The sequence below is a fragment of the Lactuca sativa genome, chromosome 3 (genome assembly GCF_002870075.4).
Source record: "Lactuca sativa cultivar Salinas chromosome 3, Lsat_Salinas_v11, whole genome shotgun sequence".
Lineage (NCBI taxonomy): Eukaryota > Viridiplantae > Streptophyta > Magnoliopsida > Asterales > Asteraceae > Lactuca > Lactuca sativa.
Genome location: NC_056625.2, coordinates 303,376,176 through 303,448,264, shown reverse-complemented (window position 1 = coordinate 303,448,264; position 72,089 = coordinate 303,376,176).

Below are 72,089 nucleotides of genomic sequence, written 5' to 3'. Positions count from 1 at the left end.
TGCGGAAGGATTGTCGAGCATTCCTAGCGCACATCGTTGATACAAGTCAAGAACTGAAGGACATGAAGAGCATCTCGGTAGTACGCGACTTTCCCGATATCTTTCCAGAAGAACTACCAGGATTACCACCGCAACGCCAAGTCGAGTTCAGAATCGACTTAGTTCCAGGAGCTACCCCAGTAGCGGAGTCGCCTTACCGTCTCGCACCAGCAGAGATGCAGGAACTTTCCAGTCAACTTAATGAAATCCTTCAAAAAGGATTCATAAGACCAAGTTTCTCACCTTGGGGAGCACCGGTCTTGTTTGTAAAGAAGAAAGACGGATCGTTCCGTATGTGCATCGACTACAGACAACTGAACAAACTTACTGTCAAGAACCGCTATCCTCTACCCCATATTGACGACCTATTCGATCAACTTCAAGGAGCGAACTACTTCTCAAAGATAGACCTACGATCCGGATATCACCAATTACGGGTTCTAGAGGGGGACATTCCAAAGACAGCTTTCCGAACTCGTTATGGACACTACAAATTCGTAGTGATGCCATTCGGATTAACCAATGCACCAGCAGTATTTATGGACCTAATGAATAGGGTATGCCGCCCTTACTTGGATCAGTTCGTCATCGTCTTTATCGATGATATACTTATCTACTCTCGAAGTGAGGAAGAGCATAGTCAGCACCTACGAAAAGTCCTAGAAACACTGCGAACGGAGAAATTCTATGTGAAGTTCTCTAAATGCGAATTTTGGATTCGAAGAGTCGAATTTTTAGGCCACGTTGTTAGCGAGAAAGGTATACACGTGGACCCCTCCAAAATTAAGGCCATTGAGAACTGGTCGGCACCAAAGACACCTACAGAAATTCGTCAATTTCTAGGTCTAGCTGGCTACTATCGCAGATTCATAAAGAACTTTTCGAGCATTGCGAAACCTCTTACTACATTAACCCAGAAAGGTGTGGCCTTTGACTGGGAAGCGAAACAAGAGAAGGCATTCCAGACACTAAAGCAGGCCTTGTGCACCGCACCGATACTATCCCTCCCCGAAGGGATAGAAGACTTCGTAGTGTATTGCGATGCGTCAAATCAAGGACTTGGTTGTGTTCTTATGCAGAGAGGGAAGGTTATCGCTTATGCCTCCCGACAGCTAAAGACACACGAAGTGAACTATACGACACACAATCTCGAGTTAGGAGCAGTGGTATTTGCTCTGAAGATCTGGAGGCACTACTTATACGGAACAAAGAGTACTATTTTCACCTATCACAAGAGCCTTCAACACATTTTCGATCAAAAGGAACTCAACATGCGACAACGACGATGGGTTGAGTTACTGAATGACTACGAATGCGAAATTCGTTATCATCCTGGCAAGGCCAACGTAGTAGCTGACGCCCTCAGTCGAAAGGAATACACTGGTCGGAGGGTCAAATCTCTGACCATGACTATCCATTCCCACTTATCCACACAAATTAAGGAGGCACAGATGGAAGCTTTGCAACCTGAAAATGTGGCAGGTGAATCCCTGCGAGGAATGGAGAAGAATCTAGAAGTCAAGGGTGGCGGAGCCTACTATCTCATGGACCGAATCTAGACCCCGAAACATGGTGGTTTCAGAAACGTAGTCATGACCGAGGCTCACAACTCAAGATATTCCGTTCACCCGGGTTCAGATAAAATGTATCTGGATCTTAAGAAACTGTACTGGTGGCCTAACATGAAAGCAGAATTTGCTACCTTCGTGAGTAAATGTCTTACTTGCGCTAAGGTTAAGGTCGAGTATCAGAAACCGTCAGGATTACTACAACAACCAGAGATACCAGAATGGAAATGGGAGCGGATTACTATGGACTTCATAACCAAGTTACCCAAGACGACAAGTGGACTCGATACCATATGGGTCATTGTCGACAGATTGACCAAATCCGCACATTTCCTACCCATCAAGGAGACTGACAAAATGGAGAAGCTTACAAGAACTTACTTAAGGGAAGTAGTGCGACTGCATGGTGTTCCGATATCCATTATCTCCGATCGAGATAGTAGATTCACTTCAAGATTCTAGCAGTCACTACAAAGTTCCCTAGGAACTAGGCTAGACATGAGTACAGCCTACCACCCACAAACAGACGGACAAAGTGAGAGAACAATACAAACTTTAGAAGATATGCTGAGAGCCTGTGTGATTGACTTTGGAAAGGCATGGGATATTCATTTACCCCTTGTCGAATTTTCATACAACAATAGTTATCATACAAGCATAAAGGCTGCTCCGTTTGAAGCCCTCTATGGTCGAAAGTGCAGATCCCCTCTGTGCTGGACTGAAGTTGGCGATACCCAGTTAGCTAGAGGAAGAGTTCCTGAAAGCACTCTCACGGGTCCGGAAATCATGCGAGAAACGACAGAGAAGATCGTTCAGATTCGTGAACGATTGAAAGCCTCTAGAGACCGACAGAAAAGCTACGCTGACCAAAGGAGGAAACCTTTGGAATTCCAGGTAGGAGACCACATCTTATTAAAGGTATCATCGTGGAAGGGTTTAATACGATTTGGAAAGCGTGGGAAACTAAATCCAAGATACATAGGGCCTTTCGAAATCCTTGCCAGAATCAGCCCTGTGGCTTACAAGCTTAACCTACCGCGCGAACTTAGTAACATCCATCCAACCTTCCACGTCTCAAACTTGAAAAAGTGTCTGTCCGACGAGACTCTTGTTATTCCACTCGACGAGATCGAGATCAACGAGAGCCTCAACTTTGTGGAAGAACCATTAGAAATCATGGACCGAGAGGTCAAACAAACAAAACAAAGTCGCATACCCATCGTGAAGGTTCGCTGGAACACCAAGCGGGGACCTGAATTCACATGGGAACGCGAAGATCAGATGAAACAAAAGTACCCTCATCTCTTTCATGTTCACTAGTATCTTTACTACTTTAAATTTCGGGACGAAATTCTCTCTAACGGGGGGATGATGTGACAACCCGATATTTCAACTCTTTGTAATGACCAAAAAGGGTCAAGTATTGTAACCACTTTTGAGTAATAAAATTTACTTTCATAATAAAATGTACAAATAATTCTATTTAATTTCCTTCTATGTTTAAATGTCTTTGAACCATGATCGTACGTGAAAAGAACACCCAAATCCGACTTCATATAGCGAAGTTATGATTTTTCCAAGTTCGGCTTAGCAACAGACAGCTAAAAACTCGAATCGGAGATCGAGCAACTTTTGGCCGGAATGACCTAAATGAGAATCGAAGGTCTCGACAATGGTATTCCAGCGGTAAAAAGTCTGGCAAAAACCGACATCAGATAAAGAAGTTATGAATTTTCAAAGAAATTCCTTAAACACGATGAGTTTAATATAAATAATAAAAAAAATAATAATAATAATTTCGGAATTTGCCGACGGAGTCTAAACGAAAGTTGTAGAGCATAGTCTCACCTACGCGTGGATATAACGACCATCGAAAACGGAGTTCGTATGAAGAAGATATGATTTTTTGAAGTTTATTAAATAAATTATATATTTATTTAATTCAAAAATCGGACCTTATCCGAAGAGGAGTCAGCGTCCTCATCCGAGGTATGCGCTGCGTACCCCTGTACGCCCTGCGTACCCGAGAGACTTGGCCTCTGATCGTCCACGTCGCCCTATCCGAGGCGTCCGACCCGTCCGACCCGTCTGAAGCGTCCGACCCGTCCGATCCGCTGTCCCATCCGACCCACCTCCCCACCAACCCGTCCCATCCGAAGCCGAGGCAGTCGAGGCTTCGGTCATGCATGACGTACGCGTACGCGCTGCGTACGAGCGTACGCCCCGCGTACCGAGGCGGTTCAGCCTCCTTATAAATAGGATGCGAGGGCTTCCGAGAAAAGGGCTCATTTCTCTCCTCTCTCTCACAATCTTGCCTCGTTTTCCGTGCCCGTTCAAACCCGAAGCTCTGGTCTTTTTGCTCAAGTCCCGAGGGTCGATTTTACTCCCAAGATTCCCGAGAATCCCGAGGAAAATCCGTTTCCCGAGACGAAACTCTGCCCAGTTTTCCATCTCGCTATCTTCAAACTTTCAAGTGAGTTCATACCCCTTAATTTACCTTTTAAATTTTCTATAAATTCGTTTATATGCTTTCAAGGGGGGGATTACAAGTAAAACACACGAGTATTATCGTGTGTTACATAAAGAAACTCTTTTATATGCTGTTATATATCCAAATCACATGCGATTTATAAACCTTAAAGGAACTTTCATATATATAACATACGTTAAAATAGCATTCTATCTTTTGAAATATAAATTTGTTGAAATGCATGTATAAACTAAACTTTTCTTAGATTATTCTTGTCTATCTTAGACTCTACACCAAAAATCTATGTTTTCATAAACAAGTGATTCCTTTTCTAGGTATTTCTAAACAAACAAGACACACTTTTAGAAAACTATAATAGGTATAGTTTTACGAATAAATTTCTAACTCTTATGTACTAGAAACATGAATTTTAAGAGGTTTACTTTCGTATACAAGAACAAACGTAACATTTTAACAAGTAGATCTGTTTTTATACCACGGTTTTGTGAGACACTAACTTCATTTACATTCGAGTACACATTTCAAGTCCTGTATTATATACCAGAATCCCTTGGAGGGGGAGCGTGGTGTTTGTGTATAGATCTATACGGGCTTGACAACCCGCGCCCTGACTGTTAGCTGCAGTCCACCGTTTGGGGTGACAAACGTCATAACATTCCAACGCCTGAAGAACGTTGTGTATAGGCATTCCGAGTCAATAGTATGGTTATAAAACTCACAAGGGGTATTAAAAATGCATTGATTTACAAGGTTTTCAAATTCATTGGTTATTTTACACTTACATACATTTTAGAAACAAACATTGGTCTTGAGTGAAGGCTACTATTATACTAGTAGAAAATATAGGATTTTCTAAACACAAACAAACAAAGACAAAACATTTCATTTCATTCAAACATTGTCATTTAAATACTTATGAAACTCACCAGCTTAAATGCTGATCTACTCTTTCAAAATTACTTGTATGTCCTAGGAAATCAGTAAATTTCAGGTATTCATTTTGCTTTTGATGAAGGGATGTTGCGGCGCCAGTTTAATCTCGTATTTTGACATCATATTGTAATTGGTTTTGAACATGTAACTTTTGACAAATGTAAACTTTCAATTATATATATGATGGTTGTATTGCTTTCTTTACTATGTATTCATTTGTTACGTTACCACATGAAGTCATCCGCCCCCGAACGTTTCCGCCGTTCAGGTTTGGGGGTGTGACACAGAAGGAGTGACAAAACCTTTCTTGGTTTTGCTTGAAGAGGATCCCTCAAGGTTCTTACCCTTGGTACCCTTATAAGGGTTCTTTCTCTTCTTCCCTTTGCCATGCCTGATTGCCATGACATTGGCCGCAGTTGGAGTAGGAGGAGTAGTAACACCCGACTTGCCTTTAAGACTACTTTCTGCAGTCTTTAAAAGCCCTTGAAGTTTACTAAGTGTAACTTCTTCCTTGTTCATGTGGTATGTCATTCTAAATTGATCATAACATGAAGGTAGGGAGTGAAAAATGATATTTATTACCATCTCCTCAGGAAAGTCAACATTTAGTTTCTTCAAACAGTCCACAGATCTTTGAATTTTCTGCATGTGGCCCGTGATGGTCTCACCATCCTTCATTTGGGTAGTTATCATGGAAGAGACAATTTCATACCTTTCTTGAAGATTACTTTGATGGTAGCGGTCCATCAAATCCATGCACATCTCAAAAGGGTAGTGGTCCTCATAAGACTTATGGAGCTCAACTGTCATAGTGGCCATCATGATGCATGCTACCTTAGTAGCATCCCTTTCATGTACCTGAAATGCAGCAATCTCCATTGGAGTAGCAGTTGACTAATCAATCTCCTTTAGCTCCTTATTAAGGACATATTCTTTGTCCTCATAACGAGTGACCATCCTGATGCTTCTTATCTAATCCATAAAGTTGGATCCATCAAAGATGACTCTCCTACAAAGATTCATGAGAGAGAAGGAGCCAGTAGGGTTTGAGCCAAAAGCATTGTTATTGGAAGACATCTGAAAGGAAGAAAGAGTAGATTAGATTATATATAAAGATATCCCTTAATAAAACACCCAAATGTAATATTAAGGCTAGGACCCAACACAATATTTTATAACTTAGAAGAGGGATGACGTAATGTAAGCTAAAGATATTTGAAGGTAGGTGAATGACGATTCACCAATTTCCACCCTAAAAAACGAAATATTTAATTAGGTTTTAATTGGTTTAGAAACTCGTAGATTCTTTGAGATTCATTGAAATTTTCAATGGCATGTTTCAATCTTGAGTGTGCCCTTCAAGTTTTGTGATTGGATGCCGAGGATCACAAAGCAAGGTGTGAACTAACCATGAAAATTACTTGGTACCCTTAATGTATTACCCCACAATCGATGTGCCGCTTAACCACACACACTCCATCGATACTATGATAAACATTAAGTCACCCTTTGCCTACCTTGAAAAGTCCAGGTTAGTGTGTCGGTTAACCACACACGCTCCACTAATGACTTAATCAAAGTGAAAAGTGTAATTTCAAGGAGTAGTACCTTATTCTTATTTTCCTAAAGTAACTAAGATTGGGAATTTAATAAGGTTTAGTTACTTAAATATATTCATCATACTTAAATGAGAATTATAGTCATTGTCCTACCTTTTCGGCTAATGACCCCCCACCGATCAAGGAAGCGTTGGGTGAGAATGGACACCCATTAAGTTGCCATTTTATAGGCAACAACCTTATACCCCCCTTATAGACCGGCTTCATGAATGAGGCTTACTAATGGTAAGACGACTTTGTTCTTATACATATATATATATATATATATATATATATATATATATATATATTATTAACTTATAATATTATAAAGTATAAGGGTTGATTTGTAATAATTAAAATTCTAAGGGTTGGAACTAAAGTTCTAATATGACTTTACTTGTTCCAAAATTTGAGGGCAAGTTTTGTAAACTTTCAAAACTTTACATTTCTCATCACTTTTGAGTTAATTGAGTATTAAAATGAAGAGTCTTCATTTTTATAACTCATGTGTTCTTATAATGGTTTTTAATTAAAGCGTGACCTTTGATTTTCCATAACTTGAGGACAAGTTATGGACTCCATTAAAACACATAATGATCAAGAATTAAACTACCAAGGAGGTTACAAACAATTCCTATGATCATCTAATCTCATACGTTCAAGAACATGATTATCAATAATTTCAAGAATCATAAATAACTTATATAAAACTTGTAATTTTTTATAATAGTCATTGTAAATAGATTAGCATAAACATTACACCATCTAAAACATGTTTTATAACACCAAAACTGCTTAGGGTAATGTTTCTAGTCCGTTTCCAGCTGCAAAACTTAAAAATCTTGACACTGCAGCCTCTACTCATCGAGTGCCTGAACAGAATCGACGAGTAGCATGCATTTCTTCATGGACTCGTCGAGTCCCCCCATGGACTCGGCGAGTTCATACGTGCAGTAAACAAAACTTCGTTTTTCAAGGAATTTGCATCAAGTATCAAGTAAACAAGCCTAGGCTCTGATACCACTGATGGGTTTTGAGCATTCTAACACTCCTATGGTGTACATGAAACCCTAGAAACCTTGGATCTATGTTTGACTAAGATACATGCAAATATTTATTTTTCCAAGTTTCTTATCCTAACTAGCATGGAATGGGGTACTTGAATCAAATAAATCTAGTAGAATTACTTACCTTGTAGTAGTAGTTAATTGCTTGGAGTTTGAGAGCCTAGAACTAATAATGTGGATGCCTCAAATGGAAGTCACAAATCACCACAAACTTGGAAAACTTGAGAGAATAGCTACAACCTTCTTGAAATCGGCCCTCTTAGTTTACACACATCAACTAGTGTGATTTCAAGAACCAAAGCCTCCTTTATATAGTGTGGTGGATTAGGGTTACATCCATGTAAACCCTAATACCCATGTCTTTTCATTTACATGAGATCCATGGGTTAAAACTCCATGGAGTATCCATGGACTTTCCATACAAGCCTAGTCCATTCCAAATAAGCATTAGCCCACACTATATAAATGCAAGAGCCCATTTTTAATTAGTCATACTTTTGATCTCTAAATTAATTCTAGATTAATTATAGATCAACACTAATTAAATAATACGATTTTATATAATATATTAGAACTAATAATATATTAATAAATTATAACTTATACTATTCTGAAAAGATTATCCGTAAATTGTTCGGGTCAAGTGAAACCCAAACGAACCATGTCGGGTCGGGTCAAGTACATACCAAATATAGTTATGGACTTAGACACTATATCCAACAATAGAGCCATAAAAATCTAATATTGGTCATTAAGAGTTGATCATGCATGATTTATGAGTCTTTTAAGGAAGGAAATGGCATCATTTGGGGGTTGGTGACCTTTACAGCCATGCAAACACATAAAGTCACTGACTTTATGGGTTAAGAGGCATTAGAGAAACTAGATCTGGGATTTGAGCATTTGTCTTAGCCGATTCAGACCAAAAGCCACAAGAAGTGTGAAACTGAGACTTACGTCAGGCGTAATCCCAATACGTGCAGTGTAGGAGTTCGAGTTCCCTTTTGTTGACTTTCATTGACTTTTAGGGTTTGGTTAAGATTGAGGACTGTTGAGCATTGGAGGGGTAAAATGGTCTTTTACCATTCTGTGAGTTGTAGAAGGATTATTCTAGCTTCTTGAGGGCCAATATTAATTAGGGATAATTATTATGAGTTAGGCGGGAGCTAGATCCGGGAGTAGAGATCAAGATTCTGATTGTGAGATTTTCTTTCATTAGCTTACAAGGTGAGTCTTCTCACTATACTTACCTTGAATGGTAAACCTTATGTGTGACCAGAGGGTCTTATGTGCATGAACTATGTAATGAGATATCCTGCTACTTACTTGTGTTATGCTTTATGAGTATTATATTGTGATGCTGAGTTGAGGGACCGGAGAGTCCATATGAGTTTTCGGACCAGCGTGTCCCACTAAGATACATTGACCAGAGGGTCTAATTGAGTTATAGCCTCGAGTGACTAATATGTTGTGTGTGGTATTTTGTGGAACTCACTAAGCTTTTATGCTTACCGTGTTATGTGTTACGTGTTTCAGGTAGTTCCAAGGATCGCGGCAAGGCACCAACATGATTATACACACCGGCAGGAGATTGTTTTTATGATTTTGGGATTGTGTTTTCTTTTGTTGACATTTGAGACATATGTGTTTTAAGAATTATGATACAAGTTTTTATTGTGTTAAAAATGAAAAAAATTTATGAGAAATTACATCGTTACAGTAAAACATATCCCAGAATCTCAAATACAAAATCCGCTGTCAGTGTGTACAAATCATGTTGGTGTCTTCCTGCGATCCTCGCTAGTACTTGAAACACATATCACATAACACGTTAAGCATAAACGCTTAGTGAGTTCCCCAAAATACTACATATAGAACATTAGCCACTCGAGGCTACAGCTCTACGAGACCTTCCGGTCAATGTGTCTCAAGGGTCTTCTGGTCCCACAACCTGAGTAGGCCTTCCGGTCCTACCATGTTGACCTTCCAGTCCATACCATATTGACCTTTCGGTTCATACACTGTTGACCTTCCAGTCCATACCCTGTTGACCTTCTAGTCCATACCATGCTACTCATAACATACATAACATATACATATCACATAGAAACATATATCACATACTCGTCATAGCACATAAGACCTTCTGGTAAAACATAATTACCATTCTAGGTAAAGTATATTGAGAAGACTCACCTTGTATGATGTCTAGTAACTCACATGCTCGATATCCCCGAAATCGAAACAATGTCCTAGCCCCCGCATAATCACATGAAGTAATTATGTCAAATCAATAAAGGGTCTCAAGGCTAGACTAATTCGTTCCTATGTTTTCTCAGAAGGCTAAAAAACTAGTTTACCCCTCTAATGGTCCAAAAGTCCACATGTTAACCAAACCTTAAAAGTCAACGAAAGTTAATTGTAGGGAGGTACGCTGCGCATACCAACTCTGTACACGGGGCGTACTTCGTGGTCATCTAGAATCGGGGAACTCGACCCCCTACGTGACGCGTAATGGGATCACGCCTAACGTAAGTCCAGTTTCATACTTTCATGATTTTTGGTCTGAATCGATTAAGACATAAGCTTATATCTCAGATCCAGGCACTCTACTATCTCTCAGATCCTGTTGGATTAATGTCTAAGTCCATAACTATATTTGGTAAGACTTGACCCGACCCGGCATGGTCCATTTGGGTTGCATACCATCATGCACTTGAATGAGAGAAATAAGACACTTATGGTTATTAATATATTATAAGTTCTAGTATATTAAATATATGGGTTGATTGTGTAAATCATCCATACTTGTATAGTGGGCTAATGCTCCATGGATAATCAAGTTGGGCTAAAACCCATAGGATGGTCCATGGATGCTCCATGGTGTATTTGTACCCATGGATCCAAGGAAATGGAAAGCCATGACAATTAAGAGTTTACCCTAATTGTGTAACTATATAAGCATCTTATTATTGAGGAAAAATCGGCCACTAGTGTGTGTGAAGAAAGGGCTAGCCGATTTTGAAGAGTGTAGAATTCTCTCAAATCATTCTAAGTGTTTTGATGATTGTGATTCCATTTGAGGTGTCACACTTGGGGCACTAAGCACTCAAGCTTCATGAAGACTTTCTACATCAAGAGGTATGTATTCTATCTTGTTACATTCATTGTTTTGTATGCTAGATTAGGATAATACCTTGGAAGTTCTTATTTGCATGTATAATAGAGAAAACATAGATCCAAGGTATTTAGGGTTGCATGTACACTTAGGAAGTGTTAGAATGCTCAAAACCCAACAGTGGTATCAGAGACAGGTTGTTTTCTGTTATATTGATGCAAATATTTTATTTTCAAAGTTGAAAAAAAAGGAAAAAAAAAGCATGAAGTTTGTCAAATTTTAAAATAATTACTTGTTCTTGTGAAAAACTAATTATTTGTAAAATTTGAATAATTTGCTTTATGAGTTGAATTAGGTCAAATTTAATAAAAGATAAAATAATATGATTATTTTATTAGTTTTAAAAGTTTGATCTAAAAAGTTTTATTTTTTTGAAACCTCCATAAGTATGGATTTGAAAAGGTTTTAAAAAAAAAATTGATTCAAAGTTTTTTTTTTTTGGAGTTACAAAATTTGGTGTTAATGTTTTAAAGGATTCCATAACTTAAGAATAAGTTATGGATCACCAAAAGTTTTTTGTGTTACCTTGTTTTATGAGTGAATTTAGATTAATGAATAAAATTATGTGATAGTTGGTTTTAATCCAAATTAATCTATGAATTGATTCTAAAATGTGTTTTTGTAACTTGTCCTCAAGTTATATGAAAAGTCACATTTAAGAATCATAAAACTCATAAAAATTGGCAAAGGTTACAAAAATGAAGAGTCTAGTTCTAATTAAATGGTTTTATGACTCCATAACTTGTCCTCAAGTTATGGAGGACCAAGAGTCTCTTCATTTAATAAAAAAAAAAGGTGTAACCTTAATTAATTCCATAAGTTATAAAATAAATAAAAGTTAATTCTTTTATTAGTTTAAAGTCTTCCATAACTTGTCCTCAAGTTATGGAACTTGAAGACTTTTTGGATTAAAACTACTTTAAACACATAAGTTATGGAATTAATTAGTTTTGAATAGTTTCAAAACTTGCCCTCAAGTTTTGGAATTTGTAAAGTTTTCACTTATGAATACTTTAATTCCAAGTTAGCCCTTAGAATTTTAAAAGTTAAAATTCAACCCTTATACTTTATAATATTATAAGTTAATAATATATATATGTATAAGAGTAAAGTCAGTCTTACCGCTAGTACGCCTCATTCACGAAGCCGGTCTATAAGGTGGGTATAAGGTTGTTGCCTATAAAATGGCAACTTAATGGGTGTCCACTCTCACCCACCGCTTGCTTGACTGGTGGAGGGTCGTTAGCCGAACGGGTTTGACAGGACTAGAATTCTCCCTTCATTAAAAGTATTAATGATAATACTAAGTAACTAAACTCTTAATAATACCCAATCTTAGTTACTTAGGAAAAATGTGAATAAGGTGCTAATCCATGAAATTACACTTTACACTTTGTCAAAGTCGTTAGTGGAGCGTGTGTGGTTAACCGGCACACTAACTTGGACTTAACAAGGTAGGTAAAGGGTGACTTAATATTTATCATAGTATCGATGGAGCGTGTGTGGTTAACCGGCACATCGATTGAGGGGTAATTTATTAAGGGTACCAAGTGATTTGCATGGTTACTTCACACCTTGTTTTGTGATCCTCGGCATCCCAGTCACAAAACCTGAAGGGCACACTCGAGATTGAAACATGCCATTGAACAGTTCAATGAATCTCAAAGATCTAGGAGTTTCAAAACCAATTAAAACCTAATAATACATTTCGTTTATCTTGGTGGAAATTGGTGAATCGTCATTCACCTACCTTCAAATATTTTATAGCTTGGATTACGGCATACCTCTTCTAAGTTATAAAATAGTTTGTTGGGTCCTAGCCTTAATATTTCATATTGGGTGTCATATTAAGGACTTTAAATCAACTATCTTGAATATCTCCCAAAAGATGTCTGGTTTAGACACCTATGATCTTCCCAAATCTCTTGAAACAAGGTTTCCTAATGAAGATGATGTCCCATGGATATCATACTTCTTTCTCCTCCTCCAATTATTCTCCCTAACCCACAAGTTCTTGAAAAGTTTAAGGTCACTCAAGCCCTATTGGCAAGGCAAGGTCTAGGTGTGATCACATCTTGGAGATGTAGTCACATATTGACAAGCCGGGAGAGTTGGGTGTCAAAGTCTTGAGAAAGTTGGTGGTTCAATCACTTTCTAAGTCACATAGTGAGTTCCTTTGGGACACCTATGAAACAGACTATGACAAGACCCTTAATGATCTTATCTATTTGCTAAGATCAACTTCCTAAAACTTTATGGACATTGATAATGATGACATTGGTTATCCAGTAAAGCATTCTCTTCCCAGTGGATAGGGATCGGCCATAGTCAACTCGGTTGACCAAATGGTAAAGAGAAAAGCTAAGTCTGTGATAGTCCCGTGTACCATTATCAAAGGGTCCATATGTTTATATTGCCAAAGGAAGGAGCATTGGTTGCGAAGCTGCCAAATTTACCTAAGGATGTTAAAGTCAATAAGTTTGACTCTACTTCAGGTAAAGTCCACTATCTAACTCTGTTAAGTTTCTATTCTGAGATTCTTGATACATGATGTGACTGGGTCACATGGTGATGTTTAAGAATCAAAGAAAAGTGAAGAAACTTAAAGAAAGAATATGTTGAATCTGATCGCGTAGATGGATTTCTATCGCGTAGCTTGAAAAATCGGATTCGTGAGCTACTTCTCAGGAGTTATGAGATATTGCTTAGGAATAGATAACAACAAGTTTTCATATGGATTGTAAGGATAAGTTTTTCCACAAAGTTTTAAAATAAAAAGAAAATTTTTGATTTTATTTATTTTAAAATATCCTTACAATGGCATTTGGAAAGAAAATTGTTGCTTATAAGATTCCATTAACAGCAAGAGTGGAAACATGAAATTGATTCTTTCATTTTTGGTAATGTCTAAATTTACCAAATAAGGAAAGATTCTCATCACCCAAGTTTCAAGTGGACCGGAACTTGGAATCATGCAAGTTGTATAGCATGATGAATGAGAACTTTCAAGTTTTGGAAAAATTAAGACTAATTACTTGTTCACATGGATGTGTGAGTCAAGTAAAGGACTAAGGGATCGAGTACACATTCTTGTGCACTGATTAAGCCCACCACAAAAGATCGATAAGAAGAATCAAATTAGGCAGAAGGATAAAAGTTTCTCAAATCTGAAAAGATGGGAGAGTACTTTAGTATCAGTTTTGTGATCATCTTAATGATTAAGAAACCATATCACAATTAGTTCTCTAAGGAAATCTTAGTGCATTCTTATGACTAAGAAGAGGGATCTTGAATTGTTGAAATGGTTAAATCAAGAAGATGAGTCATACTTCGTTCCAATACAAGTCTTAGAGTCATACTCCAAGATTGTAACTTGAGTGACATGTCTTAAAGAAGGTTTAAAACACTTGTCAAATGTAAGAGTAAAATTTTTCTACTCTTGTACATTTGAAATTGGTAAGTTGTGATGTTTTGGATAAAACAAAGACCAACTTAGGCCAATTGGGTAAAGTGTTTTTCTTGATTAGAATCCGCACTATCTCTTGGATGTTTGACAAGGGAGTCTTATAGGTCAAGAGGACAGTGGGAGTCTTAAAGGTCTTGAAAGTCTCAAGAACTAATCAAGAATAAAACCTAAAGTTCTTCTCTAGCACACAATTTGAGGTTTATAATCTATTGTGTTGACATATTCTGTGCCCATTCCAGTTAAAGTTGGTTTTGCATATGAGTTCTTAGAGTTCTCAATTTGTTGCACAACAACTTGGAAGCAATGGCAGGCCCTTGAGCTGCCAGGTGGCAAGAAGTTAAGATTGAGTTCGGTCCATATGAGTTTGGATTTGTCATTATCTTTGTCTTGTGATTATGGTTTTGACAATTCACATGGATAAGAACACATACACCATATAAATCTAAGTGTCATAAGGTTTCTCTCCGATTCATGAAAATGATGGTGAGGAAACACTTTCACTAAGTAGATTTTATCTAGATAACAATTGTGATATTTGCATTCTCAAAGTCGTTAGTGGAGCGCGTGTGGTTAACCGGCACACTAACCTGGACTTGTGAGAAGTGGCAAAAAGGTCTAACCATTATGATTACGGCATACCTCTTCATAATTGTTTAGACTCACAAGTGTGCTATCTAAGGGAAGGTGTATGATTTTGATACAACTTTATCAAAACAATCTAGCATCAGAAATCTGAACTTTGGTAAGAAAGTCAATGAAGTATTGATTTCTAGAAGTCCAGCTGATTTATGAGTACATGTCAAAGCTAGTGGGAGCATAAGTGTTATGCTAATAATCATCATGTTAGTGGGAGCATGATAATTATGATAAGTATTGCAAGTTAGCAATGTTAATTATAGAAAACAAAAGTTTCAATTGGGAAAGAGTTGTTTTGCTATAATTAAGGGAGAGGAAATTATACTTCATCTCAAATCTATAAGCTTAGATCGTGAGGTTTTAATCATTTAGTCAAGGATATATATGAATTTCATGTTGGAATGGCTCAACATAAGGAAATTCTGTATACGGGTCCATTATTTGCGTTCTAAAATTCGATTATGATTACGGCAACCCTTTTCGTAATCTGAAATATGAGAACTTGGCAAATAGAAATGGAAATATTATAGCAAAAGACTGGTTTAGTCTTTATGTAAGACATCATGAATCGTGTCCCATATGCTTCGGATATAGGATCGATTACATGTGCTATAATCATCCGTTCTAAAATTTTCCAAATGCCTGGGGCATTAAGAAGGGAAAAGGTTTAGAACTGGATATGACTAAAAGGATTAAATAATTGTCGAGGACAATCTAAGGTTTACCAAAGATTGGTTGCTCAAGGACAGTTGGAAGTATAGTGATAATTCTGGAAGGACCATATTGACATAATCAGTAAGGAGGCAACTCTTGGTCAGAAGTGATAGTCAAAATGGAATCTGGAAATGTTTCAAAGTTAGAATTTTCAATCTGTTTAAGATTAGGAAACTTAATGCAAGAAGGATGTTTCCAAGGAGTTGATCTCCTTTGGAATACTCTGTAATGGTTGTTGTCAAGTCTTTATGACTTTGTACATAATCATTACAAGAGGATCAATGCATATAAGTTTAGAATCTAACAGATTTCAGTAAATGGCATGAATTTGGAATTCTTGCATTTGCGGTAAGGATTTGGGAGTGTGAAAAGAGAATCATTGAAGTTATGTTCAATTGATCTAGTTCACAAAGTAAGGATCATAGACAAACATAGTATGCATACTTGGTGTGTGGCATGACTAGTGTTTAGAAAACATAGTGTACATGCTTGGAGCATGGGACAACTGTTGTTTTAAATTCAAGATTAAAGTTGATAGCTGAAACAGTATACAATGAATAATGTGTAATCATATGGTGATAAATAAAAGGTGTTTTATTTATGTTCAAAGGGTTGATACCATATTGGATTCTATTATTATTGTGTTTCACTTTGCATGTTTTGACTTCCCGAATAAACTGGGTTATTCTTCCGGAATGACTAAGTTATTCAAACCATCCACAGTCGGTCATATGTTGGAAGTAGATATGAATTAAGACTGTCATGATGGGTTGTAGAGGTCTAAGGTGTTGGACAAGGCTACAACAATCATGAGTGCTCATAAGTTCTGAGTATTGGATTCAACCCGCGCTCATTGGAATCACTTCATGGATTTTATCACGAGTGATCATGAGACGATAATATCTTATATTCTTCAAACCTAGAGATATGAGTTGTTACTATGAGTTGATAGTACATTGATTGCACGAAACCGCATTTGGTAACTCTGTGCTATAAAACGTGCCTTTTTGTATGATTCAACAAGTAGTAGAACAAGCCATATGAGTCGAAGTTTATCCGTTCCTTTTACCTTCGGGATAAAAGCGATATCTGTGGGCCCCTCGATGATTTGATGATGACAAATGGAAGTGCTCGGCCGGGCCAGGACTGATTTGATTTGTTCAATTAGTCAGTTGTCATAAATCGGAAATCGGGAAACAACAAATGGACAGAGAGAATGATTATAATCCATGTCTCAGTCCATATGATATCTAGAATGGAGGAATATATGATCCCTTATCTAATGGACAAGTCACTGACAAAGGTCAGAGTTCATCGACAAGGTCAGAGTTCGACAGAAGCTTTTGAGAGCTACGATTGCCGGTTGGTTCCTGAAGTCATACGCAATAATAGTTTTAGACTTATCCAAGTGGGAGACTGTTGGATTAATGTCTAAGTCCATAACTATATTTGGTAAGACTTGACCCGACCCGGCATGGTCCATTTGGGTTGCATACCATCATGCACTTGAATGAGAGAAATAAGACACTTATGGTTATTAATATATTATAAGTTCTAGTATATTAATAATAAGAATAATAAGATTATTTAATTAGTATTGATCAAGAATTAATCTAGGATTAATTAAGTGATCAAAAGAAGACTAATTAAATATATGGGTTGATTGTGTAAATCATCCATACTTGTATAGTGGGCTAATGCTCCATGGATAATCAAGTTGGGCTAAAACCCATAGGATGGTCCATGGATGCTCCATGGTGTATTTGTACCCATGGATCCAAGGAAATGGAAAGCCATGACAATTAAGAGTTTACCCTAATTGTGTAACTATATAAGCATCTTATTATTGAGGAAAAATCGGCCACTAGTGTGTGTGAAGAAAGGGCTAGCCGATTTTGAAGAGTGTAGAATTCTCTCAAATCATTCTAAGTGTTTTGATGATTGTGATTCCATTTGAGGTGTCACACTTGGGGCACTAAGCACTCAAGCTTCATGAAGACTTTCTACATCAAGAGGTATGTATTCTATCTTGTTACATTCATTGTTTTGTATGCTAGATTAGGATAATACCTTGGAAGTTCTTATTTGCATGTATAATAGAGAAAACATAGATCCAAGGTATTTAGGGTTGCATGTACACTTAGGAAGTGTTAGAATGCTCAAAACCCAACAGCTCCAACCTCTACAAAGCTCATATCCAAGGCTTGCACTCCAACTCTAGCTTCTACAATGGCCCTTCATCTCTTGACAATCTCACAAGAACACTTTATCAAGCTCAAACACACACATCCAAGCTCTAAAACAAGGGTTTGCTCTTTTAGGGTTTCACTCTTTGAAAAATGGTGGCTGGGATGGAGGCCATAGCATTCCTTTTATAGTGCTCATGTCTCATTTAGGGTTTTGAGTATGGGCCCATTACGCCTAGCGTAAGCTAAGGTACGCCCAGCGTACCTGGGTAGAGTCCTCGTCAAAGTCACGTCCATGGGTACCCGCAGCGTACTCTTCAGTACACCCAGCATACCCACTTGTCACAATTTTCTATTTTGGGATAATTTTGGCAACTTGGAAAATAAGAAGGATTAAAGAGATATACCTAAATTTTAGGATGTTACACAGTTATCTTCCATTCTATAGCACCTTGCCTCTTCCTTAGTACACCTAGAAGACTTTCTTTTTCATGTTTGGCCAAATCAGGCTATAATTAGAGGTTTTTGTTGGCAATCTTCAAGAAATGGATACTCTAAGTGATCAGGTAGTGCTTTAAGTTCAGTTTTTGGGTTCCGAATGCTGAGCACGTCGAGTCCAGTGAAGGGACTCGTTGAGTCCTGGGTAAAATTCGCGACGGATCGGGTTTCCTCGAATGGACTCGTCGAGTCGGTCTAGGCTACTCGGCGAGTCGGGTGTTCTGCACTTCTGATCAGATCATTGTATTAAGCTTCCTCGAGCAGTCTCTCTATTTCGATTAGGTCTCCTTCAGCATCAAATTCTTCTTCAAGGGTAACGGTGGACTTGTTTGGCTCATCTTCATTCCATTCCTCCATTAACTCTTCTAACATATCAAACGAGAATGATGTGTCATCACTATTCCTTGGATGCTTCATGGCTTGATCAACCCCAAAGGTAACTGATTCGTCTCCCACCCGAAGTGTAAGTTTAGAATCTCGCATGTCGACTATAGCACTCGTGGTGTTTAAGAAATTTCTTCCAAGCATGATCGAGACTTGAGGATCTGCTTCGATGTCTAATACTATGAAATGTGCGGGGAACACGAACTTATGCACTTTTACCGATAGATCTTCACATATCCCCCTTGGGAATGTGACCTTTTTATTTCCTAGGTGAATTACCATTCGAATTTTCCCTGGCTCTGGAAGATCTAATTTCTTGAAGAATGAGTACGGCATGAGATTTGCACTTGCCCCTTAATCAACCAATGCATATATGGTAACTAAGTTTCCGAATTGACAAGGCAAGGTTAAGCTTCCCGGATCACCCTTCTTTTTAGGTAGCTTGTTTAACATGGCAGCTAAATACTTCTCATTTAGGACCACCTTCTTCACCCCTTCCATCTTCTTTCTATTAGTTAGAAGTTCCTTGAGGAATTTGGCATATTTAGGCATTTGTGCTACCTCTTCTATGAATGACATATTAATTCGAAGAGCCTTTATGTGTTCTAGAAACCTCTAGTATTCAACATCATTATTTTCTTATCTAGCTCGAGCTGGAAATGGAAGTGGAGGTTGATATGGCTTGACAGGAGGCTTGTTCTTCTGTTCAGGTGGGGGACTCGTCGAGTCCATGACTTCAACTCGGCGAGTCGGGTCAGGAATTTGTGCTTCTTTATGTTCTGCTTCTTATTCTTGCACTAGCTTAGGATATTCTTAATGAATAGGGGCTAGAGGATTTATAATCTTCCCACTCCTAGTTGTCACGATATTTATGTTGGATAAGGTGTCTAAGTCCATAACTTATTTGGTATATACTTGACCCGACCGGCGTGGTCCATTTGGGTTGTATCTCATCCAAACTATTTATGGATAATTTTATGAGAGTTATACACATATGTTTATTAATATATTATAAGTTATAATATATTAATATGAGGTTATGTTATTTAATTAGTCTTAGTCTTAAATTAATTATGAATTTATTTAGAGATTAAAAGGAAGACTAATTCGATTATGGGCTATTGGTTTTATATAGTGTGGGCTAACACTCATTTGTTAATGGGCTAGGCTTATATGGAAGTCCATGGATGATCCATGGAGCTTTTAACCCATGGATCCTTGGAAAGGAAAAGACATGGGTTATTAGGGTTTCACCCTAATCATGTACACTATATAAGCATGCTTATGGAGCATGAAATGGACCCCTAAGGGTAACTAGTGGCACTAGTTGTGTGAGACTTTGTGTGTGGCCGATTTTATAGTGTGTAAACACTCTCTCAAACTTTTCCAAGAGTTTGTGGTGATTTGTGATTCCATTTGAGGCATTCACACTATTGGTGCTTGGCCCTCAAACTCCTTAGGAATCAAACTCATCATCAAAAGGTATGTAATCTCATCTAATTCTTTTATGTTTAAAAGTACCCCATGCCATGTTAGATAGGTTATGAACCTTGGAAAATTATTATTTTGCATGTATTTAGACAAACATAGATCCAAGGTGTATTAGGGTTGCATGCACACTTAGGAAGTGTTAGATTGCTCAAAACCCAACAGTGGTATCAGAGCCTAGGCTTGCTTGTTTGATACTTGATGCAAAATAATAATAAAAAAAACAGAATTTCGACTTTTGCTGCTGGAAATGGACTAGAAATATTACCCTAAACTGTTTTGGTGTTTTAAAACTTGTTTTACTTGGTGTAATGGTTATTCTAATCCATTTACAATAGCATATATCAAAATTCCATGATTTTATGTATTCATATAATTCTTGAAATTTTGATGATCATGTTCATGTTCTTATGAATTTAGAAGATGATAGGAATTATTTGCTGAATTGTTTAGAATTAATTCTTGGTCATTTATGTGTTTTAATGGAGTCCATAATTTGTCCTCAAGTTATGGATATCTAAAGGTCACTTTTCTTTAACACACATTAAACACATAAGTTACATAAAATGAAGAGTCTTCATTTTTATGAACCTTTAATTCATAAGTTATGAAATGAAAAGTTTTGGATAGTGGATGTTCATGCTCATATGAGTTTTTGTTTGATCATAGGAATTATTTGCAAATTGTTTGTTAGTTAATTCTTGATCTTAATGTGTTTTAATGGAATTCTTAATTTCTCCTCAAGTTATGGAATTCCAAGAGTTTTTCTTTTAAATGTTTTTAAGAAGTTGTAGGTTACATTTTCTTAAAGAGTTTTTCCCATAAATGCTTTTATGGACTTCATAACTTGTCCTCAAGTTATGGATTTCCAAGAGACTCTTCATTAAAAGCTTTAAAACACTTAATTAAAACTCATAAGTTATGAATATCCAAAAGTTTATGAATTGTTCAAAACTTGCCCTCAAGTTTTGGAATTTGTAAAGTCTCACACAAACTTTAATTCCATACCCTAGAAGTTTTAAAAGTTAAAATTCTACACTTATACTATTTATAACATTAATGGTTAATTATATATATATATATATATATATATATATATATATATATATATATATATGTATAAGAACAAGTCGTTTTACCGGTAGTAGGCCTCATTCACGAAGCCGGTCTATAAGGTGGGTATAAGGTTGTTGCCTATAAAATGGCGACTTAATGGGTGTCCACTCTCACCCACCGCTTGCTTGACTGGTGGAGGGTCGTTAGCCGAACGGGTAGGACAATGACTTTAAATTCTCATTAAAAGTATAATGATTATTATAAAGTAACTAAATATTTTTTTATTTAATTCCCAATCTTAGTTACTTTAGGAAAAATGTGAATTTGGTGCTAGCCCATGGAATTCACACTTTGTACCTTACCAAGTCGTTGGTGGAGCGTGTGTGGTTAACCGGCACACTAACTTGGACTAGTAAGGATCACGAAGGGTGACTTAATGTTTTTCATAGATCAATGGAGCGTGTGTGGTTAACCGGCACATTGATTAGGTGATAATATTAAGGGTACCAAGTGAATTGGTATGGTTATTCACACCTTGTTTTGTGATCCTCGGCATCCCAGTCATAAAATTTGAGAGGGCACACTCGAGATTGAAACAATCCATTGAAAAGTTCAATGAATCTCAAAAGATCTAGGAATTTCAAATCCAATTAAAACTTAATAAATTATTTCGTTTTTCATGATGGAAATTGGTGAATCGTCATTCGCCTACCTTCAAATATTTTATAGCTTGGATTACGGCATCCCTCTTCCAAATTATAAAATATTGTGTTGGGTCCTAGCCTTAATATTTCATATTGGGTGTTATATTAAGGACTTTGAATCAACTAACTTGATTTTCTCCCATTATAGATGTCTGGTTCAGACAACTATGATCTTCCCAAATCTCTTGAAGATGGTGTCCCTCAACATCATGCTTCACTTCCTCCACCTCCTCCAATTATTCTCCCTCACCCACAAGTTCTTGAAAAGAACAACTTCCCAAGTCTTAAATGGACATTGACAATGGTAGCATTGGATATCTAGAAAAGCATTTCTCTTCCCAATGGAAAGGGATCGGCCATAGTCAACTCAGTTGACCAAATGGTAAAGAGAAAGGCTAAGTCTGAGATAGTCTCATGTGCCATTACCAAAGGGTCCATGTGTTTTGTTGCCAAAGGAAGGGGCATTGGTTGCGAAGCTGCCCTATTCACCTGAAAGGTCATAAGGTTGATCAAGTCAAGAGGTTTGACTCTACTTCGGGTAAAGTCCACTGTCTAACTCTATTAAGTTCCTATTTGGAGATTCTTATTACAGAATGTGAATGGGTCACATGCTGATGTTTTTAAGAATCAAAGAAAAGATAGGAAGCTTAAAGTAAGTATATGTTGATTCTGATTGCGAAGGTGGGTTTCGATCGCATGGTTCGGTAATCAGAATTTGGAGCTGTTTCTTAAGAGTTATAATATATTGCTTATAAATAGATAACAACAAGGTTTTCATGTGGATTGTAAGGATAAATTTTTCCGCAAAGTTTTAAAATAAAAGAAAAAAAAGGGTTTTAATTTTATTTATTTTAAAAAATATCCTTACAATGGCATCTATGGAAAATTGTTGCTTATATGTTTCCAGTAATAGAAATATTGGAAAGTGGATTTGATTCCTTCATTTGTGGTAGTGTCTAAATTTACGGAATGAAGAAAGTTTTCATCACCCAAGTTTCAATTGGACAGAAACTTGGAATCATACAAGTTGTATTGTATGATGAATGAGAATTTTCATCTTTGAAAATTAAGACTAATTCTTTGATCACATGTATATGTGAGTCAATTGAAGGACTAAGGAATTAGGTACACTGGGTGTGCGCTGGTCAAGGTCCACCACAAAGATTCATTTGTCATGATTTACTAAAGATTAGTAAATATGATTATACTTATGAGGTTAAGTATAATTCTGTAACATTGGAAAGGTTACAATGTATGACAAAACAAATGAGAAGAATCAAATTAGGCAGAAAGATAAAAGTTTCTCAAATATGAAAGGATGGGAGAGTACTTTAGTATCGTATTTCATGATCATCTTAATGATTATGAAACCATATCACAAATTCATACTCTAAGGACGTCTTAATGCATTGTTATGGCTAAGAAGAGAGGTCATGAATTGTTGGATTGGTTAAAATCAAGAAGATGAGGCATACTTCGTTCCAAAACAATTCTTAGAGTCATACTCCAAGATTGTAACTTTGAGTGACATAAAGGAAGATTTAAAACACTTATCAAATGTAAGAGTAAAATGTTTTCTACTCTTGTACATTTGAGATTGGTAAGTTGTGATGTCTTGGATGAGACAAAGACCAACTAAGACCAATTGTATGAAGTGTTAGTCTTGATATGAATCCGCACTATCCCTTGAATATTTGTTTTGTCAAGGAATGGTTCTTGACTGGGGAAACTTATATGTCAAGGGGACAGTGGGAGCCTTAATGATCCTAAAAGAGTTTCAAGATTTAATCAAGAGTAAAGCCTATAATTTATCACTAGCATAAGACTTAAGGTTTTCAACCTATCGTGTTGACATAATTCTAATTTCTGTACCTACTTCAAATAAGTTGAATTTGCATGTGAGTTATCAGAGTTCAACTTGGAAGCATTGGTGGGCCTTGTGCTACTAAGGTGACAAGAAACTAAGATTGAACAAGTTTAATCCATGTAAGGATGAATTTGTCACTAATCTTATCTTGTGATTATGGTTTTGTTAAATTCACATGGATAGGAACTCATACACTATAAAATCTAAGTGTCATAAGGTTTCTCTCCTATTCATGAAAATGATGATGAGGAAACGCTTTCACTAAGTAGATTTTACGTAGATATAAATTGTGTTATTTGCATTTTCAAAAGTCGTTAATGGAGCACGTGTGGTTCACCGGCACACTAACATGGACTTGTGAGAAATGGCAACAGTTGAAAATTGTTTAGACACACATGTGAGCTATCTAAGAAAGGGTGTATGAATCTAAATTTCAGAAGTCCAGCAGATTTCTGGAAATATGTCAGAGCTAGTGGGAGCATAAGTGTTGTGCTGATAATCATCATGTTAGTGGGAGCATGATTATTATGTTTAGTGTTGCAAGTTAGCAATGTTAATTATAGAAAACAAAGTTTCAATTCGTGAAGTTGCAGGGGTTGAAAAGTTGTTTTGCTATAATTAAGGGAGAGGAAATTATACTTCATTTCAATTCTAGAAGCTTAGATTGAGATTTTAATCATCTTTAGTCAAGGATATATATATATATATATATATATATATATATATATATATATATATATATATATATATATATATATATGAATTTTCTGTCTGAATGGTTCGACTTAAGGAAATTCTATATATATTGCGTTCTCAAAATTCAATTATGACTATGACATCCCTCTTCATAGTTAAATTTTGAAAACATGGCAAATAAAAAAATATTGTAGCAAAAGATTGGTCTAGTATCATGTCTTTATGTGAGAAATCATGAATCGTGTCCCATATGCTTCAGATATAGGATCGATTGCATTTGCTATAATATTCATCCTTTCTAAATTTTCCAAATGCTTAAGGCATTGAGAAGGCAAAAGTCTAGAACTGGATATGACTAAAGTGATTAAGCAATTTTCGAGGACAATCTGAGGTTCGCCAAAGATTGGTTGCTCAGGGAAAGTTGGAAGTATGATGTAAGTTGTCGGAAAGGACCATATTGACATATTATGAAAAGAAGTAACTCTTGTTCGGAAGTGATAGTCAAATTGGGACTATGGAAATGTCTCCATAGGTGGAAGTTATTCAATCTATGTAAGATTAGAAAACCTTAATGCAAGAAGGATGTTCAAAGCAATGTACTTTGAATATGAGACTTCCGTTCCATAGAAGTTGACCTTCTTTGGAATACTCTGTAATGATTGGTGACAAGGTTTTGGTGACTTTGTGAATAATCATTACAAGAGGAACATTGCATAAAAGTTTAAAATCTAACAGATTTTTTGGTAAATGATAGGAATCGGGGATTCTCACATTTACAATAAGGATTTGGGATTGTGAAATGAGTATCATTGGAATCATGTTCAATTGATCTACATCACAATGTAAGGATCATAGACAAACATAGTGTGCATACTTGGAGTATGGCATAACTATTGTTTAGAAAAACAAAGTGTACATGCTAGGAGCATGGGACGACTGTTGTTTTTTATTCAAGTCTTAAGTTGATTGTTTGAAACATTATACAATGAATAATGTGTAATCAATATGGTGATAAATAAAAGGTGGTTCTATTTATATTCAAAAGGGTTCTGAGACCATATTGGATTCGATTATTATTATGTTTCACTTTGCATGTTTTGACTTCCAAAATAGCTAGGTTATTCTTTCTGAAGGACTAAGGTATTTAAACACTCCACAGTCGTTCATATGTTGGAAGTAGGTATGAATCAAGACTGTCATGAATCGAGTTTGTAGATGGGTAAATGGGTTTAGTCATAGCAATGGTTGCTACAACATTCATGAGTGCTCATAAGTTATGAGTATTGGATTAAACCCACGCTCACTTGTATCACTTCATGGAATTTATCTCGAGTGATCATGAGACGGTAATATCATATAAATCTTCAAACCTAGAGATATGAGTTGTTACCTATGAGTTGGTTGTGCATTGATTGCATGTAAACGCATCAGTAACTTGATGTTATAAAACGTGCCTTTGTGTACAATTCAACAAGTAGTAGAATAAGCATATGAGTCGAAGTTTATCTGTTCCTTCTAGAAATAGAAGCGATATCTGGGCCCCTCGATGATTTTGTTGTGACCTATGTACTTGCCGGTCAGAACTAAATTGATGTGTTCGATTAAGTTCTTTGTCAAACAAATCGAAAATCGGGAAACAAACTATTGGACAATAAGTACGACGTTGTTCCATGTATTTGTCCGGCTGATATCATGAGAACAGAGGATTATTTGATCACTTATCTAAAATGGCGCTTCATAGTTCAACAGAGTTTTCGAAAGCTACGATTGCTGGTTGGTTCCTGAAGTAACATACGCAAATATAGTTATTAGACTTATCCAAGTGGGAGTCTGTTGGATAAGGTGTCTAAGTCCATAACTTATTTGGCATATAGTTGACCCGACCGGCATGGTCCATTTGGGTTGCATCTCATCCAAACTATTTATGGATAATTTTATGAGAGTTATACACATATGTTTATTAATATATTATAAGTTCTAATATATTAATATGAGGTTATGTTATTTAATTAGTCTTAGTCTTAAATTAATTATGAATTGATTTAGAGATTAAAAGGAAGACTAATTAGATTATGGGCTACTGGTTTTATATAGTGTGGGCTAACACTCATTTGTTAATGGGCTAGGCTTATATGGAAGTCCATGGATGATCCATGGAGCTTTTAACCCATGGATCCTTGGAAAGGAAAAGACATGGGTTATTAGGGTTTCACCCTAATCATGTACACTATATAAGCATGCTTATGGAGCATGAAATGGACCCCTAAGGGTAACTAGTGGCACTAGTTGTGTGAGACTTAGGTGTGGCCGATTTCTATGTGTGTATACACTCTCTCAAAGTTTTCCAAGTGTTTGTGGTGATTTGTGATTCCATTTGAGGCATTCACACTATTGGTGCTTGGCCCTCAAACTCCTTAGGAATCAAACTCATCATCAAAAGGTATGATATCTCATCTAATTCTTTTATGTTTAAAAGTACCCCATGCCATGTTAGATAGGTTATGAACCTTGGAAAATTATTATTTTGCATGTATTTAGAAAAACATAGATCCAAGGTTTATTATGGTTGCATGCACACTTAGGAAGTGTTAGCTTGCTCAAAACCCAACAATTTATATGTGCACCTTTTGGGTTGCTTTCGGTATTACTAGGAATCCACCCGGTCTTCTCTCGTTCACTTGTTGTGCAAGTTTGCCCAGTTGCTTTTCTATGTTGAGAATAGATGCTTCCCCATTCCTAAGCAGAGCTTTTTGAGCTTTCATCATAGTTTGGTGTTCTCTCAAACTATTTTGTTGATCTTTGATTGCAGCGCCGGTATCATTATGTCTTTTTTTGAACGCGGCCACGAATCTTGTAAACATGTCTTCCAAATCTGATTTCTTTTCATGTATCGATTCCTCCCTTTGATAAAATCCTTTATCTTTTTGCTTATATTTTTCCTCCCTTGCCTTTTTGTACTCCTCAAATGTAGCTATTCTTTCTTTGGTTTTCGCCAATTGTCATCATACCTATCACCACTTGAATAGCACACTTGTACATTCTAGTTCCCATTCTCATCAAGGTCACAATCTTTAGTAAGGTGGGGCTCTCTACAATTTTCACATCCCACTCTAATGCCATGGATGGATTGGTCCATCTTGGTCATTCTTCAGTCCATGCTTTCCAATTTTTCCATCATTGTTGCCATGTCATCAGTAATGGAATTCACCGTCCCTCGATTTAAGTCGTTCCTTGGGTTATGATATTCTCTAGAGTGCTTAGAGAATTTTTCAATCAGTTCCTTTATCACTGGGGGATGTTTCTTTGTGAGAGGTCCTTGCGAATCAAGCAGTTGCCTAGTTGTTACATTGACTCCATCATAGAAAATGGAGACTTCTTGTTGACTGTTTAAATAATGATGTGGGCAATTCCTTCGTAGGTCGTTGTATCTCTCCCACCCCTCATAAAGTGACTCTCTAGCTTGTTGTTCAAAATTGGCTATGGCTTTCTTCAACTTGGCTATCTTTGAGGGGGGGGGGGGGGGGGAATTGGTCTATAAATTCTTCTTTAATTTTAGCCCAAGTAGTGATGGATCCTGGAGGGAGTGATTTCAGCCAATCCTTCGCGGCCCCCTTAAATGTGACCTGTAGCATACGAAGTAAAACTATATCGCGAGGTATATTAGGAACATTGAAGTAATCGGTTACGTCATTGACCTCGTCTAGATGCTTGTATGCGTCTTTGTGATCCTTCCCGTAGAATGGGATCTCCTTAAGCTAAGCAAGTATGTTTCCTTTAAGTTCAAAAGTGGCAGTTACATGAATTGCGGGTTGCACGAGTCCTGGGCCGATATCGTCACGTATTCCTTTCTTCCATTCGCCCATGGGAACTTCATCGATGTTAGCCATGGGGTTAGCCAGTTTTCCTTCTAAATCGTTTCCTTCTTCGGATTTGGTTTTTTCCCTTTTGGTTTCGTACTCGGTATCCTCCTTCTTCGGGTCTTCGTCCGTCACTGAAGAGATGCTGGATTCTCCTACTTACTTGCCCTTTTTCTTACTAAAAAGAGATTTGAGATTCTTCAACGGTGAATTCTTCGATGTTGCGGTTTCTCCTATGGTTTTGCCTTTGTTTTCCCTCAAAGTTGCTTCCGGGTCTTCAAGTGGTGGAATCGAAGGTTTACCTACTCCTCTGGTGATAAACGAACTGCAAGCAAAATAGAAAACACGCGTAAAAAGAATAAAAATAAACTAAAAACGAAACTGAAAATCAGTTGTGGACTCGCACGAGTAGCTTCGATTGCACTTGGCGAATATAAGGCTATAACAGAAATAAAATAAAATAAAAATTATAAAAACAGAAAAACTCAAAACATAACCTAATAACTAAATTACTAATGCAGTAACTTTGTGCAAGATAGATCTCACACAAAGGATCGATAATACTAGAAATTAGAATTAATTTTTGAACCGTTCCCCGGAAACGACGCCAAAAACTTGATGTGTATAAAAATAAACTGGTTTTAGTCCTACTTTAAGATGTAATTTGAATACACAAAGGCAATGAATATGTCTATTAGTGGTATAGTTGAGCAAGTAGGGTATCGAACTCGAGGAACGTAAATTAAACTAATAACAAGAATTAACAAAACAAGTAATAAAAGTAAAAGGCTCACTCTAGTTTTACAAGACTAGAAACTTTAACATACTAACTAACATGCAAATTAAGTAACTAATCAACTAAAAACAAGTAAAAACTCACTAAAGTCAATAATAAGAAGGTTTCTGTTTAGGTTCGATTCGTTTACTCTTATGGTTGATTTATGACAAGTGCAATGGATCAATTGTTATTGGATACCGACTAAGGTGATTAGATTCACATTCGCTATTACCAATCCTTAGAAAAGAAATTAATTTAAGCAATGATCAAGTGATTAAACTAATGAATTTCCTAGTTCAATTATTCGGGTTAAATAAGACTTGTAATTAGCTAATCAAATTAATAATTCAATTAGCCTCTTGTTAATGGTTTATCACACGAGGTCGCACATTAATTTACCCATTTTCTAGTTAATCCTAGTTTCACATTCACTATTCCTAGGCACATAACAATGTTTTCACATAAATTACATGAGTTAAGCAATTAAGAGATGTTCATGTAGCTTAATTACTTGTCAATTAACTAAAAATAGTTATGGTTAATGCATAAGGTTCTTTAACAAGCTTAATTTAACAAAATTCACCAATAAACAATTAATCCAATCATAAATCAATCCATAGTTATAAACTCATCTACCCTAAATAGAAACTGAAAGATTTAGTTCAAAATTACAGTAAATAGCAATCCAAAAACGAATTCTAACAACTCAACCATAGTTCTATTCAAGAATAAAGAGAAAAGTAAACTTATGTTTCCTTGAATATCCTTATAATTGAAGATTAGGGTTTCTCTCATGATTTCTAGAGCCACAGATGCCTTCTTGTTCATCAAGTAATTCCCCCAAAGATTCCAGAGCCCCTCAATTTGGGAATGTGTCTTCTATTTATAGATTTCAGTAAACAGGATCCACTCGTCGAGTAGACAACTGGCTCGCCAAGTCCCCTCTTTAGAGTCTGTGTACAGTAAGGACTTTGTGCTTTGCTTCGCGAACATTCATGGGTACTCGTCAAGTAGGCGTTCAAACTCGCCGAGTCCTTCAGGATTTGGCTCTTTTTCTTCTTTCTTTAGTTCCCGAGCTTCCGATCGCATTTCCTACTTCCTTTTGCTTCCAAACATATCTTTTGGAACAAAAATACAATTTAAACACTGATGAGTTATAAAACAACTCTTTGATCGATTAGATCTTAGTAACAGGTAAGTGATGAACGTAAAGATAGTAAAAATAAAACACAAGTATGATTCAGAATGTGTCGAATGATTAGATTACTCGATCCTCAGCAGAGATCGACTAAGAACTTCCACTGTAGAGGATTCTAGGGTTACAAAATTAGAACGATGAATATGCTGAACAATGCTTCTCTAATCGTTTCTAATCCTTGCTAATCATCATGTTCTAGGATGCATGCAAGCATCTATTTATACTAAACCCTACAAAACTCATGGATGGACAGGCCCATACCGGAGATAAAGATTAGACTAGCTAACGAGCCCAATAGACGCAACACTATACTGATCCTAACAATCTCCCCCTTTGCGTCAATTTGGAGCGAGACTATCGTTTCTTCTTGCTTGGACCAGCAGCGGGAGCCTTCTTTACTGTATCGAACAGACGTGTGATAAGTGCAAGGATTGTCTGTCTGAAGCGAATGTACCATTGAATCATGTCATCAAAGTACTTGATATCATCCACTGTGTCCTGCTTGCATCGATGGATGATCCCTAAAACGTGTTCCAAACAGGCAGTGGTGTAGAGATGTTTGTCTGCCAAGGCAAAAAGACATTTCTATCCTTCGTTCCTGGTAAACATGACGGAGTTTCTCTTTGGGTCAATCTTCCCCATCTGCATCATGTTGAGATCACTAGCAGAGACAACAGGAGATATGGTGGGCTTCTTCTTAAATACGCTCGCTATCTCCTGATCCATCAGCGCAACTTCCATGACATAGCATACAAGCATCCTCTTAAAGTGGTCGATGATCGGACCATATTCAGCTTCGTTTGTAAGAAGAATGTTGTGCAAGATAATCCATTCATGGGAATTAAGGTTGGGCAGATCTGCAAGTGAGATGGCATGTTCGGTCTTGGCAGATCCCCGTAATACCTTGAACCGAACGTTGGTGAAGTTGCCTACCCTATACGGCTTTAGGACCCTAACATTGATGATTTTCTGAGCGCTCCAAGTTTGGTATTGTGGTTGAGCTGCCCTCAGATAAAATTCGAATAAGTCCCGATCAACCTGTGGATGAGGATGGGGGAACTCAGCAATGTTGTCAAAGGCATGAAAAACGAACGCCTTTCGGGTCAGTGGCATATCGAACTGAGAGTCGATAGTGTTAGAACGATCTAAAGAGATCACAGGTTCCAGCCACAAGATACTTGGTGTTTCGATGGCTTCTTTAATCAGCTTCTCACGGGTCCAAGGAGGAAAAAGAGTTTTCCTGCACTCAAGAAGGTCATGGGCTTCTTTCTATCTTCTTTCGGCTTCTTCGGCCTCTCTAGCCACACGAGCACTAATGTCAGCCTCTTTATCTCGACCCTGTCGCTTCTAAAGGTCGGCAATTGTCTCCTTATCATCTTCATCACTCTCCTCAGCAATCTTCTTGCCCTTGTCTTTCACACCGGAACCTGAGGCTTGGCCTACTGGAGAAGGTTCGGTTGTGTGTGTTGTTGTTGAAGTAGGAGGCGGTTGAGACATATTCACTTTTTCTCCCCTTTGTTTCGGAATGGACACGAAATCAAGGAGCCCTTCAAGTTTGCTCAATAGATAGAGGGCGGGAGCAAGCTTCTCTGCAAGGTCACGCCTCACGGAATAATTGAGGATCGGGTCATGTGCTTTAAGGATGTTTGATATAGTTGGGTGGACATCCGAAACACACGATTTAACCAACTCTCTTTCAGATCGAAGAGAGTCAATCTCTTGTTGAGAGTTGGAGAGTTGAGTACTCTTGACCATCAAAGCGGTAGTCTTCCTTGCGAGAGCATCCATGAGAGAGTTCTCAGCAGCTAAGTCTTCTTGAAGCTTGGAGAGACGCTCTTCAATGGTTATTCTGAAAGTTGAGTTGTCGTCAGAAATTGTTTGACAAAGTGAAGCGAACGACTTCAGCTATGATGCGACTGAGTTATCCAGCTGGTTGACAATGGGTTCCAACTTTGTCGTGGTGGCTTTAGCGTTTTCCTGTAAAGATTTCAACAAGGAAGAGGCATCAGTGAATAGTTTATCGACTTTTTCGGTCGCTGCCTCACAAGCTTTGGTTGAGGCGTCAATGGCTGCAGTGGCTGAATCAAGAGAAACTTGATGAGCTTTGGAAAAAGCATCAACAATTTTCTGAATGGCAGCTTCAAATATTGAGGACTGTGATGTGGAAGATGAGGCGATGAGCGAATCGTTTTATCATGTAACTCCTTAAGATGTTTCTTTGTGACAGGAGCATCATCATCATCATCACTTTGAACTTGAAATGGACTGTAATAGACCGAATCGAAGGTCATGTCCTCCCCGCTAAGGAGTGGTTCTTCACCCTCTGATGCATGAGCAGGAGAAGATGGTGGTGGTGAAGCTTGAGGCTCGGTAGTAGTAGTAGTAGTAGTAGTAGTAGGTTCGGGTGGGGTGGTGTGTTCGGTTGTTGGTGTGGGTTCAGGTGCTGAGGTGGATTTGAGTGCGTCAGTATGAACCCCCGTATCAGATACGTTGGTTCTTACGTCTGCAGTGGTGGTGGTTGTTACTTCGGTAATTATGGGTGGTGGTACTGGGATGGAGGTGGATGGTATTTGAGTGGTGGAGGTTATGGGGGGAATGGAAAAAGGAATTGTAACTGGTGGAAAGGAAATAGGAGAACTGGAAATATGAATCTCTGGTGTAGGCGATCGTGGTGGAGTGTTACCACGTTGAGATCCATCAGAATCAGAACCCTCTTCCTCAGATTCGCTTGAGGACGAAGCGATGATTAGCTTTCGCCTTGGTTGGGTTTTTCGCTTCTTTATAGGAGGGGATTGGGCAGCTTTAGTGGGTTTCCTCTTCTTGGGAGATGGGCCTTTCGCTCCCTTTGCAACCTGCTTGCCATTATCAGCCTTCTTTCCTCTGGGGGCAGGCTTGCCAGCATCATGAATCGACTTAAGCATTTCCGGAGTAAGGTCTCTCGGACCAGATCGTCGGAACTCCTTGTACGTTTGAATGATCCGGCTGTCGGCAGGAACATCACCATACATTGTTTCAGGGATAGAACCGTTGAAGGGAAATTTTGATGCGTCAGAGACAATGATCTTCGTGGTATGGAAAGTACCAATCGAAGACATTGGATCACCAGCGACAATGGGGACGTGGTACTTGTCCATCACCCATTTAGTGACAAGAGTCTAGAACCAGGCATATGAAATCTCTGAATGGCGAGAAGTGGAAGATAGACTTTGAATGATTTGTTGCCATCGGACCAACCCGTAGTCCATGTTGATACCATTGTAGATCCCGTACATGATTGATAGGAACAGACGACTTGCCCCGTCGGATCCAGCACTTCTTTCAGACAATCCCTTGAAAAGCACAGTAAACATCCCATTCCACTGAGGAGGCAGGCACGATTTCTTGAATTTTGTGACCGTTGTGAGCACCTAAGTGTACCCCATGTTATAGAACATGTTGAACAAATGGCCCATCAGAATGGTTTCAGGATTAACCCTCGACGAATCAGGTTGAAACCCTAACAGCGTACAAAACCTCTGCTTGGAAATCGACGCCTTGTGCTTGTAGACATCGAAGAAAATCCTGTCGACGACCTTGTCGTAGTGAGCTGTGGCAAAAATCTGTGACAGGAACTCCATGGGAACAACTTCAGACCTGGTAAGAGCAGGAGCGATTGGCGAGTATTTTAGGCATTCGATGATGGGAAACATGAAAGCGTCGTATGCCTGAGGAGTAAGATCAATGATCAAACTCTGCTGGGGACGAATAGGCAAGATGTGAGAAGTTGCGTGAACTGATGAAGAATCCGCCATTGTTGTGATGAAGATGGGAGAGATGATGAACAGTAGAGATTAGAGGATTTTCTTGCTCTCTGGAAATATAGGTGCAGTAAAGAGGTAAACGGTGGTTTACATTTCCTTTTATATTGTGGGTAAAGGAGAGATAAGAATCTTTCCCAAATCTTCGATTGAAAAACGAAGAGTTTTTCGGAGGCGATTGACGCGTGACAGTTGGTGTTGCCGATAATTACGCAGGAGAGACAGTGTCAGTCCCAAATTACACGCCTTCCCATCAGGTGCCATTTTCAGATGAAACGGTTCCAATTCGCACGCTTTGCCGTCTTGCGCCATTTGAAATCAAATCGATTGGACTCCCGCCTGAGTCATCATTTTCTCATCTTATCCCTTTAGAATTTAATGGCATCTTTAAAATAAAATCGCCCACATGGATCAATATCAACCACAACCTTTTATAACAACCAATCCAATTAAAATGTCTTGAAATTAATGAACCAGAATTTTGGAAAATCAAAAAAGATTTTCATGCTGAGTGTGTAGAAGAAAAAGAAATAAAGCAACACTTTTGAGGGATTAGGTGATGTCAATAAAGACACAAAACAATTGATCTCGGGCACGAATCTCTTCCTTCAAAGTCAATAGAGACCTTAAAGTGTTTGTGTGGTTTCCCGTTGAATGACGATCAGACACTTATTAAGAAGTGTTGAAAGGCTTCTTTTAATTAGGCTTATAAGGGTGGCTTTCGCTTCGATTCATAATTCCTGATCTTGATATAAGATAGAAATCGAACGAAGTACTTGTGAGACCAATGTAGTCTGTTGAACAAGTACGTTGGAGATAATTTAAGTGGCAAGGTAAACTAATGTATACGAAATCTAAAAAAAATTAAAATTGGATCCCAAGGGAAGAAATGTTATTGGATCTAACAATTTCATAGGAATCACTCAAAAGAAAAATAGAGATTTCATGTTGTACCCCCATGGATAAGTCCGTTAATTCATTCATGGAAGCTAGAGCAAGTTAATTGTTCACCGTCAATGCATAGTAGGTATTGAATTGTGGGTTTCACTTAGCACGTAATGACACGAAGCTAAGATCATGTACACAGAAATTGTGCAACCATAAACCTCAGTGGTAATGTCTGAGAGTCTCAAGGGTTACGTTTGTGAAGCGAATGTGTCACACCCCAAAACCAAGAACGGCAGAAATGTTCTGGGGCGAAGGACGTCATGTATAGTATCACGACACAGTAAATGTAAATAAGCAAACAACATCATCCATTGCATTAAATATATAATTTTAATACAAGCGTGTTTTGTACAATTTTAGACACCAAAAATATAATGTAAATCAAAATAATAAGATGAGTCTTGAATGCGCTCCACCTTCTCAAAAGCTGGCATCGGTACCTGTCTACTGATGACCTGAGAATACAAGTTATTTTGAAAGAGTTTATCAACATTAAGCTAGTGAGTTCATAAGTCTTTTAGTGTCGATGTTTGTTATCAAAACGTTTGAACGTGTCTCAAGTGTAAGTTTGTAAAATGTATGTAAGTGTTTGTAAAAGTTTGAATCTCTCAGAAAAACCTATATTTTCTATTAAAGTAGCGTTCTACCAAGGCTTAACTGGTTTGTATGCTCGTTTGTTGTGAAAGTGTGTAATTTCCCAAGTGTAACTATCATTTAACAAAATATAGTTTGTACATTAAAGTTTAAGTGAAATAATCACTAAATAAATGTAATGGGTAAATTATCGTAGTACTGTAGTGTTGTATTATAGGAACTATTGTTGTACTAACTACCTTAAATCGGATTTATATTAAGGTATTATGTGATAAATTGCACCATACTATAGACTGGTAACATCGACAATGTATAGTCGAAAAATAAGGTATGACGTTTGGCACCCGCAGACCTGCCGGTCCTGCTGTAGCTAGCAGTAAGATGTAGGATAGTCAATCCAGTATAGATCTATATGCAAACTCACGTTCTCCCTTCAATAGACTCTGGCTACAACTCGGGTCATGACAATTAAGGCATGCTCCCATACAGTGGATCACAACTGTTAACGTATTTTTGTATATGTAATGTAATGAACTGTTCTAGTATACTTGTATATGTTCTCTTTCTAGTATAGTAGTATATGTTCTCATAGTAATGTAATGTATTGACTCATGAATGATACTGTGTTACCCCGATGGTAACTTACTGATGATGTACTGATAAGTATGAATAAAGGAGTACTTTCATGTCTATATATGTACATTTGATATATAATTAATATTGAAACGACCTTCGGAGGGCTACCCGAAATCCCACCAGACCACATCTCAAGCGCGAAAAGGAAATAGGGCGGATGGCCTTTCTAAGCCTTTTAAACATTGCTTATATATCTATACATATATGGGCATGCAGTTATAAGAAGTATAACAAAGTTTAAATAAAAGTATTTGATAAGTAAAAGAGTTTGTAAAACAGTTTGAAGTAAAACAGTTTGATAAACAGTTTGAACAGTGATAAAATCATTGGTCTTCTAGTTATTAATCACATGTGATTAATGTAATCACATGTGATTTATGCAATAACTATAAGCATTTAACATGTATTTCCCCCCCCCCCATAAAGTATTTAAAACATTTAAAAGTATTTCAAAGGTTAATTAAAGGGGTATGAACTCACTTGTGGTGAGTGGATTGGATTGAAGTATCGGATACCGTACTAGGTGGCAAACGGAGACTTGTTCACATGCACAAGCCTAGTTATCATATAATGAGCATATATATAACTAATTAGACAAATAATAACTTAATGAAATAAGTTGGGACACTCAGGAACATGTAAACACTTTGTATAAGTGTTATAGGTCCTAAGGGTTGCTTCTAGGTTGTTATGGCACAAGGCTAAAGGGGTTTAATGTACCAAAGGACCTTGTATAAGAGTTTACTACCCAATAAATCCCACACAAGGAGTTTACGGTCGTAAACCCTTGAGTTTACGGCCGTGAACTCCAATCTTGGTGGTTTTGGGTGTTTTAAGGTGCTAAATGATTTCTAGAATAAGCCTAGCTTGGTGGTTTAATCCTTTGGGTAGTTTAGGGCATAGATAATACTCCTTTGAGGAGTTTACGGCCAAAAGACCATATCCCTTAGAGTTTACGGCCATAAACTCTCATGGGATGGATGTTTTAATTCATTCAAGTCTCTTGCACAAGTAGGATAATTCCTAGGCTTTTGTTTAAGGCTAAGGGGAACCCTAGGCACACTTTGGTGCCCTTACTTGGTGTTTACGGCCCAAGAGCATTTCTTGGCCGTAAACTCCCTTTTAGGGGTGATTTTGATGTGTTAATGTCCCCATATTAGCTAGAAGTAATTGAGGGTTAAAGTCTAAAGCCTTTGGGGGTGATTAGGGCATATTTAAGCCCTTGAAATTGGTGTTTACGGTCCAAGAAACTCTTGGGCTGTAAACTCCTAAAGCTATGTGTTCTTGTTTGTTTTCTAGTCTCAAATGATCCTACATATCATCCTAAGCTAGTTACCTAACAAGGAAATGGGACTAGATAGCCTTAAAGCTTCATTTTGGAGTTTACTCCCCAAGAACGTTCTTGGGCGGTAAACTCCCGGATCTCACATATTTGACATGTAATCTATGTTCTTAAGCATATAACAAGCATTATAAAACAACTAGAGAAGTGTACTCACGATTTGGGATGAAAACCCGAAGATCCGTGAGAGAGAAAATGGCTTTTCTCTAGTTGGAAATGTGAATAATGAACGAATTTAGTTTAGAAATCTATTTATAGTCCTGAAATATTTTTGGCAGAAAATATTTTTATTCTGGAATTGGACTCTAACATTATGAAGTTTTGAAATACTCAAGTTTCACAAACCCATGAGCATCCACTCTCCTGATATCTCCTTAAACGTAAACCCTAATGTACACAAACTTATTCGGAAAAGCCTGAAATTCATTGAAACTGGACTAGCTTCTATTGAATAGTTAATGTTCGTACAAAATGGAAATTTCGGGTTGTTACATCATCCCCCCGTTAGAAGGAATTTCGTCCCAAAATTAGAATTTAAGCAAACAAGAAGTTACAAACAATTAAGAGAAAAGAGGAGGGTATTTCAGTTTCATCTGATCCTCGCGTTCCCAAGTGAATTCCGGTCCTCGCTTGGCATTCCAGCAAACCTTCACGATAGGGATACGGCTTTGCTTCGTCTGCTTGACCTCATAGTCCATGATCTCTACTGGTTCTTCCACGAAGTTGAAGCTCTCGTTGATCTCGATCTCGTCGAGTGGGATTACAAGAGTCTCGTCGGACAGACACTTTTTCAAGTTAGATACGTGGAATGTAGAATGTACTTTACGAAGTGCGTCGGGTAGGTCGAGTTTGTAAGCTACGTGGCCGACTCTTACGAGAATCTTGAAAGGCCCTATGTACCTCGGATTAAGCTTCCCACGCTTTCCGAAGCATATCAAGCCCTTCCAGGGTGAGACTTTGAGAAGGACTCAGTCTCCCACCTGAAATTCCAAAGGTTTTCTGCGTTTATCAGCGTAGCTCTTCTGTCGGTCTCTAGAGGCTTTTAATCGTTCACAGATCTGAACGATTTTCTCTGTCGTTTCCCAGATGATCTCTGGACCGGTGAGAGTACTGTTAGAAGCTTGCCCCCTGGCTAATTGGGTATCACCCACCTCAGCCCAGCACAGAGGAGATCTGCACTTTCGGCCGTACAGAGCTTCAAATGGAGCAGCCTTGATGCTCGTGTGATAACTGTTATTATAGGAAAACTCGACAAGGGTTAAATAAGTATCCCATGCCTTCCCAAAGTCAATCACACAGGCTCGCAAGATATCTTCCAGTGTTTGGATGGTCCTCTCACTCTGTCCGTCGGTCTGTGGATGGTAGGTTGTGCTCATGTCCAGCCTTGTTCCTAAGGAATGTTCTAGTGATTGCCAGAATCTTGAGGTGAACCTACTATCTCTATCGGAGATAATGGACATAGGTACACCACGTAGCCATACGATTTCCCTAATGTATGTTCTCGTAAGTTTCTCCATCTTGTCAGTTTCTTTGATAGGTAGGAAGTGTGCAGACTTGGTCAACCTATCGACGATGACCCATATGGTATCAAGTCCACCCGTTGTCTTGGGCAACTTGGTTATGAAATCCATAGTGATCCGCTCCCACTTCCATTCTGGAATCTCTGGTTGTTGTAGTAAACCAGAGGGCTTCTGGTACTCGACCTTAACCTTTGCGCAAGTAAGGCATTTACTTACGAAGGTAGCAATCTCTGCTTTCATATTAGGCCACCAGTATAGCTTTTTAAGATCCAGATACATCTTATTTGAACCTAGGTGGACGGAATACCGAGTGTTGTGCGCCTCGGTCATGACCAAGTCTCGGAAACCACCGTGTTTCGGTGTCCAGATCCGGTTCATGAAATATAAGGCTCCGTCACCCTTGGCTTCTAAATTTTTTTCCATTCCTCTAAGGGATTCACTCGTCACGTTTTCAGGTTTCATGGCTTCAAGTTGGGCCGCGTGAATTTGCCTAGACAAGTGCGAATGGATGGTTATTGACAATGACTTGACTTTGCGACCAGAATATTCCTTCCGACTTAGGGCGTCTGCTACTACATTGGCTTTACCCGGATGATAACGAATATCGCATTCGTAGTCATTGAGTAGCTCGACCCACCATCGTTGTCTCATGTTGAGCTCCTTCTGATCGAAAATGTGTTGTAAACTCTTGTGGTCGGTAAAAATAGTACTTTTCGTTCCGTACAAGTAATGTCTCCAGATGTTCAGAGCAAACACCACTGCACCCAATTCAAGATCGTGGGTCGTGTAGTTAACTTCGTGTGTCTTCAACTGTCTCAAGGCGTAGGCGATGACCTTACCTCGCTGCATCAGAACACACATGAGCCCTTGATTTGATGCATCGCAATAGACTACGAAGTATTCTATCCCTTCGGGAAGGGATAGTATTGGTGCGGTGCACAAGGCTCGCTTGAGCGTTTGGAACGCTCTCTCTTGTTTCTCTTCCCAGTCAAAGGCCATGCCTTTCTGGGTCAGGGTTGTAAGAGGTTTCGCTATTCGGGAGAAGTTCTGTGTGAATCTGCGGTAGTAGCCAGCGAGGCCTAGAAATTGACGAATTTCAGTAGGCGTCTTCGGTGCTGACTAGTTCTCAATGACTTTAATTTTGGATGGGTCCACGTGGATTCCCTCTTCGCTTACCACGTGTCCTAAGAATTCGACTCTTCAGATCCAAAGTTCACATTTCGAGAACTTCGCATAAAGTTTCTCCTTTCGTAATGTCCCTAGAACTTGTCACAGGTGATCGCCATGTTCTTCCTTACTTCGGCAGTAGATCAGGATGTCGTCAATGAAAACGATGACGAACTGATCCAAGTAAGGTCGGCATACTCTATTCATCAGATCCATGAAAACTATGGGCGCATTGGTCAATCCGAATGGCATCACCACGAACTCGTAGTGTCCGTAACGAGTTCGGAAGGCTGTCTTCGGTACATCCTCCTCTAGTACTCGTAACTGGTGATATCCGGATCTCAGATCAATTCTGGAAAAATAGTTCACCCCTTGCAGTTGGTCAAATAGATCGTCTATGCGAGGCAGAGGATAACGATTCTTGATTGTCAGTTTGTTGAGTTCTCTGTAGTCGATACACATACGGAATGATCCATCTTTCTTCTTAACGAACAAGACCGGTGCTCCCCAAGGTGAGAAACTCGGTCTTATAAAGCCCTTGCTGAGCAGTTCGTTAAGTTGACCAGAGAGTTCCTGCATCTCAGCTGGTGCTAAGCGGTAGGGCGACTTGGCTACTGGGGTAGCTCCTGGGACTAAGTCGATTCTGAACTCGACCTGTCGTTGCAGAGGTAATCCAGGTAGCTCTTCTGGGAAAATGTCGAGGAAGTCGCTCACTACTGGGATGTTCTTTAGTTCTTTCGTTTCGAGGCTCGTGTCGACGACGTGAGCAAGGAATGCATGGTATTCTTTACGCAGATACTTCTGCGCTTGAATACTTGATATTATACGAAGACTCGCACCGGGTTTGTCGCCATAGACTATAAGAGTTTTGTTAGATGGGAGGTTTAGACGGACTGCTGTCTTGAAGCACATGATGTCGGCGCGATGAAGACTTAACCAATCCATGCCGATGATAACGTCAAAGCTTTTAATTGAGACCGGCATGAGGTCGATGGGGAATGAATGGTTATCTAGAGTTAGGGTACAACCTAAGTATATGCTATTCGTACTTTCAGTTTTCCCATTAGCCATTTCTACTGTGAATTGTTCTTTGAGTGCGTGTGGTTGTTGCTTAAGCATGCGGGAAAATTTATGGTTTACGAAGCTTCGCTCCGCTCCACTATCGAACAGAATGCATGCATAGGAGTTATCGAGGAGGAACGTACCAGTCACCAATGTCAGGTCAGCAACTGCTTCCCCGTGGCCTATAGCTAGTACCCTTCCTCCTCCACCTGCATTCTTTGCTTTGGGGCAGTCCCTCTTATAGTGGCTTGCTTCGCCGCATCCATAGAAGGTCTGGCTCGCGCCAGAGCCGGGGACTTGGGCGATCGGTTTCATCGGGAATTTACAGAAACGGACTCTGTTTCCTTTCCTGTGGCAGTTAGAGCACTGCATTTCATGGCAGGGGCCATTGTGGTGGTAGTTGCATTTGTTGCACTTGGGCAAACTTCCAGCATACTGACCCACCGGAGCAGTAGTAGCAGCAGCAGCAGGGGTTATTGTGGCATTCACTGCCACAATTTGCTGCTTTTTGGCAGCCCGTTTCGTCTTCTTCCTATCCTCCCAGAGTTTCCGCTTTGTGTCAGCGGGTTTGGAGGGTTCTAAGAAGGCTAGGTTTGTTGTGGTTGCAGGGGTTTTGACTCCATGGTCAATGAGTCGTTGTGCCAATCGTTTGGCACTGTCGAAGGTATCAGGGTTTGATGATAGAACATTCCCTTGATATGGAGGCACTAGCCCCCATATGTACCTTTCGATCTTTTTCCCTTCAGTGGGAACCATACTGGGGCAGAGGGCCACCAGTTCGCTGAACCTGGCGGTATAGGATACTACGTCGGAGCCCTTCACAGTCAGGTTCCAAAGTTCCTGCTCCAATTTCTGGATTTCGCCCCTCGGGCAGTATTCCTCAATCATGAGGTCTTTCATCATTTCCCAGCCCATGCCGTTGGCTATGACGAGGGTTAGTGCCTTAACATGGCCGTTGCACCATGTTAGGGCCTTTCCTTCAAAGGTGCATGCGGCATACTTGACTTTGCTCGCAGCAGGGCATGAACAGATTTCGAAGACGGATTCAGTCTTCTCGAGCCATTGCGAGAGGGCAATGACTCCGTCGGTGCCATGGAAAGACTTCGGCTTGCAATTGGTCTAATCCTTGTAGGAGCACTCTCTCGAGCACACAGGGGTTTCAACCGGAATTGATTCAACAGGGGTTCCACCTCTGCTGGCATCAGATGAGTGATACTGAGCCATGGCAATTGCCACTGCTGCAGCTACAGCAGCATTCAGGGCTGCAGTATCGATGACCAGAGGCGGAGGAGGCGGTGGAGGTGCAGGGTTATTCCTGGGAGATTTGCGAGGAGGCATCTTTCAGCTATAAGTTTATAAAGATAAGAAAAATGGTAAGAATCAATTTGTAAGTAATGGTGAGAGTGACACATGGACTAACTAACCATAGCCCAACAGTTGAATGAGTGTTTGAGATCACAACAAAGAATATTAGTAGGAAACACAAATGTACAGATTTTTCCCACAGATTAGATAGATGTCTATAATACTGGTATTATTGATGTAATAAGTTCAGGGAAAATCGACCTAACATTAGGTCTTACATCATACCATACAGAAAAGTTTGACAGTTCTCAGATTCCTAAATAGAGTACTGAAAGTTATGAATATTTTACAGACAAGTGCTACTTAGAGCATAGATGTTAATGGCTACTTCTTAACCAAAGGACAGAGATGTACTAGACATCATCTAACGGCGATGGGATTTCCTCGGGCAAGCCCTAAGGTCTGACACTTGCCGAAACACCTCTTGAAGGTGTCGCTCCTGAGCCCTCTGGCGAGCTCGAAGTTCCAAGAATTCAGCTCGGGAGGCAGCCAGCTATTGCTGCAGGGTTTCATTGGTTCTTCGGGTCCGTTCCATGTCTTCCTCAAGACGGCGGATGCGGACTGTGTTGACACCAGAGTTGGCATCAATCTCCATGACCCGGTCGATGGCTGCTCGACCTTTCTCAATATTACGAGCTATTCTGCGGATAATGACGGGCAGAGCTCGGTCAGCAGAACCACTTTCACTGACGTTGTAAAAGCTTCGGTCCCCAAAGTATGATAAGGGTTCACCCTGTTCATCACTCCAGCGATTCAAGTTGGTTGCCCACAAGGGAGTAGGACCTGGAAAAGCTGGTCGGGGGTTGTTGTTCGGGTTTTGACCTACTAGCGGTAGGTTGTTGACTTCAGGCTCGGAGTCGGATCCATCAGAAAAGCCTTATGCGAGGTGATCATCCAAAGGGATTGGATGCTCATCTTCGGGCTCTTCTTCAATCCACCCAGCATTGCCTTCAATTGGAAAGTACGGGTCGCCGTGATGGAATCCAGCCATTTAAATCTACGCGAGAAGAGAGGTATAAGAATATAGTATACATGTAACTAGTAGTACAAAATACACCTATAGTATTTTAAGTTTAAGTTCTACTGATCTTCTTGTGGTATTGTTGGTAAGTTTTTAGGCTTGTTAACACATCACAACCATTCTAGGGCATATGCTAATCACTCCTCCGACCAGCATAGTTGATCAGGCTATGCCATTCACAAGACTGACCATACATCCCCGAGCTCACTTGTGATATTTAACAATCGTAATACTTTTGTTCTTGTCATTGTGACACTGATTTTAGTATGAATGCAGAATAGTATACTTAATTAAATATCTTAATATTTAAAGTATAGGCTCTAGGTCAGAGTGCTTTAATCCCTAATGGGTTTATAGTTTAGTATATCTTTTATGGGTTAATATACTTGATTCACTATAAACAATGCTCTGATACCAATCTGTCACACCCCAAAACCAAGAACGGCGGAAACGTTCTGGGGCGGAGGACGTCATGTATAGTATCACAACACAGTAAATGTAAATAAGCAAACAACATCATCCATTGCATTAAATATATAATTTTAATACAAGCATGTTCTGTACAGTTTTAGACACCAAAAATATAATGTAAATCAAAATAATAAGATGAGTCTTGATTTCGCTCCATCTTCTCAAAAGCTGGCATCGGTACCTGTCTACTGATGACCTGATAATACAAGTTATTTTGAAAGAGTTTATCAGCATTAAGTTGGTGAGTTCATAAGTATTTTAGTGTCGATGTTTGTTATCAAAACGTTTGAACGTGTCTCAAGTGTAAGTTTGTAAAATGTATGTAAGTGTTTGTAAAAGTTTAAATCTCTCAGAAAAACCTATATTTTCTGTTAAAGTAGCGTTCTACCAAGGCTTAACTGGTTTGTATGCTCGTTTGTTGTAAAAGTGTGTAATTTCCCAAGTGTAACTATCATTTAACAAAATATAGTTTGTACATTAAAGTTTGAGTGAAATAATCACTAAATAAATGTAATGGGTAAATTATCGTAGTACGGTAGTGTTGTATTATAGGAACTACTGCTGTACTAACTACCTTAAACAGGATTTATATTAAGGTATTATGTGATAAATTGCACCATACTATAGACTGGTAACATCGACAACGTATAGTCGAAAAATAAGGTATGACATTTGGCACCTGCAGACCTGCCGGTCCAGTTGTAGCTAGCAGCAAGGTGTAGGATAGTCAATCCAGTATAGATCTATACGCAAACTCACGCTCTCCCTTCAAGAGACTCTGGCTAAAACTCGGGTCATGACAATTAAGGCATGTTCCCATACAGTGGATCACAACTGTTAACGTATTCTTGTATATGTAATGTAATGAACTGTTCTAGTATACTTGTATATGTTCTCTTTCTAGTATAGTAGTATATGTTCTCATAGTAATGTAATGTATTGACTCATGAATGAACTGACTCATTGATCTAGAAATTATAGTAGTATGATCATGTGTTACCCCGATGGTAACTTACTAATGATGTACTGATAAGTATGAATAAAGGAGTACTTTTATGTCTATATATGTACATTTGAAATATAATTAATATTGAAACGACCTTCGGAGGGCTACCCGAAATCCCACCAGACCACATCTCAAGCGCGAAAAGGAAATAGGGCTGATGGCCTTTCTAAGCCTTTTAAACATTGCTTATATATCTATACATATATGGGCATGCAGTTTATAAGAAGTATAACAAAGTTTAAATAAAAGTATTTGATAAGTAAAAGAGTTTGTAAAACAGTTTGAAGTAAAACAGTTTGATATAATGAGCATATATATAACTAATTATGGCACAAGGCAAAAGGGGTTTAATGTAATGAGCATATATATAACTAATTAGCCAAATAATTACTTAATGAAATAAGTTGGGACACTCAGGAACATGTAAACACTTTGTATAAGTGTTATAGGTCCTAAGGGTTGCTTCTAGGTTGTTATGGCACAAGGCTAAAGGGGTTTAATGTACCAAAGGACCTTGTATAAGAGTTTACTACCCAATAAATCCCACACAAGGATATTACGGTCGTAAACCCTTGAGTTTACGGCCGTGAACTCCAATCTTGGTGGTTTTGGGTGTTTTAAGGTGCTAAATGATTTCTAGAATAAGCCTAGCTTGGTGGTTTAATCCTTTGGGTAGTTTAGGGCATAGATAATACTCCTTTGAGGAGTTTACGGCCAAAAGACCATATCCCTTAGAGTTTACGGTCGTAAACTCTCATGGGATGGATGTTTTAATTCATTCAAGTCTCTTGCACAAGTAGGATAATTTCTAGGCTTTTGTTTAAGGCTAAGGGGAACCCTAGGCACACTTTGGTGCCCTTACTTGGTGTTTACGGCCCAAGAGCATTTCTTGGCCGTAAACTCCCTTTTAGGGGTGATTTTGATGTGTTAATGTCCCCATATTAGCTAGAAGTAATTAAGGGTTAAAGTCTAAAGCCTTTGGGGGTGATTAGGGCACATTTAAGCCCTTGAAATTGGTGTTTACGGTCCAAGAAACTCTTGGGCCGTAAACTCCTAAAGCTATGTGTTCTTGTTTGTTTTCTAGTCTTAAATGGTCCTACATATCATCCTAAGCTAGTTACCTAACAAGGAAATGGGACTAGATAGCCTTTAAGCTTCATTTTGGAGTTTACTCCCCAAGAACGTTCTTGGGCGGTAAACTCCCGGATCTCACATATTTGACATGTAATCTATGTTATTAAGCATATAACAAGCATTATAAAACAACTAGAGAAGTGTACTCACGATTTGGGATGAAAACCCGAAGATCCGTGAGAGAGAAAATGGCTTTTCTCTAGTTGGAAATGTGAATAATGAACGAATTTAGTTCAGAAATCTATTTATAGTCCTAAAATATTTTTGGCAGAAAATATTTTTATTCTGGAATTGGACTCTAACATTATGAAGTTTTTAAATGCTCAAGTTTCACAAACCCATGAGCATCCACTCTCCTGATATCTCCTTAAACGTATACCCTAATGTACACAAACTTATTCGGAAAAGCCTGAAATTCATTGAAACTGGACTAGCTTCTATTGAATAGTTAATGTTCGTACAAAATGGAAATTTCGCGTTGTCACAGAATGAGATGGAGAAAAAGTAATGTAGGTGGTGTAAAGAGACCAAAGTACCTCTGCTGTGAAAAATAGGACTAAACAGAAAACTCTTATCTCATGTGAGAAGAGACTTAGGTAGCTCATGATTAGAATAAATATGAGAGCCTAATTGGGAAGACAAGGTTTGTCTGTACGAAGTCAGTAAGGCTTTTATTCAGAATCAGATAAGGCTTTGGACACATACAGCAGCATGTTTCTAGGGACACCTAGCTAGTGAAATGATTTACCCACAAAGAGACATACAAAGAGATAAGAGCCAAAATTAAAATTAATTAAAGAAAAAGAAAAATAAAGAAAAACTATTTTTGGAGTTTTTGAAAAAAATAAATAAATATTTTTGGATTTTTTTTTTTTGATAAAAAGGCAAAAAAAAAGACATAAAAAAATGAATACAAAAAAAATGTTGGAACCGAACACGAGCGTTCGGTTTATTTCGGTTGAGAAAGTTTTGTAACCGAACCCGAGCGTTCGGTCTATTTCGGGTGAGAAAATTTTTGGAGCCGAACCCGAGCGTTCAGTCTATTTCGGTTGCAAAAAAAATAAGCTTGAAAAAGAAAAGAGCTTTGACAATAAGATAAATGAATTTGGAAAAATAATACAAAAGATTTACAACCAAAGAAACTACCGCTGAGTGATAAGCGAAAATCAGATGATACAACCGAACCCGAGCGTTCGGTTCATTTCGGTACACCAGAACAAGTCCCGAACCCGAGCGTTCGGCTCATTTCGGCATACATGAGACCCGAACCCGAACGTTCGGTCTATTTCGCTTCTTACTTTTGATCTTGAGAGGTAATTTTTTGGTACTGACTCTGATTCCATCATTCGTAGCCCTTGTAGAATTTTGTTGAAAGAAGCTTCAGGAAGAGCTTTGGTGAAGATGTCAGCCAGTTGATCAGTGGTTCGAACAAAATGAATTTCGACGTTCCCATCTTCCACATGATCCTTAATAAAGTGATACCTTAGTGCTATGTGCTTAGTCTTGGAGTATTGCACTGGGTTATGACAGATCCTAATTGCACTCTCGGAGTCGCAATATAGTGGGATCTTTTTCATATTGAGTCCATAGTCCTGGAGCTGGATTTGGATCCAAATCACTTGAGATGTACAGGAGGCAGCTGCGATGTATTCTGCTTCAGCTGTAGACAGAGATACACAAGTCTGTTTCTTTGATTGCCAGCTAACCAGCTTCCCGTCAAAGAATTGGCAACCTCCAGTGGTGCTTTTCCTGTCTAGTCCACAACCTCCAAGGTCTGCATCTGAGTAGGCTTGAACAAAGAAACTTGAGTTTGATGGATACCATAGGCTGAGAGAGGTAGTTCGTTTTAGATACCGGAGTATGTTCTTCACTGCAAGCATATGAGGTTCACGAGGATTCGCCTGAAATCTAGCACAGTAACAAACAAAAAACATTATATCAGGCCTGCTAGCACTAAGGTACATTAAAGAACCGATCATCTGGCGATATAGCGTAATATCGACTGCTGGCTTATCCAAGGATGGAGTGAGCTTGGTGCCGAACGCCATTGAAATTTTAACCTTTGAGTCTCCCATCATTCCGAATTTAGCAAGGAGAGTCTTGGTATATGCTTCCTGGTTAATAAAGATGCCTTCGGGTCCCTGTCTAATATTTAAACCAAGGAAAAAATTAATCGGACCCATTGAGCTCATTTCAAATTTAGTCTCCATCAGCTTTCTGAATTCAGCTGTTAAGCTAGGATTCGTTGAGCCAAAGATGATATCATCGACATAGATTTGAACAATCATAAGGTGGTTACCTTCCTTCTTACGAAAGAAGGTTGGGTCAACTGAACCTTGTTTGAATTTGGACATCTTTAAAAACTTGGTTAGCGTTTCATACCAGGCCCTAGGTGCTTGTTTCAGCCCATAAACCACGTTGTACAGAATATAGCAGTGATTGGGGTACTTTTCATTGATGAATCCCGGAGGTTGCTCCACGTACACCATTTCTTCAAGTTCTCCATTTAGAAATGCACACTTTACGTCCATTTGGTAGACCTCAAAGTTCTTGTGTGCAGCGTAGGCAAGGAATATTCGAACAGATTCCAACCTAGCTACAGGAGCAAAAGTTTCCTCATAATCGATTCCTTCCTCCTGGCAGTATCCTTTCACCACTTGACGAGCTTTGTTTCTTATCACATTGCCTTCCTTGTCCATTTTATTTCTGAAGACCCATTTGAGACCAACAACCGAGGCATCTTTAGGAGTTGGAATGAGGTGCCAAACCTTATTTCTTTCGAACTCATTAAGTTCGTCTTGCATAGCTTGAACCCAATCAGAGTGATCAAGAGAAATATTTATTGTCTTCGGTTCAACTTTTGAGATGAAAGAGTTAAACATGCAGAACTCTACTTTTGAGAACAGAGATGCTTGCTTTGCCTTTAGTTGAGATCGGGTAAGGACGTTTTTGGAGACATTACCCACTACCTGTGAAACAGGATGATCTCTGATCCATTTGACAAGAGGAGGGTAATTTGGATCATAGGATGGATCCAATTCAGCATTTGCCATTTCTTCTAATTCAGATTGACTCTCATCGTCATAAAACATATCGGCATTCTCCCCCTCGACTGATGAGCTTTCATGTGTATCTTTACTTTCCGGTGCTACAGGACTTTCAGGTGCAATTGAGCTTTCGAGAGCTACAGTACCTTCGGGTGCAGCTGAAGAAGAGTTCTCCCCCTCAACTTGTGAACTCGGCTGTTTTGAAGAAGATGGAATCTCCCCCTCAACTGAAGCACCGTGCTGAGGAGGTTCATTTGGAACTGTTACTCCTTCATCCATTCGTTTGGCAACGTCTTCGACGATTTGCTTCAGATGGTCAACTTTGTTGTCTGCTGCATTGGCTTCTGAGAGAGTAGCCTTCTCCGGTTCATCAAATAACTCCACAAACTGCTCAAATAAATTTGCAATCAAGGCCATGACTTGGCCTGCTTGAGAGAAAATTTCTCCAACTGTTTCTTTAGTGGCCTTCAGCTTCTTAACGTAGCTGTCATCGAAAGTCACATAATACGTTTCTTCAATCTTCCTCGAACGCTTGTTTAAAACCCTGTATGCTTTTGAAGTAAGAGAGTATCCCAGAAAAATCCTTTCATCGGCTTTAACGTCGAACTTGTTATGATGTTCTTTAGAGTTGAAGATAAAGCATCATGAGCCGAATACATGGAAGAATTTAACGTTTGGCTTCCTGTTGTTGATGATCTCATAAGGAGTGAGAGTGAAACGCTTATTGAGATAGGACCTGTTCTGTGTAAAACATGCTGCAGCAATAGCATCAGCCCAGAAATATAGGGGTAGAGAAGCGAAACTTAACATGGTTCGAGCTGCCTCACACAAAGATCGGTTTTGTCTTTCGACAATTCCGTTTTGTTGAGGGGTGTAGGGGGCTGAGAAGTTGTGACTGGTTCCTTTTTCTGCCAAAAAGTCTTCTAATTCTTTATTTTTGAACTCCAGCCCATTATCGCTTCTGATGTTGCGGACGACTTTTCTCGGTTGCACTTCAATCTGCTTGATAAACATCTTTAGCTTGAGAGTTGCCTCAGATTTGTGCTTCAGAAAGAACACCCATGTAAAACGTGAAAAGTCATCAACAATAACAAGAATATACTTGCTACCGCCAATGCTTTCGATAGATGATGGACCACACAAATCAATGTGAATTAACTCAAGTGGTTCAACAACTTTAGAGTTTATAATGGATGGGTGATTTTGACGACTCTGTTTCCCCAATTCACACGCAGCACATAAATGTTCTCGATTAAACTTGAGCAATGGAAGACCCCGAACATGACCTCCGGTGACAAGTTTGTTGATATCCTTGAAGTTGAGATGGGAGAGCCTTCGGTGCCACAGCCAGCTTTCGTCAGAATGTGCTTTGGATAACAGACGGATAGCTGGATTTCCTTTGATAGGTTTGAGATTGAGAGGAAACATTTCGCCTTTGCGCTCTGATTTGAGAATCACTCTTTTTGTTTTCTTCTCAATTATTTCTGAACCCTCATCGTCAAATGAAACTTTAAGACCAGTACCTCCAACAAGCTAAGATACACTGATGAGGTTATGCTGTAGCCCTTCAACGTACGCAACCTTTCTAATCGTGAAGTCTCCATTTGTTATCATCCCATAACCTTTTATCGTGCCCTATGAGTTGTTCCCGAACTTGACATTCCCGTCGTTTTGAAGAGATCGATATTCCCTCAGCTCTTCCTTCCTTCCCGTCATGTGACGTGAGCAGCCACTATCAATATATCATTCTTCGTCGAACTGCTCGTCACTGATAACCTGCAAAAATCAAGCAGATTTAGGAACCCAAAGTTTCTTGGGTCCACGTGAGCCTTTCAAAGGAACAGGAATAGTAAGAGAAATGTCAACAATGTATGTTCTTTTTATTAAAGTTGTTTCATCTTTCTTCTTAATAGTAAAAACTTTAATCTTGTTAGGATTTATTACATTCAGTTTGGATTCAGGTTCAGGCGTTTGGGCCTTGGAATGCTTTTGATCATTCTTGACTAAGGAAACCTTCGATTTTCCTTTCAAATCTGTTGAAGATTTTGGATTTTGAGTTTGAACAAAATTGGGTTTAGAATGGGGTTGAGAAGAATTAGAATGAGAGAATTTAGACTGAGATGTTTTCTTGACTTGAGGTTCTAAGTGACCCTTTAGGTTTTGGTCATTAGTGGGACCGAACCTTGAACCTCGATAGCTTTTGCTCTCGGAACCGAACCTATGCTTTCGGTAGCAGGTGTTCTCTGAACCGAACCTTTCCCTTCGGTTGTTATTCCTTTCTTGCGGCCTGACAGTATTTTTCTCTGACCTTAAATTTCTGTCATGATAAGAGAAATGGGCGTTTTGAGATCGCCAAAACTGTTTTCGCTCTGAGAGATTCTTTTTGTATCTCAGATTCCTTTGCTGCTTTTGATCCTTCACTTGCTTTGGCTGTCGGTGGATGTTGGCTTTTTGCTTTTGCTTCCTATCAATCGGTTCACTTGTAACAGATGATGTTTCGCTTGTAGGAGTGACTTCTTCTATAGGAACTTCTTTTGTACCACTAGTACTTGGCACATCGAAGTTGTCAGGCTTGTTTAGTGGCTCTGGCACATATCTGCCTTTGGTTTTCCAGGACGTTCGCTCTGATAGACCAACGGTTTCGTCAGCATTATCTATAGGAGCAGACCAGAAAAACTCATCACATCCACTGCATTATCTTCGTTTACTATGGCGGTGAGTTTGGCTGTCTGATGTTCGGTTACTCCTGTGACCTTATACACCTGATTTGGTGTTGTTCTCACCTTTTGGTACACAACGGCCTTTTCTTCAAGAATCGGGGACTTATTTTGGGACAAACAAGCAAACTCCACAGAATTTTCAGAAATAAGATTTTTGTGGTTTTCGGGTTCGCTCTTGACAAACTTAGAACAGTCAACTTCATCCTCTACAGAAATTACGCTCATATCATCATCCTCATTAAGCTCAGACGCATTTTTAACATCAATTTTATTTTCTGAGCTCGAGTTGGCATTCAATGAGTCAAATTTTTGTATGGTTTCGATCCTTAGTTTCAGTTTATCGTTTTCATCCAAAAGGTTTTTCAGCATGTCCTTATGGTCCTTGGTCTTTATGAAAGATTCGATTTTGTCCAGACCATACATATAAGTCGGATTCACATCATCAGACGAAACTACACTTTCGCAATTATATGCTTCAGCATCGATTTCATCCTCCTTAAACTCAAGGAAGGGCAAAATCATGCGATGAATTTTCTGTCCTATTTCACAGTTCAGATGAAGTTGAGTGATGTTAGCATAAAGACGTTTAGCAATTAAACAAAAAACATTTCTCTGTTTCATAAGTTTTAAATTGTCTCTTTGCAAATAAATGTTTTCGTCCTTAGATTTAATCAGCTCTATCCACATCCTCCGTTCCTCACTCTTGGATGACACCCTGCTTATTTGGTCAGTTAGGTTAGAATTGGTGACCCGTGTTTGAGTTAAACTGCTATCTAGATTTGAGATTCTTGAATTTAAGCTTTTTAATTCTTTTTCATATGAATTTTGTGGGACTTTGAATGAAACAAAAATGGATTGTACCTTCTTGATCAATTCATCAAGCTCATTGATCTGCACACTGAGAGGTTTTGCTGTGAAGCATAAGTCCTCTCGCTCCTTGGTGTCCTCTTTTCCACCGTCTGTATTATATCCCCTTATTTGAGATACATCTGTTACCATCAAACACTTCCCACTGCTTTCATCACCTCTTGCAACATACGTCTTTCCATGAGATGGCTTCCTGACTTCATCATCCTCTGAGTCGGTTGACCAGACCTGCACGCCACCGAACTCATCATCCGCTGCCGAACCCTGCACAATTAAAGCATTCATCGAAGGGTTAGTAGCAGCTTTCTTTCTCTTGATCTCTTCCAACTTTTTCATCAACACAGCCTCTTCATCTTTTTCCTCATCCTTCTCTGCCATTTTCTTTAGGACACAGTCTTTGGCATAGTGGTTCTTTCCTCCACAGTAGTAGCAGTTCACTCCAGAATCTCCTTCAACTTTCACCTATTTCTTTGGTTCTTCTGTCTTTGGTTCCTCCTTAACCTTTTCAGAACTGTAGCTTCCTTGCCAATTTCGGTTCCTATTGGTAGGGAACCTTTTCTTAATGAACCTCTTTGGATTCGACACCATCATTGCATAGTCTACAGAAGTACGATCATAGTCTTCTAAGTTGAGATCTTCATCTTCTACCACACTTTTGCTTTTAGACAGGAGTGCCAAGGACCCCAAACTTGAGACCACATTTTTCTCTTGCAAGACAATCTTTTCTTGGGATTTCAGAATCCCTACCAGCTTTGCCAATGAATAAGATTTAAATTGCTCATGAGCTTTAACAGTGGACACAACCGCTCTCCACTCGGGTCTTAGGCCATTCAAAAAGGTGACCTTCTGTTCAATAAGCTTCCTTTCTATATCGTGTTTGATCATCTTGCTAAGAAGATGATTGAAGCGATCGAATGTCTGAGTAACAGTTTCATCAGAATTCTGCTTAAATTCACCAAACTCAGACAACAGCAATGTCTGAATGGAATGCTCCAGATCTTCATCTGTGGAATACAGCTCTCGCAGCCTATCCCAGATTTCTTTAGCGGTGCTGCATGAACTCACCAGCCTGAATGTATCTGATTGAATAGCGAATCGAATCAGTCTCAATGCTTTATTGTTGCACTGAAACTTCTCCTTTTCTTCTTGAGCAACATCCTTTACGTCCTTTAACAGATCATTATACTCTTTCTGAGTTTTAATGATTTTTGATGTTCCTGAGTGAGCAAATGGTCCAGATACGATTGCTTCCCAAATTAGGTATCCATTGTCTTCAGATCCGATGACATAATCTTCAAAATGATGCGCCCAGACTTCGTAATCCTGGGTGTAAAGAATAGGAATCTTCATCGTTGATCCAATGCTGTTTGAGATGTTGATGGGATTAGATTGTGACTCGTCCATGCTTGATCGTTTAACCTATTTGAAAGATCAGACTTGTAATATGTAGTATTAGGGCAAAACAAATAAATGCTAAGTTACGTCAATTATGGTGTAACAGCCCAAAATCTCAAGCATTGTTAAATTGCATTTTGGGGTGTTTTAAAGGGGAGACTCGGCGAGTTGGAGCAAGACTCGCGACTGGACTCGACGAGTCCAGGAATGGACTCGGCGAGTCGACGCTGTTCAGCGGAAACCCTAGCCGTTTCGTTTTGGGTCGTATATAAGGGTTGTTATGTCGTCATTTCACGTCTTTTGGCCGATTGTGGAGAACCCTAAACGACTGTGGCATCTAGAGCAAACTTGAAGGCCATTATTGACTTTGAAGGAATTGTGGTGCAAGAAGAGGAAGGATTTTGGCCAAAGGAAGAGCAAGGGGGTCGAGTTCTGAGGTTTGGAGTCACAGAGAGGGGTTATTCAGGTAATATTTCGGATCATTTCTGCTATGTTGATGTGTGCACGAATTTAGGGTTTATGAAACCCATTTGGGATTAGATGGATTGTTGTGTTACTATCCAACGTTTATAACCCTGTATTAGTACCCCTTAGAGGTCCAGAAGGTCCTATGTTTGTATATTCGGGAAAATATGTATCTCAGGAAGCAGTTTGATCGACTGCATGGCGTGGACTCGCCGAGTCGGATGATCAGACTCGGCGAGTAGCTTGAAGATTCACTGGGACTCGCCGAGTTGTTCCTCAGACTCGGCGAGTGGAGTCGGGGTGGCCCCGCGATTCTTCCAGGAGTGACTCGTCGAGTCAAAGAGGATACTCGACGAGTAGAAGGGGAATCTTAGAGGATTGAAGGACGACCAGACTCGCCGAGTCGCCAGGGAACTCGCCGAGTCCAGTCGAGCTGACAATGGACTGTTGACCAGAGTTGACTGGTGTGATTTCTTAGGGTCAGTTAACGTGGAAGATAGAAGTATTAATAAGGGATATATGATGTTACAGGGAGCTTGTAGCTCGGAGGATCAAGTGCAAGAGATTTCAGGAGTTGCTATCTTCCAGTGCCCGCGAGGTGAGTCTTCTCACTATACTGTACCCGGAAGGGTTTGATTGTGTGACCGGAAGGTCGAATATGATATGTGATCTGTATGCTATATGTGGTAAGTTATCTGTTATATGTGCTATGTATGTTATGGGCCGGAAGGCGATTATGTTATGGGCCGGAAGGCGATTATATTATGGGCCGGAAGGCATTATGTTATGGGCCGGAAGGCGATATGATGTGTGATGGACCGGAAGGTCGGCGTGGGTAAGGCCGGAAGGTTTACCCAGCAGGGACGGAAGTCCCCTGAGACACATGGACCGAAAGGTCCGGGCCGGAAGGCAATGTTATGTGGACCGAAAGGTCCGGGCCGGAAGGCGTATGTGCGTAAGGTATATTGGGGAACTCACTAAGCTTCGTGCTTACGCTGTTTATGTTATGTTGTTTCAGGTTCTTACAGTAACGCGGGATGGCAACGGTTCGATTGTACACACCGAAGAAAGAGTTGTGTTTTGGAGGATCCTGGTCTTCTGTTATAATGAAAATGAATCTATGTTTTGTAATTCGAATGTGAATAAGATTTTAAACAAGTGTTTTTAATATTAAACTGATTATTTAAATGAAAATTTTGTTTTTGGAAATCACGGTGTTACAAATTGGTATCAGAGCCTTGGTTTGAGGGATTCGGACGCACCTACGGGTAAATCTGGACTCAAACTGAGGAAGTAAGAAAAAAGTTTTCCAAATAAATGGTTTTCTAAAAGTGAATAAGAGTTCAAAGAGAAAGCAAGAAAGAGCAGTGTGTACAATCAGCCAGAGCCAAACGGTGATTTCCCAAAATACCCTTACTTTTGTATTATGAAATATCTATTATGCACTCTATGAGACATTATTGCATGCTAGAGACAGGCTAGGTATTTCACATCTTAGGACTAGAGTGGCCTGATTTGTGATGCCTTAGTCTAGGGTTTGCTGTTATATGTGCGTTATGCTTTTGTGTGTATGTGATGAGTGAGAGTATCTAGTTAGAACGCACAAGGGGTAAAGCTACGGGGTACAGAGGTACTTCCGAGGATGAGCTGAGAAGGTGGAGCTACCACAGATGGGGAGTCCTATGTATGCTTCAATGCTCGAATGCTGCTTGCTTTGTGCTTTGTGGAGTTACCGATGATGGGAGTCAGCTACCAAGTGAGTATGACGATACTCAGGAGGTAGAGGGCTGGCATCATTAGGAACTTTTCAGCAGCTGATAGCAAAGAAGTGGGAGGACAGGAGAAGGGACTAGGGAGTAAACCTAGCCAGATGAGTGCGCTGGTAGAGTAGAGGATTTCGCTGGAAAGCGAGCACGCGCGATGAGATGGATGAAAGAGCAGGTTTATCAGCTACTTAGGAACTCTGGGATGGTCCGTGTGGAAAGTATGGGTAGATGTGGCAGGTAGTATGGGCCCGTACTACTGAAAGCAGAGGACCCATACTTGATACAGGGGGCATTTTGAAGGTCCTAAGGAACAGATTGAGGAGTGATGTTATGGTTCGAATACCATACATCGGAGCGGATACAGAGTGATGTTATGGTCAGGGCACAATACATCGGAACAGTTTGAGATAGATGTTGTGGTTCGAGTGCTATACATTGGAGCAGATTGAGGAGTGGTGCTATGGTTCAGGTACCATACACCGAAGCATGTTGAGGAGGGATGTCATGGGATGAGTACCATGGTTCGTAGTGGATGATGCTTGTGACTATCTTGTTATCCGGTTATCGATCGGACGAGCACGAGCGAGCGGGATGCGAGGATTCGCGAGATCCGGCGTGCTGAGGTTGCTGCATTGTTGTGGGCTGAGTCGCCAGAATTGTTTGGGTCGATCAGGACCACTATGATTGAAGTAGTTTGATGAGCGATATGCGGCTTTCGCAGAGACGGCTGCCGCGGCGGTTACAGCGGCTGTAGCAACGGCAAAGAAAGGGGCTAGTCGGGGTTTTCAGTATCGGGATTTCTATTATGCGAAGCCTCCCACATTCGATGGAGTTCAGGACTCGATTTTTGCTATGAGATGGTTATCGGACATGGAGGGGTGTTTCTCCACGAGTTTATGCCCTGCTGATCAGAGGGTGGGGTGTGCTCTGAACCTGTTGAGGCTCGGGGCGAAGGATTGGTGGAGATTGACCACGAGGTCATTTTCCGATGCGCAGAGGGTTGCGGTTTCATGGGATCAATTCAGAGGGATGTTCAGTACTCGCTATGTTCCGCGAGATGAAAAGGAGAAATTGGCTCGGAAGTTCCTTAAGCTGAAGCAGGATCTAGAGTCGGTGACTGAGAGCACCGGGATGTTTATTGAGAGGGCGATGTTTTGCCCTGAGTTCGCTTCGGAGCAGGCTCAGATGTCCCGATATCCGAGTATGCTCAAGGGGGAGTATCAGACAGTTCGTGTCTGCGCAGAGGCGCGAGACCGTGTTGGTATCGCAGGAGGCCGCCATGTGGCGTGAGTTAGAGGTTGAGTTGCAGTTGCGTGAGATGAGGCAGGCCCCGATGCAGTCGCAGTCGGCGCCGAAACGGTCCATGACCGTAGACGTTGGAATGGGTGATCGGAGCGGTCACACTTGTGGGAAGTGTGAGAGAGATGGCACCGGAGCTTGTTGGCCCAGTGGTGCATGCCGCAAGTGCGGAAAGGAGGGGCACTGTGCACGGGATAGTTGGCAGTCAGTGCCAATTCGGGATTTGAGGAGGACAGGATGAAGCGGAACCCCAGAGGGCTCAGGGTCGTGTTTATCTGCGTGCGACAGAGGGAGACGGAGCAGTGCCGGAGACAGCTGCGGGTATGATGCTTTCATGATGTCTTAATTGTCTGGCATTGATTTGGCGTATTGTTTGTGCTGGTATCTTGTATGGATTTCGATGCGGTATTCGTTGTTTCGCGGGTTTGGCATGGTTATGGATTGGTGCTTCAGGTTTTCGCTTGGCATTCGTTGTTCCCTGATGGTTTGGTATGATTATAGTTTGGTGTTTTGGTACCGGTAGCCTTGTGCGGTTTTCGATGCGATATTCAACCTTTGGCAGGTTGTGGGTTTGGTTATGGGTTATTGCTTGGGAATTCCGTTGGTCATCGTTCGTGAGGGTTGATAGTGGAGATGCGGCACTGGGTTGAATGATGGGTAGCATCTACAGTCGTGGAATGGATGATTGAAGGACTAGATTCTTGTGAGTGGGTTAGTCAGGGAGGAGGTGTGTTTTGCTGAGGGTTGCTTACGCTTGAGGGAAGAAGTCAGTGGGTAAATGTTCTCTTTGTGCAGGATGGTTCTGAAAGGTCGTTAATGACGACCGGTGGCAGTTAGTTAGTGATTTAGTGGGGGAGAATTGTAAAATTCTCCGGGAGATCGATGAGTATGTAAGGGTGCTTAGCTGTTGGGATTCAGCAGTGTTTGTCAGCGCAAAGTATAGGCCGACGAGAGCGAGTGTTGGGTATGCGGGGCGAGATACAGACCTAGGGCATTTGATTGTGGAGGCCTGAGAGGAGGTCGGGATCAAGCTTGAGTATGTAATCGGAATTTTGCGATCAGAGTATTGGTACGTTTGAGGTACGTGATGGGTTGCACTGCATTAATCCCACGGGATTATGTTGTGCATGTTTCTAGAGCTGGAACCGGAAGGTTCCCAGAGTTAGAACCTGAGGGTTCGCAGAGTTTGGGTGTACGGACCCACAGAGATATAGCCTCGAGTGGCTAGTATGTGTTATGGGAGTTGGTCCAGTCATACTGGAGACTCTGTTGGTATTGCTGGATTAGTTTGAGATTTGCGGATCGCGTATGCTGCAGTGTGATTGCATTGGAAGGTCTGGCCCCGGGTTATTGATCTTGTTTAGCGGAGGCAGTGATTTTGATGAGTGGAGAGGGCGCATGGGATTGAGAGCCCCTGCAATGAGAACCAGAGTATGTGAATAGCGGTTACGCAAAAGGGTGGTGTCGCTTGGGGCGAGCACTGTGGCACCGGTTGGAGTGGCATTATGGCCAAGAGGATTCCTTGGAAAAGGGAAAAGAGAAAGGTGCGTAACTCCGAAGGGGAGTGCAAGTCCACGAGAAGGAAAGCCGCAGAGCAGAGTTATGGTTAGAGTATTTCGGGTATGCCTTTGAGCATCGTGTTCGCGGCAGCAAAGTAGGAGCCCGTCCGGTTTGGGATGTCTGTTGAGGCTCAGAAGGGATGCAGGGGGAGAGAGAATCTTAAATTCTCAGTGTGATTCTGATCAGAGTGTAGGGTGGATGTAGTGGTTCAGCTTGGGAGATGCTCGAGGATATCATCAGTGTAACGGGTCTTCCAACCTACGGGTGTTGGGGCTAGTTCAGCATGTGTATATGATGGCAAGAGGAGAACTTGTGAGAGTTACTCTGGGAGTGAGAATGGATCTCTCAGTTGGTCTGGGATGGACAAAGCGGACTTTGGATCGGGGATCCGGTGGTTCATGGCTTCCTAACCCTTATTGGTCGAGTGATTGTTGGGATTTAGAGCAGAGTTGCATCTTGGGTAATTCTCGGTTACAGAGAGAGATGGACAGTACAGAGATTGGGCTTCAGTCGACAGAGCAGATTCAGCAGACTAGACAGAGGTTATTGACTGCCCAGAGCCGACAGGAAAGTTATGCAGACAGACGCCGGTCCGAGCTTGAATTTCAGGTCGGCGACTTCGTTCTCCTGAAGGTCTCTCATTGGAAAGGAGTGATTCGATTCAGGAAGAGGGGCAAGTTGGGTCCACGGTATATTGGGCCATTTCGTGTGAGTGCAAGGATAGGCCGGGTAGCCTATCGGTTGGAGTTGTCAGCGGAATTGGGACAAATCCACGACACCTTGCATGTGTCGCAATTGAGGTAGTGCATAGCCGATGAGTCGGCGGTGGTTCCATTAGAGGATATTCAGGTGGACGTGAGCCTGAATTATGCGGAGAGACTAGTGGCTATCAGGGATCGGAAGATCGAGGTTCTGAGGAACAAGGAGGTATCTCTGGTGATTGGTTCAATGGCAACACCGTAAGGGATCGGAAATGACTTGGGAGCCGGAACGTGAGATGCGGGAGCAGCAGCCAGAGCTATTTTCAGAGTGAGACTTCGAGGGCGAAGTCTAAATCTAGTGGGGGAGAATTGTAACAGCCCAAAATCTCAAGTATTGTTAAATTGCATTTTGGGGTGTTTTAAAGGGGAGACTCGGCGAGTTGGAGCAAGACTCGCCGAGTAGGGTCGCAGATTTGGTCGCGGGTTCGCGACTGGACTCGACGAGTCCAGGAATGGACTCGGCGAGTCGACGCTGTTCAGCGGAAACCCTAGCCGTTTCGTTTTGGGTCGTATATAAGGGTTGTTATGTCGTCATTTCACGTCTTTTGGCCGATTGTGGAGAACCCTAAACGACTGTGGCATCTAGAGCAAACTTGAAGGCCATTATTGACTTTGAAGGAATTGTGGTGCAAGAAGAGGAAGGATTTTGGCCAAAGGAAGAGCAAGGGGGTCGAGTTCTGAGGTTTGGAGTCACAGAGAGGGGTTATTCAGGTAATATTTCGGATCATTTCTGCTATGTTGATGTGTGCACGAATTTAGGGTTTATGAAACCCATTTGGGATTAGATGGATTGTTGTGTTACTATCCAACGTTTATAACCCTGTATTAGTACCCCTTAGAGGTCCAGAAGGTCCTATGTTTGTATATTCGGGAAAATATGTATCTCAGGAAGCAGTTTGATCGACTGCATGGCGTGGACTCGCCGAGTCGGATGATCAGACTCGGCGAGTAGCTTGAAGATTCACTGGGACTCGCCGAGTTGTTCCTCAGACTCGGCGAGTGGAGTCGGGGTGGCCCCGCGATTCTTCCAGGAGTGACTCGTCGAGTCAAAGAGGATACTCGACGAGTAGAAGGGGAATCTTAGAGGATTGAAGGACGACCAGACTCGCCGAGTCGCCAGGGAACTCGCCGAGTCCAGTCGAGCTGACAATGGACTGTTGACCAGAGTTGACTGGTGTGATTTCTTAGGGTCAGTTAACGTGGAAGATAGAAGTATTAATAAGGGATATATGATGTTACAGGGAGCTTGTAGCTCGGAGGATCAAGTGCAAGAGATTTCAGGAGTTGCTATCTTCCAGTGCCCGCGAGGTGAGTCTTCTCACTATACTGTACCCGGAAGGGTTTGATTGTGTGACCGGAAGGTCGAATATGATATGTGATCTGTATGCTATATGTGGTAAGTTATCTGTTATATGTGCTATGTATGTTATGGGCCGGAAGGCGATTATGTTATGGGCCGGAAGGCGATTATATTATGGGCCGGAAGGCATTATGTTATGGGCCGGAAGGCGATATGATGTGTGATGGACCGGAAGGTCGGCGTGGGTAAGGCCGGAAGGTTTACCCAGCAGGGACGGAAGTCCCCTGAGACACATGGACCGAAAGGTCCGGGCCGGAAGGCAATGTTATGTGGACCGAAAGGTCCGGGCCGGAAGGCGTATGTGCGTAAGGTATATTGGGGAACTCACTAAGCTTCGTGCTTACGCTGTTTATGTTATGTTGTTTCAGGTTCTTACAGTAACGCGGGATGGCAACGGTTTGATTGTACACACCGAAGAAAGAGTTGTGTTTTGGAGGATCCTGGTCTTCTGTTATAATGAAAATGAATCTATGTTTTGTAATTCGAATGTGAATAAGATTTTAAACAAGTGTTTTTAATATTAAACTGATTATTTAAATGAAAATTTTGTTTTTGGAAATCACGGTGTTACATATGGAATGACGGCTCAATAAATATTAGTTAATGCGGAATAAACCTAATCGCAAACTCTTTCACAGAAAAGATGTGTATGAATTACACAGCCTCCTGCTCTGACACCAATTGATGAGTTATAAAACAACTCTTTGATCGATTAGATCTTAGTAACAGGTAAGTGATGAACGTAAAGATAGTAAAAACAAAACACAAGTATGATTCAGAATGTGTCGAATGATTAGATTACTCGATCCTCAGCAGAGCTCGACTAAGAACTTCCACTGTAGAGGATTCTAGGGTTACAAAATAAGAACGATGAATATGCTGAACAATGCTTCTCTAATCGTTTCTAATCCTCGCTAATCATCATGTTCTAGGATGCATGCAAGCATCTATTTATACTAAAACCTACAAAACTCACGGATGGACAGGCCCATACCAGAGATAAACGTTGGACTAGCTAACGAGCCCAATAGACGCAACACTATACTGATCCTAACAAACACAATTAAGTACCTTTTGTGACAACCCAAAATTTCCATTTGTACGAACATCATCTATTCAATAGAAGCTAGTTCAGTTTCAGTGATTTTCAAGCTTTTCTGAACAAGTTTGTGTACATTAGAGTTTATGTTTTAGATGATATCAGGAGAGTGGATACTCCTGGTTTTATGAAACTTGGGCATTTCAAGTTTCAGACTGTCACAGTCCAACGTCAGGAAGGAAAATATTTTCTGTCGAAATATTCCAGGACTATAAATAGTTTTCTGAATTAAATTAATTCATTATTCACAATTCCAAATAGAGAAAAGCCATATTCTCTCTGACGGATCTTCGAGTTTTCATCCCAGATTGTGAGTCTACTTTTCTATATGTGTTTTAATACTTGTTTAATGCATATTAGCAACAATAACATGTTTAGATTTCAAGATCCGGGAGTTTACCGCCCAAGATCGTTCTTGGGGAGTAAACTCCAAAATGGAACATTATGGCTTCCTAGTCCCAATTCCTTGTTATAAGACTTGTTTAGGAGATAGGCTATTACATTTAGGGATCAAAAAGCAACCAAGAAACATAAGTCTTTGGAGTTTACGGCCAAGGAACTACCTTGGGCCGTAAACCCCTTTTCAAGGGCTTAAATGCCCTAAAACATTCCCCAAATGCTTAAGGACTTTAACCACTTGTACTTATGCTTGTTTAGAACACCAAAAGCCCATAAAAACCATAAGTTTTTAGGAGTTTACGGCCAAGAACCCTTCTTGGGCCGTAAACCCCATTTTGTGGGACAAAAATCATTCCAAGCACACCTAAGGCCTTTAGACAATTTACCTTGCACCTTTGGGACTAGAATGGAGAGAAGAACACATAGAAACAACTCCTTGGAAGGAGTTTACGGCCAAGGAGCATGACTTGGGTCGTAAACTCCAAGTGAAGGCACCAAAGTGTGCCTCTTGTCCCCATTAGCCTTAGATAAAATCATGGATGCCATTCTTGATGTTTAAGAGCCTCAAATCAATTAATTTCCTAGAGTTTACGGCCGTAAACTCTAAGGTGGAGGACCTTAGGCCGTAAACTCCCTTATGGAGTGTTCTAGAGCCTTAAAACTAATTCATGCATTATTCCAATAAAGATAGGAGTGTTCTAGATGCAAGATAACACCACAAAACACCCAAAAACACCATTTGAGGAGTTCACGGCCATAAACCTATGAGTTTATGGCCGTAAACTCCAAGGTGTGGGGTTTGTTGGATGGTGAACTCCTATACAAGGCCCTTTGATGATTCAAACCCTTTTGCCTTGTCCCGTAGCAACTTAGATGCAACCATTTGAACCTTAAACACTCACAAAAGTGTTTAAATGTTTTCTAAGTGTCTTAACTTATTTATTTAAGTTATTATTTGTCTAATTAGTTATATATATGCTTATTATATGATAACTAGGCTCGTGCGTGTAAACCAGTCTCCGTTTGTCACCTAGCACGGTAGCCGACATTGCAACTCAGACAACTCACCACAAGTGAGTTCATACCCCTTGAATCAACCTTTGAAATGATTTTAAGTGTTTTAAATACTTTATGGGGGGGGGGAATACAAGTCAAATACTTATAAGTTATTACTTCAATCACATGTGATTGTGTTTAATCACATGTGATTAATAACTAGGAAAACAACGATTTTTACCACTGTTCAAACTGTTTTCAACTGCTTTACTATTGAAATGTTTTACAAACTATTTTACCATCCAAACGTACTTATAGACTGTGATTTAAACAAATGCTTCTTTTACTTAAACTGTTTTACCAACGTATGCCTTAAAATGATTTATAGATCGACATCAAATCAATCATCTCTTGAAATTATATTTATGCTTCAAAATGTTTTATGAAAACTTATTTATGCTTTATATATACAATTGCATGCCCATATATGTATAGATATATAAATAATGTTCAAAAGGCTTAGGAATGCCATCCGCCCTATTTCCTTTTCCTCGATTTGGATGTGGTCTGGTGGGATTTCGGGTGACCATCCGAAGGTCATTTCCATATTACTTATATATCATATATACATGTATAGACATAAAAGTACTTCCATATTCATATTTATCAGTACATCATTAGCTGGTTACCATCGGGGTAACGCAGGATCATACATATACAGATATACTAGAAACAATACATATACAGATATACTAGAAACAATACATATACAGATATACTAGAAACAATACATATACAGATATACTAGAAACAATACATATACAGATATACTAGAAATAATACATATACAGATATACTAGAAACAATACATATACAGATATACTAGAAACAATACATATATAGAGATACGAGAAACAATACATATACATAAATACGTAATAATTGTGATCCACTGTATCGGGCATGCCTTAAATGTCATGGCCCGAGTTGTAGCCAGAATTCTCTTGGAGGGAGAGCGTGAGTTTGCGTATAGATCTATACTGGATTGACTATCCTACACCTTGCTGCTAGCTACAGCCGGACCTGCAGGTCTGCGGGTGCCAAACGTCATTTCTTATTACGACCGTTCATTATGTCGTTGATTTCCAGTCAATAGCATGGTGCAATTCATCACATTATGCCTTAATATAAATCCGGTTTAAGGTAGTAGTATTTAGTACAGCAGTAGTCTTATTATTCAAAGCTACAGTACTACAATGATTTACCCATTACATATTTTAGTGATAATCTCACTTAAGCATTAGTGTACAAACTATATTTTTAACAAATGATAGTTATACTTGGGTAATTACATACTTTTACAACAGACAAGTTTACAAAACAGTTTAGCCTTGGTAGAAGGTTACTTTTATAGAAGACATAGGATTTTCTGAGAGATTCAAACTTTTACAAACACTTTCAAACATTTGCTTACATTTTTACAAACTTATACATTGAGACAGGTTCAAACATTTTTACAAGAAACATTGACACTAAAATACTTATGAACTCACCAGCTTAATGTTGATAAACTCTTTCAAAATAACTTGTATTCTCAGGTTGTCAGTAGACAGGTACCGAGGCCAGCTTTTGAGAAGATGGAGTGCATTCAAGACTCATCTCATATTATTTTGTGTTTCATTATTTTGGTGTCTATAACTGTACAGAACACACTTGTATTAAAATTATATATTTAATGCAATGGATGATGTTGTTTGCTTATTTACAATTACTGTGTTGTGATACTATACATGACGTCCTCCGCCCCATAACGTTTCCGCCGTTCTTGGTTTTGGGGTGTGACAGATTGGTATCAGAGCATTGTTTATAGTGAATCAAGTATATCAACCCATAAAAGATATACTAATCTATAAACCCAAAAGGGACAAAAACACTCTGACCAAGAGTCTATACTTTAAAATAATAAAATATTTAATTAAGTATACTAGTCTGCATTCATACTAAAATCAGTGTCACAATGACAAGAACAAAAGTATTACGATTGTTGGATATCACAAGTGAGCTCGGGGATGTATGGTCAGTCCTGGGAATGGCATAGCCTGATCAACTATGCTGGTCCTAGGAGTGATTAGCATATGCCCTAGAATGGTTGTGATATGTTAACAAGTCTAAAAACTTACCAACAATACCACAAGAAGATCAGTAGAACTTAACCTTAAAATACTATAAGAGTATTTTGTGCTATTAGTTACACGTATACTATATTCTTATACCTCTCTTCTCGCATAGATCTAAATGGCTGGATTCCATCATGGCGACCCATATTTTCCCGATGAAGGCAATGTCGGGTGGATCGATGAAGAGCCCGAAGATGATCATCCAATCCCTTTGGATGATCACCTCGCAGAAGGCTTTTCAGATGGATCTGACTCCGAGCCTGAAGTCAACAACCTACCGCTTGTAGGTCAAGCCCCGAACAACAACCCTCGACCAGCATTTCCAGGTCCTACTCCCATGTGGGCAAACAATCTGAATCGCTGGAGTGATGAACAGGGTCAGTCCTTACCATACTTTGGGGACCGAACCTTTTACAACATCAGCGATGGTGGCTCTGCTGACAGAGCTCTGCCGGTGGTCATCCGCAGAATAGCTCGTAATGTCGAGCAAGGTCGAGCAGCCATCGACCGGGTCATGGAGATTGATGCCAATTCAGGTGTCAATACCGTCCGCATTCGCCGTCTTGAAAAAGACATGGAACGGACCCGGAGAACCAACGAAACTCTGCAGCATCAGCTGGCTGCCTCACGTGCTGAGGTCATAGAACTTCGAGCTCGTCAAAGAGCTCAGGACTGACACCTTCAAGAGGTGTTTCGTCAAATGTCCGACCTCAGGGATCGCCCGAGAAATTCCCATCGCCGCTAGATGATGTCTAGTACATCTCTGTCTTTTGATTTAGGGATAGCCTTGAACTTATGTGCTCTAAGTGGCACTTGTCTGTAAAATATTCCTAACTTTCAGTACTCTAATTAGGAATCTAGGACTGTCAGTTTTGTCCTTATGGTATGATGTAAGACCTACTGTTAGGTCGATTTTCCTTGAACTTATTGCATCAGTAATACCCGTACTATTGAAATCTATTGTGTGGGAAAAATTTGTACACTTGTGTATTCCTACTAATATTTCTTATGGTGATTTCTAACACTCATTCAACTGTTGGGCTATGGGTAATTAGTCCATGGGTCACTCTCACATTGCTTACAGATTGATTCTTATCATCCTTCTTGTTTTTATAAACTTATAGCTGAAGGATGCCTCCTCGCAAATCTCCCCGGAATAGGAATAATCCTGTACCTCCACCGCCTCCACCACCTGCAGTCATCGATACTGCAGCCCTGAATGCTGCCGTAGCTGCAGCAGTGGCAACTGCCATGGCTCAGTATCACTCATCGGATGCTAGCAGAGGTGGAACCCCTGTTGAATCTATCCCAGTTGAAATCCCGGTGCGCTCCAGGGAGTGCTCTTACAAGGATTTCACAAACTGCAAGCCGAAGCCTTTCCATGGCACCGGCGGAGTCATTGCTCGCTCGCAACGGTTCGAGAAGACTGAAGCAGTCTTCGAAATATGTTCGTGCCCTGCAGCATTCAAGGTGAAATATGCCGCATGCACCCTCGAGGATAAAGCCCTAACGTGGTGGAACGGCCACGTCAAAGCCCTAACTCTCGTCGTGGCTAACGACATGGGCTGGGCAACGATGAAAGACCTCATGACTGAGGAGTACTGCCCTAGGGGCGAAGTCCAGAAGTTGGAACATGAACTCTGGAATCTGACAATGAAGGGCACCAACGTGATCGCTTACACTGCCCGCTTTAGCGAACTGGTGGCCCTATGCCCTAACATGGTTCCCACGGAAGGGAAAAAGATTGAGCGGTATGTATGGTGGCTAGTGCCTCCGTACCAGGGGAATGTCTTAGCATCCAACCCTGCTACCTTCGACAGTGCCAAGCGATTGGCACAAAGACTTATTGACCATGGAGTCAAGACCCCTGCAACAACAACCACCCTAGCCATCCCAGAACCCTCTAAACCCGCTGGCAACAAGCGGAAGTTCTGGGACGAGAAGAAGAAGCAGCGTGCTTCAAAGAAACAGCAAATCGTAGCAGTACATGCTGCGGTAGCCCCTACTGCTGTTACTGCTCCGGGGAAGCAGTATTCTGGAAGTTTGCCGAAGTGCAACAAGTGCAACTTCCACCACAACGGCGCCTGCCGTGAAATGCAGTGTGCTAACTGCCACAGAAAAGGGCACACAGTCCGATTCTGTAGGTTCCCGGCGCAACCGATCTCCCAAGTTCCTGGCTCAGGCGCGAGCCCAACTTGCTATGGATGTGGCGAAACAGGCCACTTTAAAAGGGACTGCCCTAAGGCGAGGAATGCTGGGGGAGCAGGGAGAGTACTAGCAATAGGCCACGGGGAAGCAGTTGCTGACCCGACAGTGGTGACTGGTACGTTCCTCCTTGATAACTCCTATGCATGCATTCTGTTCGATAGTGGAGCGGAGCGAAGCTTCGTAAACCACAAATTTGCTCGCATGCTTAAGCAACAACCACACGCACTTAATGAACAATTCACAGTAGAAATGGCCAATGGGAAAACTGAAAGTACTAATAGCATATACTTAGGTTGTTTTCTAACCTTAGATAACCATTCATTCCCAATTGACCTTATGCCGGTCTCAATAAAGAGTTTCGACGTTATTATCGGCATGGATTGGTTAAGTCTGCATCGCGCCGACATCATGTGCTACGAGAAAGCGGTCCGTCTAAACCTCCCGTCTAACGAAACCCTTATAGTCTACGGCGACAAACCGGGTGCGAGTCTTCGCATAATATCTAGTATTCAGGCACAGAAGTATCTGCGCAAAGAATACCACGCATTTCTTGCTCACGTCGTCGACACGAACCTAGAAATGAAAGAACTAAAGGACCTCCCAGTAGTGAGCGACTTCCCCGACATTTTCCCAGAAGAACTACCCGGGTTACCTCCGCAACGACAAGTCGAGTTCAGAATAGACTTAGTCCCAGGAGCTACCCCAGTAGCCAAGTCGCCCTACCGTTTAGCACCAGCCGAGATGCAAGAACTCTCTGGTCAACTTAACGAACTGCTCAGCAAGGGCTTTATAAGACCAAGTTTCTCACCTTGGGGAGCACCGGTCTTGTTCGTTAAGAAGAAAGACGGATCATTCCGTATGTGTATTGACTACAGAGAACTCAACAAATTGACGATAAAGAATCGTTACCCTCTACCACGCATAGATGATCTATTCGATCAACTGCAAGGGGCGAACTATTTTTCCAAAATCGATCTGAGATCCGGATATCACCAGTTACAAGTGCTCGAGGAGGATGTGCCGAAGACAGCCTTCCGAACTCGTTACGGACACTACGAGTTCGTGGTGATGCCATTCGGATTGACCAATGCGCCCGCAGTCTTCATGGATCTGATGAATAGAGTATGCCGACCTTACTTAGATCAATTCGTCATCGTTTTCATTGATGACATCCTGATCTACTCCCGAAGTAAGAAGGAGCATGGTGATCATCTACGACAAGTTCTAGAGACACTACGAAAAGAGAAACTTTATGCGAAGTTCTCGAAATGTGAATTTTGGATCCGAAGAGTCGAATTCTTAGGACACGTGGTTAGCGAAGAAGGAATCCACGTGGACCCTTCCAAAATAAAAGCCATTGAGAACTGGTCAGCACCAAAGACACCTACAGAAATTCGCCAATTTCTAGGTCTCGCTGGCTACTACCGCAGGTTCATCCAGAACTTCTCCCGAATAGCAAAGCCTCTTACGACCCTGACCCAGAAGGGCGTGGCCTTTGACTGGGAAGAGAAGCAAGAAAGAGCGTTCCAAACGCTCAAACGAGCCTTGTGCACCGCACCAATACTATCCCTTCCCGAAGGAATAGAAGACTTTGTTGTCTATTGCGATGCATCCAATCAAGGACTCGGATGTGTTCTGATGCAGCGAGGTAAGGTCATCGCCTACGCCTCGAGACAGTTGAAGACACATGAGGTTAACTACACGACCCACGATCTTGAACTAGGAGCAGTGGTGTTTGCTCTGAAGATCTGGAGACATTACTTGTATGGAACAAAGAGCACTATCTTTACCGACCACAAGAGTTTACAACACATTTTCGATCAGAAGGAGCTCAACATGAGACAACGACGGTGGTTCGAGCTACTCAGTGATTACGAATGCGATATTCGTTATCATCCGGGTAAAGCCAACGTAGTAGCAGACGCCCTAAGTCGGAAAGAATATTCTGGTCGCAAGGTCAAGTCATTATCCATAACCATCCATTCACACCTGACTAAGCAAATTCAGGCGGCTCAGCTTGAGGCCATGAAACCTGAAAATGTGTCGAGTGAATCCCTTAGGGGAATGGACAAGAACTTCGAAGCTAAGGGTGACGGAGCTTTATATTTCATGAACCGGATCTGGACACCGAAACACGGTGGTTTCCGAGACTTGGTCATGACCGAGGCGCACAACACTCGGTATTCCGTCCACCCAGGTTCTGATAAGATGTATTTGGATCTGAAAAAGCTATACTGGTGGCCTAATATGAAAGCAGAGATTTCTACCTTTGTGAGTAAATGCCTAACTTGCGCGAAGGTTAAGGTCGAGTACCAGAAGCCCTCTGGTTTACTGCAACAACCAGAGATCCCGGAATAGAAGTGGGAGCGGATCACTATGGATTTCATAACCAAGTTGCCCAAGACGACGGGTGGACTTGACACCATATGGGTCATCGTTGATAGATTGACCAAGTCTGCACACTTCCTGCCTATCAAAGAAACCGACAAGATGGAGAAACTTACGAGAACATACATTAGGGAAATTGTACGGTTGCATGGTGTACCTATTTCCATTATCTCCGATAGAGATAGTAGGTTCACTTCAAGATTTTGGCAATCCCTACAAAGTTCCCTGGGAACAAGGCTGGACATGAGCACAACCTACCATCCACAGACCGACGGACAGAGTGAGAGAACCATTCAAACATTGGAAGACATGTTGCGAGCCTGTGTGATTGATTTTGGGAAGGCATGGGATACTCATATACCCCTTGTCGAATTTTCCTATAATAACAGTTATCACACGAGCATCAAGGCTGCTCCATTCGAAGCTCTCTACAGCCGCAAGTGCAGATCCCCTCTGTGCTGGGCTGAGGTTGGTGATACCCAACTAGCGAGAGGGCAAGCTTCCGACAGTACTCTCACTGGTCCAGAAATCATTCGGGAAACGACAGAGAAAATCGTTCAAATCCGTGAACGATTGAAAGCCTCTAGAGACCGACAGAAGAGCTACGCCGACAAACGAAGAAAACCTTTGGAGTTTCAGGTGGGAGACCGATTCCTTCTCAAAGTCTCACCCTGGAAAGGCTTGATACGCTTCGGCAAGCGTGGGAAGCTTAATCCGAGGTACATAGGGCCTTTCGAGATTCTTGCCAGAGTCGGCCCCGTAGCTTACAAACTTGATCTACCTGACGCACTGCGTAACGTACATTCTACATTCCACGTATCTAACTTGAAAAAGTGTCTGTCTGACGAGACTCTCGTAATCCCACTCGACGAGATCGAGATCAACGAGAGCCTCAACTTCGTGGAAGAACCTGTAGAGGTCATGGACCGTGAGGTCAAGCAGACGAAACAAAGCCGTATCCCTATCGTGAACGTTCGCTGGAACGCTAAGCGAGGACCGGAATTTACTTGGGAACGCGAGGATCAGATGAAGTTGAAATACCCTCATCTTTTCGCTTAATTGTTTGTAACTTTTATCTGCTTAAATTCTAATTTCGGGACGAAATTCCCTCTAA